General features: G+C 36.5%; 1 long non-coding RNA gene across 1 annotated transcript; it reads left to right on the forward strand.

Moving 5' to 3' along the window:
- The first annotated feature begins 12542 nt into the window (after positions 1 to 12542).
- Positions 12543 to 23250, forward strand: LOC139361738 (uncharacterized). Its single transcript, XR_011619322.1, has 3 exons — positions 12543 to 12670; positions 13312 to 13439; positions 23075 to 23250. It is a non-coding gene; the product is annotated as an uncharacterized lncRNA (long non-coding RNA).
- The last annotated feature ends 48839 nt before the right edge of the window (positions 23251 to 72089 follow it).

The following is a 72089-nucleotide window of genomic DNA, read 5'->3' on the forward strand; positions in this document are numbered from 1 at the left end:
CCCTCCTCATACTTATCTCTTCAATTTGTTCTTTTAATTTAGTCCAGTAATCTCTCATTATCTTTTACTGCATGCTGTTAAGTAAGAAAATTTTCTACTTGACATATGTACTGACAGATTTTGCTTTTATCTATTTATCTATCTCATCTATCTATCTATATCATCTAATCTAATCTAATCTATCATTTAGGGGGTGGGATCTGAAACTCATCACTACCTCAACATTTTTCTGTTAATCAAGAGCTAGGGTCATTAAAATGCCAGTATTCAAAGCAACCCATTAAGTTTAAAGGATTTTAAAAGGCAGGACAGATATTGTACTACCGTGCTGCTTTCTTGACATTCCAGCACCAGTTGACAAAGTAGACTACTCCTTTCTTGAAATCTCTTCTAAGATGTCACTTCTGCTGGTTTCCCTGGTATACATTATACTCTCCCTGTTAGTTCCCTTCTCTTTTCTTGATCTCTAAGTATTGATAGTGGCTAGGACTCACTACTGTTCCTCTCCTTTTCTCCTCTATTCACTCTATCTATGAAATCTCATCTCATTCCATCCCATATATCCAGCCCTGATCCATTCTGAAAAATCCAGATGCCTATTTGACATTTCTACTTTGGTATCTAAAAGGCACCTTCTTGCTTTGTGGGATAAATTAATGTCTTTATTGTTTAAAACTTTGGTGATCAGTTTCTTCAGTTACACATGTGACATTGAAAACTCACAGGCCATTACCTATCCTGTCATATAAGAAGAAAACCCTGAGGCCATGAGGCTCAGGGAAGGGGAAATCTTTGGCTAGTAAGAGGGCAGACTAGTGGCATTGGAGAAAGGATGCTAATGACAAGCAACCAAAGTTTGAAATTATATACTCATAACTTTTAGAGGTATAGACATGTTTTTATATCCGTAGTCCTTATCCTTTTCTTAGCACACCATCCAGTATACCCAACCAAGTACTATTCTCACACAGAGGGAATGTTGTGCTAGGCAATATGACATAGCAGCATTTAGATCTAGGTGTTAGGAGAATGAGGAAAGCATTGGCCATCTCTGCATCTTGGTTTTACAGCTGTAAAATGGGATTCTTAAACGAAATGCTTTATTTGTTTTTTAGGATGAGAGGCAACATACGCGCTTACATATTAAATGTTTCATTTAATATTCTGAAATATTCTGCAAATAGAAATTTAATATTCTGAAAACAAATCTTGATATACTTTCATCAATGCAATAAAATATTAATCAGTATAATTTAGAAGAAATGAAAAGTTTTAAAATGTCTTTGGAACCGACTAAAAAGGATAAACCATGTTGATTTCATTATTTGGGTTAACCATGTATTATATTCATGAGAATATTTGATCTATATTTGGCTTTTATGATAGTCATAGTACTTTTTAGTTAACCAAAATAATTTTCCTGCTTTGGAATAGCACACAACATAGTTTGTATATTCCTTATCATTTTATATAGCTGTCTTTTGACTTTGTGTAGAGCCTTCTGAAAGTCCAATTTTTAGATGTGTCTACTATCTATTCGGTTGCTATTTTCATTCTTCTGACCTTCAACTGCTTTGTGGTTTGAGGGACTGTTTAGAAACAGATGTAGTTTCACTTCACAGAATATGTTGAAGTGCAAAGAATGCATCTATCTCATTTTCCTCAAAATCAATCTGCTTTTCTTCTTTTCTCATGCTCTGACATATTCTTTCCTAAAATGTTAAATTACTGTTTCCTGAAAAAAGCGGAGCTCAAGAGGGACAGAGCATTTACTGCCTGTCCAAACTTTTACAGTCTCCCACCCATAAATATCCAGGCAGCAGCAGAAGAGAAGAGATGCTCATTTTCTGACACTCATACTTTCTGCTCTCCCGGGAGAGAAAGGAGAACGTGTTTCCTTCTGATAACCCCAAAGCATGTCTCTTTTATGCTATTTCTGCTAATAGTAACTATGTTAGCTCCCATATTGCCTCCTTGGGACAGAAATACAAAGGCATGATTTACCTGATTGGTCATTGTTACTGGTTTGTCAGTGAATTGCCTCTGGGAGATAATGTCACTGATACATTTTTTACTAATTTGACTCTTGAATTTACCCCAAATATTGAAATCAAAAGAAGCTCTTGTCATTTCCTATCTACATTGAAATTATTTAAAAATAAAAATAGCAACTATAATAAGTACGTCATGAAGTAAAAATGTAACTATATAAGTTTTGCAAGACATAATTTGTACTGGTGTGGGAATCATTTTATTACCAGTACAATCAAATTGGTGGAATGTTCTTGTAACAGTTCTTTATTATATTTCTAACCATGTTTTTATTAGAAAATAATTTCCCAAACAATGACACAATAGGGGCATAGATTGAAAAAAAAAAAAACTTTGTAAAATATTTCAGAGGTTTATTCTGAGTGAATAGGAGTGACTGTGGCCCAAAGAAAACACAAACCCAAAAGTCCTGAGAATGTGCTCTTAAGGCAGTCAGACTACAATTCTGTTGTATAAATGTTAAAAAAGCAGAAGTTATAGGCAAAGTCATAAATCAATACATAGAGGTTATACATTAGCTTGGCTGAAAAAGGCAAGATACCTTGAAGCAAGGTCTTACAGGTTATAGGTGGATTCAGAGACTCTTTAATTTGCAGTTGGTTAAAGAAATCAGTCTTTGTCTAGAAAACTTGGAGTCAGTAGAAAAGAATGATTAAGTTTGATTTTGGCATATGTTAGTTAAGATAAGAAGTCTGCTAATTATTATGTGATGCTGTGCCAGAGTTGGGTTGGGAGAGCACATACAATATACTGGGTCAAAATGACCTGTTTTGCAAGACTGATGGTCTCTAGACAGGACTTTCTCCAGGCCCTTCCTTCCTCCAGGGAAGGAATTTGGAGCAAGGAGTACTACAGAGTTTAGTCCTTAGGGGACTAATCTGAGGTTTAGTTGTTTTTTCTGTCACAACTTTCTAGTGCTATTTTGTTCTATGGTTTAATAAAGAAAAATCTTAATTAATTATCCTCCCCACCCTTTTATACAAACATTTATACAATGGCAATGACCTTTCCATTTTTTACTCAAAAAATAACCTTTCAACAAGATTCAGTAAACCTTTGAGATTTAATTCTCCTTATTTTTTATATTTTAATCTATAAATCATAAATTATGTTTTGTCTAAATTTCAATGACCTGGAACAATGATTTATCCCATGGCTAACCCTGAAGTTGTGATTAATTATTAAAAAAAGAAAAATGTGTGCTAATTTTAAAATCATTTTAATTTTTAAATTAGAAAAATGATATAGCCAGATTACTTAATTAAGAAAAAGAGAATTTTTAGTTAGTACTGGTAGAGTTCCATTTCAATAATATTTTTACTCTCTTTTTCTAAACAGATGAAAAGAACAGAAAAAAAGAAAAGGAACTTATTTGCTAAATCACATAGAACAACTCACAAACTCAAATCACGTTTTTAGATTACATCCCAATTATAGTATTACAGTAAAATTTGAATTATAACGAAGCATGATAACAAAAGGTGACACAAACTTTCTTATAATTTAGAAAAAATAGACATCTTTATTAAAGTGAGTGTTGCAGCCCTGAAGGGCCATCTGACGAAACTCTGTTTTCTAGAATAGAAATGTGTAGGTGCAGGACAATCTAGAGACATGGGGGTATAGTAATAGAGACCCAGCTTTAAGCCACCAAATGGAGCAACCTGCAGAGGTGAGGAACACAGACAATCTTGAAATCGTTGAATAAATGGCTGCAGGTGAAGTGGGGTACAGAGGGGAGTGTGGCATGACCTGAGGCTACACTGTGAAGAGTCTGTGACTTAAGATGAGTAAGACCAACAGTGGCGTTTGAAATATACAGCACTAAGAGGAGACATGAACTACAGAAAGGTGATATATTTTTATAGAGGAGAAGTAAAGGTCAAACAAAGCAGAAAGTTGCTCTCACGCTTTTCTGTACTATGCTTAAACAAAAAGGTGGCATAAGAAAAGAATACATAACTTAGACTTGACATCTGAATAATAATACCACCCTCTCATACACCAGAGAGAGGATGATAGAAAGACACAAGTGAGGGAGGGAGGAGGAGAAAGAGTGAGAGAAAGAAACAAAAGAGAATTAACATTAAAAGGAACATAAAGAAATAGTATAAAGACTAATTTAACTGGAACTATCCCCAGGAAACAGAATAACAATTCAGATAGCTTAGTCTCCATGGTCTAAAAAATTTTAAGGCAATTGGATGTTTAGGAAATAATAGATGCTAAATAAATTAAAGGAGATTAAAGGAAACAACAGAGCCACAAGAAAAAAAATGCAACCCATGAAGCCCTATCACAAATTGCAAAATAAAGGAAAAAAATGTCAGAAAATACAACAAAGATCTGTCTTGGATTTCAGGATTAAGAAAATCACACAGACTAAAGTGGGATGTATGAAGAGTTTTATTATTAATGGTTAGAAGGAAAACAAAAGAAGATAGCAAAAAAGAAATAAATAAAAGAAAATATGTGTAAATTGTATATATAAAATACACAATTTTTGAAATTAGGTAAAAATTTAATCATCTGATAAAAGTGTTCACTGTGTCATAAGATAAAATTAATAGAATGAAAAAAAATATTTACTTGGTGGAACTGTTAAATTTGATAGTTAAAAGAATCGGAGAAATTCAAACAGAAAATGTAAATTATGTGCAAAACTTATCTAAGTCATCATTCAATACCGTGAGTTTATGTAATCATTTTTACAAAGTCAAAAAAAAAAAAAAAAGACCTAAGAATCTTATTCACCTGATCTGTCCGTAAAGCCAGACAATCTCAAATATACAGAAATACAGGAAACATAGAATTCATGAATCTTTCTTGAACAAACTACTTGGAAATCAAAATCCAGTTAAAAACAAAAGTAATAATCAAAAATGAAAAAAACGTGGAGAAATTAAGAGACTTGTGACAACAATGAATTCATTTAAATATAAAGATTAGACAACTGGAAATTATGGTTATAAAAGGGAATGTTTTATTAACCTTCATGATACAAAATACTAATATAAACAACAAAAATCATAGAATTGATAGAGGAAAAGAAGCAATGACTAAATTTAGGTTAGGTACTAATTTCCTCATCTTTAAAAATTAGGGATTCAACACATACAATCTAAAAATAATATACAGGGATTAAAAACCTCTTCTTGTGTGACATAATCTATTTTAAAATTTAGAGGAAGCTTTCAGTAGTACCTCTATCATTTGTTTGACAGAAATAAACGAAATTCGACAAGTCCTTCACTTTTAATTATGTTTCATGCTTTGGTTATAATATAATACAACACAATCTAATAGTTTCATATTTATAATGGAACTTAAAGCTTTAAAATACAGTCATATTTCAGAAAAATATTTTTATCTATACCACAGACATATTGGAAAGGTCTTTACTGTTTAAAGAAGTCAAACAAATGAAGAAGAAAAAATAATTTTTTTCCAGTTCAAAAATGAACAATGGATGAGAATGAAATATTTTAAAAGAAAATAATGTTAGTACCTAATAAATGGTGTAAACATTTTCAATTCATTAATAGTAAAATCAATGCAATTTTAAATGAGATATCATTTTCATCTTTCAAATGAATAAGATCTGTACACATACATACATACACACACCCCATATCATATGTGTGGATAGACAGAGCATTCCTCAGTTCCAGAAAGGCAACATGAGACTCTTTTACATATTCCTGATAGCTACTAACTTATTGACAGAACTTTTTGGAAAGCAACTTAGCAGTATTTCTCAAATATCCTAAAATATCCTGATCTTCTGATCTACTTATTACATTAAAATGTCCTCATCTTTTGATTTACTGATTAAAATGTATCCTAAGAAAATATTATATTTAGGGAAAATGTCGAGGTCAAAGGATGTTCATTTGGAATTTTTACAGTAGGAAATATAGTAGGAAATTATAAAGGTGCAGGTAAACCAAAATAGTAAATTCTTTTTACCATTTTTTAAATTATTATTACTATTTTTATTTTTACCATTATTATTATTTAGTGCCTATAATCGTCTATATTTTGGTCAGTGCTGGCAATCCATAATGGTAAAACAAAGTTCAAAAACATGTTGCTTTTATAAATGTGGTCATGTATTCACATGCAATTTAACGTTTTTTTCTTAAACAATTTGAGGTCTTGTTTCATATGATACTCAAATTGAGAGACTGGAGTCTTTCTAGTGTAGAAATGGTTATCTTTCATCTTTGCTTCCAACAAAAATACTGGAATTGAGTCTCGTTGATTGGCTTTGCTTGGATTTTGTTCTCATCAGTTCCAGCAAAGCAGCCAGCATGCAGTAGTAGGCACTCAATAAATGTTTCTTTAACCAAACTGAGCTTCTTGAGATGGGTACTTTTATTTATTACATTTGAAAATAATTGATTTTCAATCAACGTTAAATTGTTCTGCCTCTATAAAACTACCCATTTCTCTCCCGTGAACCATGTGTCCACATACAGAGCTTTTGCACAATGTGCTAATCACTCCTAATTAGATCCTAAACTTTCAGATGTTCTTGGTTAACAATTCACTCACTGATGAAATAATCTTTTATTTTATAGGCACCTTTACTTCTAAATCTACCATTTTCCAAAAAGAAGCTTCATTCAGTTGTTATGTCTAGAAAAGTTTTTCCTATTTCTCTTGTTCTACTCCATGGTTTCAGTATATCTTTTATCTACTCTGATTTTATAGCCTACAGATCCTAGTTTTTGATCAAGCAATACATTTTATTATTTTCCCCAACCACTCTTTTTCCTTTGGGAAAAAAAAAGTCACATTGAATTTCCACATCTGTTCTCTTATTTACCAGCTGAATTAATTATTCATAAAGAAAACTCTCATTTTTACAAGTTGCATTCTTTATTATTTTCACCAAAGATATATTTAATGTCATCAAGTGTTTTGGTCAGATTTCAAAATAATTTCTTTAAAGAAATTCTATTTCTTATAGTCAAGTGTTAAATATAACTGCAGGAAACAGAATAAAATTCCAATTTGTGACAAGCCAAGTTTTCAGAAATAAATAACTTTTGTAATGGTCAATGGTGCTCCAGTTGTAATAATGTCATGTATCATTTGTCTTAATAAAGGAGATTTATATATATATAAACTTGAGGAGAAAAGTGGGATTCTGAAAACTCTAACATTGAAAAAGTCTTCTGTTCTTCTGCATTACTTTCTAATCAAGCAAAACTTTTGTTTTTTTTCTAAATATAATTAATTATTCAAATTTTCACAAGAGGATGTTTTTAGGTTTTTTGGAATTATAAATAACTTTATAAGAAAAAAATTTTAATTGGAAATTTTTTTCTTTTTATATTGAGGTGAAATATACATATAAAATTTACTATCTTTGCAATTTTAAGTGTAAAATTCAGTGTTAATAAATACATTTGTATTCTTTCTCCCCTTCATGCCCCCCCACCATTCTGGCTTCTGGTAAGCACCAGTCTACTCTGTACCTTCATAAGATCCGTTATTTTTTAACTCCCACACGTGAGTGAGAATATGCTATATTTGCCGGTCTGTGCTTGGCTCATTTCACTTAATAGAATGACCTCCAGTTCCATCGATGTTGCTACAAATGACAGGATTTCATTCTTTTTTATAGCTGAATAATATTTAATTAGATTTACATATCACATTTTCTTTATTTATTCTTTCATTAATGGACACTTAGGTTTATTCCATATTTTGGCTACTATAAATACTTCTGCAAAAATCATGGGCAGGCAGAATTATTTTTGGTATATTAATTCCCTTCCTTTTGAATATATACCTATTGATAGAATTGCTGGATCATCCAGCAGTTCTAGTTTTAATTTTTGAGGAATTTGTATACTGTTCTCCACAGAGGCCGTACTAATTTACATTCCCACCAAGAGTGTACAAGGGCTACCCTTTCTCCACATCCTTGCCAGCACCTGTTACTGTCTTTTTGATACAAGCCATTTTAACTGGGGTGAGATAACATCACATTGCGGTTTTAATTTGCACTTCTCTAATGATTTGTGATGTTGAGCATTTTTTCATATACTTGGCCATTTGTCTTCTTTTGAGAACTGTCGGTTCAGATCTTTTGTCCATTTTTTAATCAAATTATTTAGTTTTTTTGCTATTGAGTTGTTTGAGCTCCTTTGAAAAGGATTTTTTTTTCTGTAAGTCTAATTATTTACCTCAAATCAAAGGAAAAAAATAAAATCATGTTTTGTAACAAATCAAATCAAAACTACAGAGCCAATTATAGGTTTTAAAAACCACAGCCTCCAATGTTACAGATGTGCTGCTGGGTGTGGAAACAAAACAGTGAGAAAATCAATGTGTTGCTGCTTTAATAAGGCCTACTGACTGGCGAGCTAGGTGAACATGAGTTAAGTAAATACACAAATGAGATAAGGATGCTCACACTTCTAAGAGACAAACTTGACTCCAAGGAAGAAGGGTGAGAATGTGACATCTGAACTAAACTCTGAAGTAACACTGAAGGTTAACAAATTGAGAAGGGAGGAGAGTGGAGGTAAGGAGTATTCCTATGGGAAAATGAATAATGGCCCTCTAAGATGTCCACATCCTAATCCTGGAATCTGTGAATGCATTACCTTGCATGGCAAAAGGGACTTTGCAGGTGCATTAAGTTAAAAATTTGAAATAAGAAAATAGCCTGGTAATCCCAAGGTTCTTATAAAAGGCCAGGAGTTCAAGACCAGCCTGGGCAACATAGTGAGACTCCATCTCTACAGAAGATTTTTAAAAAATAGTAAAATTAGTTGGGTGTGGTGGTGCATGCCTACAGTCCCAGCTACTTAGGAGGCTGAAATAGGAGGGCTGCTTGAGTCTGGATGGTAAGGGCTGCAGTGAGCTGTGATAATGCCACTACACTTCAGCCTGGGCAACGAAGTAAGACACTGTCTCAAAAGAAAAATAGAGGCAGGAGGGTCAGGGTCAGATATGATGTAACAGGGATAGTAGGGATTGTCAAGAAAAGGGCTAGATAGAGCCAAGGGACACAGTGGCCTCTAGAAGCTGGAAAAGGCTGAGAAGCAAATTGTCCCTCAGAGCCTCCAGAAGGAATGCCCCCTTGCCAAAACCTTGATTTTAGAACTTCTGAGCCCCAGATTAATAAGATAATAAATTCGTGTTGTTTTAAGACATTAAGTTGCTGTATTTTGTTATAGCAGCAAAAGGATGCTGATACAATTCTGAAGAGAGTAAGTAGCACGTACTACCAGTTTAGAGACTTTTGTGACAGCTGGTGAAAAAGACAGACAAGGGTAGGGGTGGCGGGGGGGCGGTGAGGCAAAGTAGACAAATATGAGCCATGCAAAGGAAGTGAAATCTACAGGGTGCAGTGGATACGGTAAGGGTAAGAAAGGAAAGATGAGGCAAATATAACTTTTAGCTTATTGGTCCGTGATACCAAATGAATGGTAATGTCATCAGTAATAGAGGCATAAATAGGTATGGATAAATGAACATGAGCTTTATTTAGGGAATATTGTATTTGAGGTGCCTAATCCCAATGGTTTATCCAAAAATCATTATATACTCAGATCTAGAGTGCAAATAAATCTTGGCTGGAGTTCTGCATTTCAGTAATCTATATTATAAACCTGCATGAGTTAATCTAAGAATGAAGCTATAAAGTGAAGTAGAAAGAGGACTTAGACTGAATCTTAAAGAACTCCAATATTTAACTGGATAGAAAGTGAGACTGGAAAAGCAGAGCCAGGACCCAAGGGAAGCAATGGTTTCAAAAAGGCAGGAAGCATCAAGAATTAGGACACTGCACAGAGATCAGGTAAGATGCGGGCCACAAAGATGGACATTGTATTGAGTAATATTAAGTTACTGGTAAGAGATGATTCAGTGGAGTGATGGGAATCATAGCCAGAAAGGAGTACACTGAGAAAGAAGAACTGATTTAGAGAAGTTTGGTAGTGAGCAAAGGTGAGAGATTCAGGGAAACTGGTGACCATATGAAAGTGAAGGAGAACTTTTTTTTTTAAATGATGAAGACATGAGTATTTTTACATACTGATTGGGAGAGAGGGGGAACATAAATAAACAAGAGGAAAAAAAAGCCCAGTTAAAAATAAATAATACTCTGGAGGGTAGAATGGTGTAGAAGAAAGAAAACTGCCTCTATTATAAAACCATCAGCTACAGCCGGTGTAAATGAAGAGGTACACATGCAAATTACTTGAGTACATGAGCTCAACTTTTGACTAATTAATTATGATAATTAAATGTTCTTAATTTGGTTGTAACAGCCTATGAGTTATCTCATTTGTAATCTCAAATTACAGAATTTGAATTCTGTAATGTTTGAATTGTAACAGCCTATGAGTTACATCATTTCTATTTCTGATGTAACTATGTATTTCTATGTAAATAGGATTTACATCCTATTCTGTGGGGGTTTTAAGTTACCATATTTAAGATACTCTAAGACAATATGAGCAATTGCATTCAGAGAGGTGTGGATGTTACCTACATACTTCAGCAGATCATGGGGAATCATTTGGCAGTGGACGACAGTAGGCCAATCAGTTAATCCATAAATATCAAGTGCAATATAGATTAGCCACCGTAGAACCCCAAGGACGTCAACAAATGTAAATACAGTATGCTTCCTGTAAGAGACTGACAGCTGACTAAGGAAATAAACAACCTCATTAAAAGATAGTTAGCACTGGGCAACTCCAAGCATGGGCTAGCATGTGGTGAAATGAACAGTCTCACATTATACTTCTGGAAGGAGAATAAATTGGTACAATAGCTTTAGAGGGAAACTTGGCAGATCTAGTAAGATTGAAAACAAGATATCCTACAGTGCAGTAATTCCAACTTTAGGTATATAATCTAGAGAAAACTTATACATTAAAATAAGAAAAAATGTAGAAGTATGTTCTATGCAACCAAAAATTGAAAACCACCTAAATTAGTATAATTAGAGAGATGGATAATGAAGCATTTACATTCATATGATCGGATACTATTAGTTAAAAAGAATAAACTACGTAGTTTTATATTAAAAACAGTATATCCCTAACAGATATTAATGATAAAAGGCAAATTATAGAAAACACATTGTATGAGAGTATGTAAATTTAAAAAATACACACAATGCTACGTACTACTTATGGAAAAATGCATATGAAGTAAAAGTATAAAGGCATGCACTGAAAGAATATATGTCAAATTCATGGTGATGAATCACTCTGGGAATGGAAAGAGTGAAGTAGGAATGAAGTTCAGGAACAAAGAGGTCTTCAACTTTATTGGTGCATCCTTCATTTTTTTATAAGACCAACAAGTATATTATAAAAAGTAAATAAAAGTCAGTTATGAGTATTTGGTACAATGGTGTTTTTCACATTATTCTCTGAAATTTTAAAGATTGTTTTAGTTTTCTCTGGAAACAGAAGTTAAAAAAATTAAGCAGGCAATACAATGCAGGTTGAAAACCATTTAAATTAGTATCATTAGAGAAATGGATAATGAAGCATTTACAATCATATGATAGGAAACTATTAGTTAAAATGAAAAAACTTGGTAGTTTTATATTAATAACAGTATTAATATGTTGTTAATAACAGTATTAATAAGAGGTATAGGTGAATAAGAGGTATAGGCCCACATCCACAAGAATGGAGGAGGGAAAAATCAGCATAGGCTGGATGAACCCTAAACAGACTGGTGAAAGTGAGAAGGTAATCCTGGACAGGGATACTGCTTTAAGGATCTCATGAGGTGGAGTTAGAACTCCTTGGACCCAGACTTAGTTTTGCTGCATGATCTGTGTGACCTTAAGAATTTGCTGCATATCTCTGAGCCTCAATTATCTCCATAATGGGTCGATTAAATAGATAACGACCCATTAATAAATCACCCACCACATACCATGGCACATAGAAGACACTTATTATCTCTAAGGAAAATCCTAAAGAGGTGGCATCTTCTACCCAACCTCAATCCAAACCAACCATCAAGAAATTGCTGATATGTTTTCCATCGTTAACTTTTGGAAATTAAGATGACAGATATTTTCTGGGCTTGATACTTGTGTTACAAGTTTGTTCTTGCAATAAGCTGGAGAGGTCTGTAAACAACAAGGTTATGTAATCTGATCCAGGTGGATAAAAGTTGGCTTGACCCACTGGGGTAGGTCACATGTGCTGGGTTGTGCGATCCTAACAGATTGACAGAGGTGAGGAAGTGTGTGCGTGTGTGTGTGTGTGTGTGTGTAGCACAGAAATAACAATTCAACCTATTTTCTTGCATCTTTCACATTTACTATTTAAAGCCTAACCTTGCTGGTGGTCATGGAGTCCTGATTGTTTCTTGTAAAGTAATGGGAACATCCACCTGAATGATGACTAAGCATTCATATTCCACCCTAGGTGTGAGAATAGGCGATTTCTTCAATTGTCATTAATTTTTGTTTGCTCTTTTAATTTTCCCCAGTAAAAGTGACTCTCAACCCTTTAAGAATGTTCATATCTCAAAAGACCCTCTACATCTGCTAAGTCAGAAGCCCAAATAATTCCTACAGATGAAATTGCTCCAGCTCTGTGTATTCCAATAGTGTCAGGTAAACATTAATTGATTTTGATATTGAGCAACAGTATAATCTGGGACAAGTGTTTCTTCTTTAGTTCCACTCGTTTTGGACACATGACATCAGAGACTTGCCCTTCTCAACTTGCCATACGCTTATCATTTACATACAAAAGCCATCACTAACATAAGCTACAATTATAAGACTTAATTTTAAAAATTAAGTGTGTTTCTCTTATATTCCTCAGATGTCAGAATTGTTTTCTTTACCTTCCATCATCTCCTTTACACCATTTTAGAAAGATGATAGGAGAAAAGAAAACCCAAAGAGAAAGGAAATATTCCAAAGTAGTATTTTGATTGCCTGAGGCATTTTAAGAACTCTATGTATTTGGCACCTGGAGGAAAACAGAAATTGATAATGCCAAACAGTTCATCATCACGAGTTGTTTTGGAGGATTAATTGCAGATTTATGGTTCAGAGTGGTATACTGTTCTGGAAAACAACAACAAATGTTACCTTGACTACCAGAAATTGCAAGAGTCAAGTCACAGCAATCTGAGTCTTTCGTTGAAATATAATAACTAAAAAGAAATCAAGTTCTGGGTGATTTCAGGTAAGGGTGCATTAGTTGCCCCAGTGATATTTACAAATATGAATATTGCTCCCAGCAGATTACTTCACTTTATATTCTTGAGGTCCTCTCACCTTGACAATCTGCCAGCTTCCCCAGCTACAGCTCTCTGTTTCCCCTTCTGGAACACCTCAGCCTTTGTGCAAGCTGCATTTTTCTAGTTGTAAGGTGAGTCAGCAAAAAATGTTCCTTTTCTTACCCATTGTAGATCATAATCTGCTTCTTAAAGTTTTAGGTTCCTCTTGTTCACAGCATTAAGGGAAAATGTTGTCTTCTTGGTTCTGTAATGTTTGAATTGTGTAAGATAATTTCTGCCTAGAGATAAAAAATTATCAAAATGGAGAATAACTTGCATTATCTCCTTGGGGGAGGATTCTTAAATTGTGGTTAATCTAGGAGCCTTGATTTGCTTTCTCACAGTTTGAACTAACGTTTCAAGGAGTTGGAAATTGTAGGCCTGTTTACAAAATTTTAGGCACTCCTTCCATTAAAAGATGGAGTCTGTCCTGACCCCCACTTAATTCTGGGCTGCCTCATGATTCTTAAAACTAGTGGGTGAGATCATACAAGGTAATGCAGCTTGCGCCTTGTTTGCAAGGACATTAACTTTTGTAACCCTGAAGCTTTATGTAACAGTCCAACTCCCCTGAAGCTACCATGCTCTAAAAAGGATCACATGAAAAGGATCACATATGCTCTCACCAGCAGGCTTTCCTGAGTCAAGTATTCCTAAGTCATCAAATCATAGGTTCCACACTGATGAATATAATGAATCAAGACGCCCACAGAAGATACTAAGCCCTAGCTGTGACCTCACTCCAAATGTTTATATTTCCCCAGTTAGGCCTCAGATATAGAGCAGAGTCAAACCATTCCTGCTGAGCCTTGTCTAAATTCCTGATCCATAGACTCCATGAGCATAATAAAGGGTTTTTTATGCTGCTAGGTTTTTGGATGGCGTATGTAACATATGTACCTGATACAACTTCCCTTCTTTTATCTCTCTTCTTTTTTTTTAATTAAAGTTCTGGTGTACATGTGCACAACATGCAGGTTTGTTACATAGGCATACATGTGCCATGTTGGTTTGCTGCACCCATCAACTCGTCATTTACATTAGGTATTTCTCCTAATGCTATCCTTCCCCCAAACCCCCACCCACCAACAAGCCCAGGTGTGTGATGTTCCCCTCCCTGTGTCCATGTGTTCTCATTGTTCAAATCCTACTTATTAGTGAGAACATGTGGTGTTCGGTTTTCTGTCCCTGTGATAGTTTGCTGAGAATGATGGCTTCCAGCTTCATCCATGACCCTGCAAAGGACATGAACTCATCCTTTTTTATGGCTTCATAGTATTCCACAGTGTATATGTGCCACATTTTCTTTATCCAGTCTATTATTGATGGACATTTGGGTTGGTTCCAAGACATTGCTATTGTGAATAGTGCCACAATAAACATACGTGGGCATGTGTCTTTACAGTAGCATGATTTATAATCCTTTGGGTATATACCCAGTAATGGGATGGCTGGGTCAAATGGTATTTCTAGTTCTAGATCCTTGAGGAATCACCACACTGTCTTCCACAATGGTCGAACTAATTCACACTCCCACCAACAGTGTAAAAGCATTCCTATTTCTCCACATCCTCTCCAGCGTTCCTGACTTTTAAATGATTGTCATTCTAACAGGCATGAGATGGTATCTCATGTGGTTTTGATTTGCATTTCTCTGATGACCAGTGATGGCGAGCATTTTTTCATATGCCTGCTGGCTGCATAAATGTCTTCTTTTGAGAAGTGTCTGTTCATATCCTTTGCCCACTTTTTGATGGGGTTGTTTTTTTTCTCGTAAATTTGTTTAAGTTCTTTGTAGATTCTGGATATTAGACCTTTGTCAGATGGGTAGATTGCAAAAATTTTTTTCCATTCTGTAGGTTGCCTGTTCACTCTGATGATATTTTCTCTTACTGTGCAGAAGCTCTTTGGTTTAATTACATCCCATTTGTCTATTTTGGCTTTTGTTTTCATTGCCTTTGGTGTTTTAGTCATGAAGTCTTTGCCCGTGCCTATGTCCTGAATGGTATTGCCTAGGTTTTCTTCTTAGGATTTTTTTTATGGTTTTAGGTCTTACATTTAAGTCTTTAACCCATCTTCAGTTATTTTAATAAAATGTGTAAGGAAGGGATCCAGTTTCAGCTTTCTACATATGGCTAGCCAGTTTTCCCGGCACCATTTTTTAAACAGGGAATCCTTTCCCCATTTCTTGTTTTTGTCAGTTTTGTCAAAGATCAGATGGTTGTAGATGTGTGGTGTTATTTCTGAGGCCTTTGTTCTGTTCCCTTGGTCTATATGTCTGTTTTGGTACCAGTATCATGCTGTTTTGGTTACTGTAGCCTTATAGTATACTTTGAAGTCAGGTAGTGTGATGCCTCCAGCTTTGTTCTTTTTCCTTAGGATTGTCTTGGCTATGCTGGCTCTTTTTTGGTTCCATATGAAATTTAAAGCAGTTTTTTCCAATTCTGTGAAGAAAGTCATTGGTAGCTTGATGGGGATGGCATTGAATCTATAAATTACTTTGGGCAATATGGCCATTTTCACAATATTGATTCTTCCTATCCTTAAGCATGGAATGTTCTTCCATTTGTTTGTGTCCTCTTTTATTTTGTTGAGCAGTGGTTTGTAGTTCTCCTTGAAGAGGTCCTTCACATCCCTTGTAAGTTGGATTCCTAGGTATTTTATTCTCTTTGTTGCAATTGTGAATAGGAGTTCCCTCATAATTTGGCTCTCTGTTTGTCTGTTCTTGGTGTATAGGAATGCTTGTGATTTTTGCACATTGATTTTGTATCCTGAGACTTTGCTGAAGTTGCTTATCGGCTTAAGGAGATTTTGAGCTGAGATGATAGGGTTTTCTAAATATACAATTATATGGGGTTTTCTAAATATACAATTATATTTTCTAAATATACAATTATATCATCAGCAAACAAAGATAATTTGGCTTCCTCTTTTCCTAATTGAATACTCTTTATTTCTTTCTCTTGCCTGATTGCCCTGGCCAGAACTTCCAATACTACATTCTATAGGAGTGGTGAGAGAGGGCATCCTTGTCTTGTGCTGGTTTTTAAAGGGAATGCTTCCAGTTTTTGCTCATTCAGTATGATATTGACTGTGGATTTGTCATAAATAGCTCTTATTATTTTGTGATACGTTCCATCAATACATAGTTTATTGAGGGTTTTTAGCACAAAGGACTGTTGAATTTTGTCAAAGGCCTTTTCTACATCAATTGAGATAATCATGTGGTTTTTGTCATTGGTTGTGTTTATGTGATGGATTACGTTTATTGATTTGCATATGTTGAACCAGCCTTGCATCCCAGGGATGAAGCCGACTTGACTGTGGTGGACAAGCTTTTCCATGTGATGCTGGCTTCTGTTTGCCAGTATTTTATTGAGGATTTTTGCATCGACGTTCATCAGGGATATTGGCTTAAAATTCTTTTTTTGTTGTGTCTCTGCCAGGCTTTGGTATCAGGATGATGCTGGCCTCAAAAATAAGTTAGGGAGGATTCTCTCTTTTTCTTCTGTTTGGAATAGTTTCAGAAGGAATGGTACCAGCTCCTCTTTGTACCTCTGCTAGAATTTGGCTGTGAATTCTTCTGGTCCTGGACTTTTGTTGGTTGTTAGGCTATTAATTATTGCCTCAATTTCAGAACTTGTTATGGTTCTATTCAGAGATTTGCTTCTTCCTGGTTTAGTCTTGGGAGTGTGTACGTGTCCAGGAATTTAACCATTTCTTCTAGATTTTCTAATTTATTTCTGTAGAGGTGTTTATAGCATTCTCTGATGGTAGTTTGTATTTTTGTGGGATTGGTGGTGATATCCCTTTTATCACTTTTTGTTGCGTGTATTTGATTCATCTCTCTTTTATTCTTTATTAGTCTTGCTAGCGGTCTATCAATTTTGTTGATCTTTTTAAAAAACCAGCTCCTGGATTCATTGATTTTTTTGTAGGGTTTTTGTATTTCTGTCTCCTTCAGTTCTGCTCTGATCTTAGTTATTTCTTGTCTTCTGCTAGCTTTGAATTTGTTTGCTCTTGCTTCTCTAGCTCTTTTAATTGTGATATTAGGGTATTGATTTTAGATCAATATAATATGTTTGTGGTGTTCTCTATTTTACCTGAATTTGAATAGAGGCCTGCCTTGCTAGGTTGGGGAAATTCTCATGGATAATATCCTGAAGAGTGTTTTCCAACTTGGTTTCATTCTCCCTGTCACTTTCAGGTACACCAATAAAACGTAGATTTGGTCTTTTCACATAGTCCCATATTTCTTGGAGGCTTTGTTTTCTTATTTTCACTCTTTTTCTCTAATTTTTTCTTATTGCTTTATTTCATTAATTTGATCTTCAATCTCTGATGGCCTTTCTTCCACTTGATTGAATCTGCTTTTGAAGCTTGTGTATGCTTCATGAAGTTCATGTACTGTGTTTTTCAGCTCCATCAGGTCATTTATTTTCTTCTCTACACTGGTTACTCTAGTTAGTCATTCCCTAACCTTTTTTTTAAGGTTTTCAGCTTCCTTGCGATGGGTTAGAACATGCTCCTTTAGCTCGGAGAAGTTTGTTATTACCCACTTTCTGAAGTCTACTTCTGTCAACTCATCAAACTCACCCTACGTTCAGTTTTGTTCTCTTGCTGGTGAGGAGTTGTGATCCTTTCGATGAGATGAGTCATTCTGGTTTTTGGAATTTTCAGCCCTGGTTTCTGCTCTGGTTTCTCCCTATCTTTGTGGTTCTATTTACCTTTGGTCTTTGCTGTTGGTGAACTACAGATGGGGTTCTTGTGTGGATGCCCTTTTTGTTAATGTTGTTGTTGATGCTATTCCTTTCTGTTTATTAGTTTTCCTTCTAATAGGCTCCTCAGCTGCAAGTCTTTTGGAGTTTTCTGGAGGTCCATTCCAGACCCTGTTTGCCTGGGTATCACCAATGGAGGCTGCAGAACAGCAAATATTGCTGCCTGCTCTTTCTTCTGGAAGATTGTTCCCAGAGGGGCACCCACCTAATATCAGCCAGAGCTCTTCTGTATGAGGTGTCTGTTGGCCCCTACTGGGTGGTGTCTCCCAGCCAGGGTACACAGGGGTCAGGGACCTACTTGAGGAGGCAGTCTGTCTGTTACCAGAGCTTGAACGCTGTGCTGGGAGAACCACTGCTCTGTTTAGAGCTGTCAGGCAGGGACGTTTAAGTCTGCAGAAGCTGTGCCCACAGCTGCCCCTTTCCCTAGGTGCTCCATCCCAGTGAGATGGGGGTTTTAATCTATAAGTCCCTGATTGGGGCTGCTACCTTTTGTTCAAATATGCCCTGCCCACAGAGGTGGAATCTAGAGAAGCAGTCAGCCTTGCTGAGTTGTGGTAGGCTCTGCCCAGTTCGAGCTTGCTGGCAGCTTTGTTTACACTGTGGGCATAAAACTGCCTACCCAAGCCTCAGCAATAGCGGACGCCCCTCCAGTGTCCCAGGCCAATTTCAGACTGCTGTGCTAGAAGCGACAATTTCGAGCCAATGGATCTTAGCTTGCGGAACTCTGTGGGCATGGGACCTGCCAAGCCAGGCACCGGAGGGAATCTACTGGTCTGCCACTTGCAAAGACCATGGGAAAAGTGTAGAATTTGGGCAGAGTGTACTGTTCCTCCTGGTACAGTCTCTCATGATTTCCCTTGGCTTGTAAAGGGAAATCTCCCGGCCCCTTGCACTTCCTGGGTGAGGCGACACCCCACTCTGCTTCAGCTCGCCCTCCATGGGCTGCACCCACTGTCCAATCAGTCTCAATGAGATGAACCAAGTACCTCCATGGGAAATGCAGAAATCATCCATCTTCTGCATTGATCTCACTGGCAGCTGCAGACTGAAGCTGTTCCTATTTGGCAGTCTTGGAAGAGTTCCCTTTTATTTCTCTTTTTATGACTGTGATAGAGCCCTCCTGTATCAGGAAGTCTCTAGTGTATATTGAAGAACTGCTATCAATAATGAAGTCCAGAACCAGTTGAAACAGCGTAAAAATCCTCTACTAGACTGACACATGTAGCAGCGTCACATATGATAAGTCAGATAAAACACAATGGTATTAATTGCCGAGAGATAATAATGTTCTTAAGAATATCAGAAATAGAAATAAAAATAAATGCACACACAGAGACACACACACAAGCTCACACAGGTTTGCTCAAGTACATGGATAGATAGGAAGTACTAGAAAATTATACATTATAATATGAACAGTCATTTCCCCTGGATGGTGAAATGATGGGTTATTTTTAGTGCTTTTAAACTCATTTGTATTTTTAAAATTTTTCTATTAATGTGCATGTATTACTATTATACTCTTTTGCATAACCATCTCTTTAACTCATTCAAATTAATATGGACACAAATTCTTGCCCTCTCCTCATGACGAATCCTTGCCCTCTCCTCAATTTTCTCTGGTTGCCAACCCCCATCTGTCAGCCTTCATCTGTCTACACTGAGCTGAATGAATTAAACTAGAGCATCATTGTAGTGTCAAAGGCCACGACTATGTTGTACCTTTATAGTGGATTCTTCTGAGTGAGCCAGACTCTGGCACATACCTGTAGACCTCTTATTTTGTGACTTGCTGTATATCTCTCCTTACTGGTCTGGATAGAACTCAAGGATGCTAAGACATGGCCTGCCTACTTATAATTTGAAACCTGGCACCTATGGGTGTAGTTTGAAACTACTCTGTCCATGGAGTCTCGTAGCATTGAGACTCGGTGTTGTCCTGTGGTTTTAAGGTACAGGTAAATCGGACTTTGTTGTGAGTTAATTTAAGTATCAGTCAGACCCTTTGTTATAACCTAGACTCCAGGCTCTGATCCATTCTAGTTTGCCCCATTTGGTTTTTTACATCTTCTCATCCACCAAGTCAGACATGGAATGATTCTCATTCATGCATAGGGAGTCACTGTGGTCATACAATTTATAGAAAACCAGAATCTTTTTTTCTAAAACATTGCTACCATTGGGTAATTAGCAGTCCCCAAATTATTTCCTTAATTGTTCATAACTTCATATTAAATCTTTTGTTATGTTTGTTTGCTTTATTTTAAAAGGAATATATTAAGTTTTATTATTCTGCTGAAACATTTCTTAGAAAACTAATTGATTATATAACTAACACTGTTTTTATTAAAATTCCAAGATTCACTTTTCATTTGGAAAGAAGGGATATGGTAAGCACACAAGCTCTAGGCAGTTGGAAGTGGAATTGGGAGGAAAAGCTATTGAGAGAACAGAAATACACAAAGAGAGGGCAAAGAAAACAGGAGTCCAACTTTGCCTGCTCACCACATTGCCTCCCTTACTCTATTCATATATTGGAATTCTGTTACAGTTCTATAGACTGTCTTAGGGCAGAGGGACTATCTTCTAACATAAAAATTCACAGACTAATTTGGATAAACTAGCATTTTCATAGTTCCAAATCAAGAAAGGACCAAAGTACTTCAGAATTGTTTTTTTTTTTTTTTTCCTTCTGTTGCTATAAAGGAGGAAACTCTTGGCTGCCAACAGAGATTGACAGACCAAGCAAAGAACAGAATGTTTTCATTTGAACATTCTAAGCTAATGTTGCTCTCCAAGCCTGTTCATGGAGAACTGTCTAGACTAATGGTCTCTAAGCAGATGCCACTAAAGAACATACAAATATAAAATAGTTATTGTCTTCAAGAAGGTAAAAAGTTACATATACAAGTTAAAACAGACTATATGCTGATGCTTACTACTTTAAAAATGACAAAATTTAGGTGTTAGAAATAATCTTATATAACCATAAAAATCTGTCCTAGTTGCTAATGTTCATAAGAATATCCGCTCTGGACACAGCAGGGAAATGAATCCCACAGGGGCGCCGTCATTCCACATGACAGCAGGGAAATGATAGCTGGGTCTGTCCTGAAAGGACCCAGGACAACAATGCATAAGGAAAAATCATCCTGTAATTTATAATCAGCCAGTAAATGATATGTTCCTCATGTTTGATTCCAAATTCTATTAATTCTAGTCATGTGATGTTTGATGCCATTTTATCAGTTTGAGTTTTGAAGGCTGATCATTAGAAGTACATTCTCTCATTATGACCATAAATTATGCATATTTATAACATTTTCCAGAATTCGAGCCTCAAAGATTCAGTAAATTAAATCAGAAAACATTTTTATGGACTTGTACTCTAAAAATTAAAGAGTTTTCCTTAAATGTAAATATTAACTAATATAATATGCTTGATGCTACGATACACTATTTACTAGCGATTTACAGCAGAGTCTGAAAAATGTATTTTATTAGGGGTCACAGAGTAGATATCCTAGGCATTGCAGGACATACAGACTCTGCCACAAGTTACTCTCCTATTGTAGCTCAAAAGCAACTAAAGGGAATTCATAAACAAATAGACAGCTGTGTTCTAATAGAACTTTATTTACGATAACAGGTGGTAAGCTAAATTGGTGCTGGGCCATAGATTTTCAACACCAGATTTAAAGAAATACAGCCTCTAGGAACCTCACCATAATGAAATGTTGTCCTTTCTTTGGCCTTTTGTTTTATCTCTTGTGCATGGTCCTTGAGTTTAAGTCTTTTCACAGGAACTATTTTAATAAAAGGATGCTGGTGGAAAGCCAGCTGAGTGAGGAATCAGAGCCTACTATTTTAATAAAAGCACTGGCCCATGTCAAGTATATGACTATGGGAAGTCACATAACCTCTCTAAGCTTCAGTTTTTTCATCTGTCACAAGGCAACTGCTTTTCCTATTTCCAGAGCTAGTGTAAGATTCCAATGAGGAAAAACTATGTGAAGGCACATTGTAAACCATAAAGTATAAAGTAAACCAAAACTAACACCCATTTGTAACACGATGCCTTACATGACAATAATTCATTAGACAGGATACATTAAAGGGGAGATAGTCCTTATAACTGCTTAATGCTAATCCCTTACAAGACCTTGGGAATATTCTACAGTCAGTGTTTACATCAATTACCTTCCATAGTCCAGAGCAGGAACGAGACATGTGCCATGAAAACAATTATTCCTTGTTTTTGTAGCGTCGTTTCCCTCTGACTATTCATTCACTAGGAGAGATTTTTTTTTCCTTCCACCTGAGTAGTTCACAAAACTTTAGTTCCTTGTCTTTCAAAGCTAATCTTTTGTAATTCAGATTTTCATAGAAAGTGTAAATTTACCTGTTAACCATTTCCTTAGTAGTTCTGGTTCACAATCCAAGGCACTTGTCTAGAATGCATCTTTTAAAACACATTCACATGGTAAGCGTGTTCTTCTTAAGGGAATGATCTGTCTTTCTTCACTGGTATCTTTCCATGAGATTTCCTGAAGAGACCCCTTCCAATGTCTTACATCTCGTTTTAATTTTCTGTAAGGTTGAGCATTTTTTATAGAAATTTTAATGACTTTTAAGTTCAGATCTTAAATTGCTGATGTGCATTTTTCTCCAGAAAGCCAAAGTTTTCTCAGAAGGGTGAATCCACAGTTCCTTGTACTTTCAATGGATACTCTGCTACTATAGTCTATATCTCTATTATCAATACCTTAGATTCATGAAATTGTTAAGTTTTATAATTAAATTAAAAATAATATTACTCTACTTTTGATTAAACACAAGACTTTCTATTTTGATATCAAACCATTTGATAACGTTTTAAACCAGGTTTTACAGAACTTTGAACAGAAGGGGCTATGTATAATTAACTAACCCTTCATTTTTATTTTCAGATATTGACACAAGAGACCCTTCATGGATTAGAACTTTTCAGCTGGATTAAAAGTCATGGCAACACCGGGAAACATAGACTTATGAGATTATGACATTTATATTTTACTGAAATCAAAAAAGGGAAAAATGAAGGTAGAAGTGTAGTAAGGACATAAAACTGTCAAAGAAGAGAATAATAAAATGGAGGTTAAACTGGAAAAAAAAAAAAAAAGCTTATACAAAGTGCTTACATCACCCAGTGAGTGAAAATTGTACAAATGAAAGAAGAGGCAGAATATATCTTTAAAAAGAAATAAAAGAAATGAAGGGGAAAAAAAGCATTCACCTTTATGCATCTTAATTAGTACTCTGAAAACTGGGCCAAAATTATAGGGGTGAAAGAGTTTTAAACTTTTTAAAGCATTTCTCAAGAAGGAAAACAAAGTGGCTTAAATAGAAATAATGTAAGCACATCTAAGAGAGCTATCTAAACTCTAAAAGAATGCTGACTTCTATTTTGTGACTCCAATTAGGCTCAGAAGAATGTGGATATGAACTAGCTAAAAGTGAAGGAAACAACTTAGAACAGATCTAAAGATAGACCATCTTTTGGAAAAAGGGAAAGGAAATCATCTATATACTAAAGAAATCACCACCTTGAATTTGATGAAGCAGCATTGGGGCAATTCATAGAAGTTTGTGTTTTATGTAGCAGATGATGAACTTTCAGACTCATTATACTCGAAAGCTAGTATTAAGTGAATATTTAAATACATTCATAAAAGGGTTAAAACCTTCACAAAGATAGAACTACAATAGGTTATAAGGGGAACAGGGATATTTTAGGCTTAAATAACTTAGAGATTGGCAAATACTGTAGCAAACAATCCTGCTCCTTCAGTATATGACACTTGGTCCTGTTTCAGATGCTGAATGCAAGGCTGTAAAGAGAGTGCAGAATTTATTAGAGGTTGATGTTCTGATGGTTTCAAACAGACCACAGTACATTTCAACAGGACTGTGTATTGGTTGTACAATGTACACAATACATTCAACATGTATTGTATGTATTGTACAATGTACCAATACATTCAACATGTATTGTATGTATTGTACAATGTACCAATACATTCAACAATGTATTGGTTGAAGTAGAAACAATACCAGAAATGAAGTGTATTATCAAGTATGACGATGTTATTTATAGACATAATGAGTTTCACTTACTAAATTCGGAGTACTTGGTTAGAATTCAAGTGGCCACTTATCCTGTACACAAACACGTACCCTTCAGCTTGCAGTTGATCAAACTGGAAAGGATCTCTGCAGCTGTGAAGCAGAGCCCTGTCACTTAACAAAGATGAGTGAAGCGTTTTATTGTTTGTTTGTTTCTAGATTAATGCTTTTTAGATAATCTCTTGTAGGGTTATCACTATCAGCATCTGGCTAAAGCATAAGGCAGAAATCTTACTACTGGAATTGTGCTGAGGGTTCCTGAGCAAGTCACCTCACGTCCCAGGCCTCCGTTTCCTACTTATCAACAAGTGTACCAAATGAGGGCAAAGTAGGTGTTTGTTTTAATTTTTACCCTCTTATTTCAGAGATTTGTTTTCAGATTCCCTCCAAAAGACTGGTCACAATCTGTTTACACCAGATTTGAACATGTGTGGACACCCGCATGCATGTGTCTATTGTGAGTCAACAAAGGAATTCCTTAAATCTCTACTAGCTTTCATATTCTCTTGTATTTCTAGTCGCTCTTCCAAAAAAACTTGCTAGATGCAAAAGGATAGATATGGATATGGACGTGGACACAGGCCTAGGTATAGACAGATACACTTATGTAAACACACACGTATATACTTGCGGGTACTGTTAGGTACTGGGGATCCAAAGATGGCTACCAAAAACAGCCCTTACTCACTGAACATATCCTGCAGGTCAAACATTGCTTTAAGCCCTTTGCACTGTGTTCAGTACAGTGCCTAACGTATAAGCATTCAATAAATGTGCTGAATGAATGCTGAATCCTTGAAAGTCATCAAAATGTCTTTCTTCCTTCATATCTCTCATATGAATTGTCAATTAAGGTTTTTAATTTCTGGGTCGGGGGTAGTTAAGAGCACGAATATCTATATGTGGTTAGTTATCTTTAATGTATAATTAAACTATAAATGTAACTACTTTCAAAACTTAGTTTTTCTTTAGCCTCTAGCATCAGCTTTAAAATCTTATTTTATTAAAAAATATATAGTAGTTTTATAGAAGAGCAAAAGCTTTTTTTTAATTAATGATCAATTTGTTTATGAATGTAAAGGATTAAGATCATAGGAGATCTTGTTTGGGAACCATTAAAACCATTTACACACTTAGTTGGACAGATTCCTTAAACATGTCGAATCACACAGATTAATATATCCAATTCTTTCAAACACTTCAAGTATCTGAAAAAACCCCACAACTTTCATAAGTAAAATTTAAGCATTTAAAAACCTTAGATAAATCTCATATATCAAACTTATAAATGTAATAAGTCATTATCCTAAGTATCAAAGAAACATCTGCACAAAGCATAAACAAAGCATCACAATAATTATAAAATTTACAAACAACACGCTGTGTAAATACAATATTTTTTAAAATATTGAGGCTTCATTCATCTTATAATCATTGCCCTATTGAAATTCAAGCCTTTATGGGGTAAAATATTTACCAGCCAAAGAGAAACTTTATTGCCAGAGTGCTATATCAAATGAGGTTACAACTTCAGTTATTGGCCAGATATTTTTAGACCAAGACCCCCAAAATATGGCTGTTTTCGAGAAGGCCTTTGTGTGAGCCACAGTTCATTGACCTGAACTAGTTCTTGGTGTAATGGGACTTTTTCAGTCTTTGTCTTTTATTTTGGTGGAGGGCAACATAATGCATTTTATGTTTCTATATTTAGTTTTAAAATCATCAACTTTCGTAGAAAATGTATGGGACATTTCTTCACAAATTTTGGTTGCCACATCATTTAGATTGATGAAATTCTGTGTGTGTGCACACATACAAGCAATCCAATCTAAATGATAAAGTTTCTTTACTCCACAATGGGATCCTCTACCCTGTTAATATTTCATTTTTTGTCTCTCACATTGATTTACATATTGACTAAAGCAAAAAAATGAAAAGAGGTCCCTCCAAGGAAATGAAGTCGACAAAAGGAAGATGACTAAGTACACTAGAATCATAGGTAACTGGTGCACATTGTTTCAAAAAGGGCTATTCAAACATGTCAGATATGAAAAGTGAGTTTGGGTTGGGGATTGTATTAAGATGGTAACTTATAGTTGTATAGTTTTCTATTGCCATTGTAATAAATTATCACAAACTTAGTGGTTTGAAATAACTAAAATGTGTTATCTTACAATTTTGGAAGTCCAATATCCAACACAGGTGTCACTGGGCTAAAATCAAAGAGCTGGCAGCACTGCCTTTCTTTCTAAAGGTTCTAGGAGGGAACCCATTTTCTTGCCTTTTCCAACTTCTAGAGGCTGCCTGTACTTCTTGTCTGGTGGCCCTGTTCCATCCTCAAAGCCAGTCTTTCTCACAATATTCTCTCTCTGGTTCTACCCCTTCTGCCTTTCTCCTCCTCATTTAAGAACACTGGTGATTACAGTGGGCTCACCAGGTAATCCATAGTAATCTCACTTGTTTGAATTTAATTAAGGTTAGCAACCTTTATTCTATCTGCAATCTGAATCCCTTCTTGCCATGTAATATAGCTCATTACAAGTTCTGGGGATTAGGAATACTCAAAGACATCTTTAGGAGATCATTATTCTGCCTACTAAAATGGTATTGGCTAGACTATAAGGCAACCTAAAATTTGCCTTTTACTAAGAAGCTAATTACTTCTCCACAGAGATGACTGTTAGCGACAAAAACAAAAAACAAAACAAAAACCCAAATTTAAAAAGATAAAAGTTATATTTCATTGTTAGCACTTTAAGCCCCTTATTTGATGGAAGCTAGGTTATACGGGAAACTGAGAACAAAATCAGACTGAGGTTTTTTCTGCCTCCTTACAACTAAAGCCCTGACCCCACCTAAAATATCATTGCTCCAATTTAAAGAAAGGCAGTGTACAGACAGAATGTGTAGCAAGAATGAATGGAAGGGAGAAAGCTAGAAGGAAAGCATATTCACCTGGCCCTGGTTTATTCATATCTCTTCTACAAGACTTCATTTTCAGAAATTATAGTTCAATTACTGTCTACAGGAACACCCCCAACTTTGGGAATAAAATGAGTGAGGGATTATAGATGCTTAAACTTCATTTAGCCAAAAAGCTTATACTAGAGGATAACACCCACAACCGAAAGGTACATGTAAATCACTCAAGACATAATCTTAGAAGTTATTTTAGTTCATTGTAAGTATAACAGGATGAGCCACTGTTTGAGCTAAAACCAGGGAGCAAGCTGAAAATGAATCTGAAGAACAATATTCAAGAATTTGTTACCAATACTTAGTTTGAAGGGTTCAACCTGTTAAAACCCACACTTAATTCTTCCCAGAAAGAGAGACCAAAGTTGGCAATGATACAAATTCATGTTCTATCTCTGTATCTGTAGTGTAGGTTGAGAAAGAACCTATTTCATTTTGCACATACCTGGTTTTGTGCAATTATTTTTGCAGGTATTATGATAGTTTCATTTCTATTTTGTTTATTTTAAAAACAAATCTATATGCTGCAGAGCACTTTTTTTAGAGTAAGAGGAACAGCTCATCAAATCAGAAATAATTGTCATTTATCTAACAGAATGGCGGTGATATGTAGAGATAGCTGATATTCTAAGACTATAGAATAGAAAGTTTCTAATCAGTCTCTCAAGAAGCAAAAGACTGGATCTAAAGCAATGAACATCTCTCAATAAAACTTTCCAAAATTAAATAAAGCTGTCACCCATATAAGGAAAATGAAGACCACTGGGATATCCTTTAACAAACTGCTTTTCTCTCTCCCTCTCTCTCTCTCTCTCTCTCTCTCTCTCTCTCTCACACACACACACACACACACACACACACACACACAGACACACACAGCTTCCCATTTTCTTGGAAGAAGATTCATTTGTCTCATATTGGGAGGCACTTTGCACTTTGTGCTTTTTGGTTCATCACAACACCAACTATATTAATGACCAAAAGCTGAGCTACCAAGCTGGGTTCTCATGGAATCATTGCATTTCCTCAAATAGCTTTGTTGAAAGGAACCAAACAAACAAACAGCAAACAAAAAAACAGATCTTCAAGTGAGAAAAGAAGCGATTTGAAGTAGCTTTGCTAACTCAGAGCTAGAAATGGATGGGCCACCAATTTGTTTTGTTCACTTCCATTCTCATGTGCCTGGTTTCAAACTTGGTAGAATCATTATCACTAGGTGATTATTTAAAATAAGACTGAGGACCTGGATGATTCTTAGAATCATTCTAGGATTTTCTTTAGCAATTGCTTCACTGTATGAAAGAAAGCAAAAAGCCTTTAGGTAGGAGTCATTTGTCCCTTCACCCTCTTTCTACTCTTCAATTCGTATTAGAAACATATTAAGAGGAACCCTTTACCAAGACCATTCAACTCACATTATAAGAATTCTCCTATCTTGATACCAATTCCTTGATATATCTTATTCTTTTTTTTTTTTCAAAGACTGTAAGAAAGGAAGTGCAGGCATCCTGAGTCTTTTTCTGACATAAGTAAAATGTAGCTAATGATGTCCTGAAATGAAAGTACATATAACTAAATGTAGATCCTATGCTTAACAAGTGATGCAACAGCAATATAGGAGAAAACTTTGAGAAAAGGTTTATTTCTCCATTGTCCATTGGAAAATAATACCACATTAAATGGTTTCTTACTTTCAAATTCAAGTTACATTTTGCCCTACTCAGATATACCAGTAATTTATATCTGAAAAACACTGCATAATCAGCCTTTGTAATCTAAATCATAAGTCACCAGAAACTTACTCTATGATTTCAGAGATTCTTTATCTTCATTTTGAAATCCTAATGACTTAGCTTCAAGTCTCTGCCCTGTCCCACTTTTTGTTAAGCAGCGAATGATCTATAAATAAAAAGTTAAATGCACTAGGTTGAACTCTCTATTTATAGGAATATTTTTGTACTCAGAATCATTTTTCAAAGTGAACAATCAAAATCTAAATCCTATGCTTCATAAAATTTAATGGTTGCATAATGGATTTTCTTACAAGAACATATGCCTTTATAATTAAATAGAAATTGAAGTAACTTTGATGGACTATAACCCTATGATTTATACGAAACCTGGTACAAGGTTGGTGCTTAATAAATAACATCCTCCAATTAATGTCTCTATTTAACGTATGTTTGCCTTTTGTTTCCCATCTTTCCTAGAGCAGGTGCTCCTTCTGTGCCTATGTGCAATGGTAACTGAAGAGATATTATTGATCAAGAATGACGGCTATTACCTTGAAAAAAGATCAGTGTTGGTGCACCTTCCTCATGTTGGTCATTGCCCATCTTCATGTAATTAAGCATTTCTGTTAAATTAAGTCCTTAACAAATACGCCTCTGTGGTTTTCCTTTCCTTCTTTTTCAAAAAATCATCGATTAACCATAATAAGAGCTTGAAAGGTCATTGCCAGGAAGGAAATGTTTACAACCTTTGTGCAAGCCAAGAAAACAGGAAATCAACACTAATGATTCTGGCTACACAGACTTCTGTCCACTTCTTACTGCTGGAGCTGGACATCCACTCCACATAAGGCTTACTTTTTCTCAATGCCTCCTAGTTGTGCTGTCCTGCATCCCTTTTTTAGAAATGAATTGAGAACGATATGAATTGCATATAGCATATGTTGCAATTTATTTAGAGAGAGGCTTGAAGAATAAGCCACATGTTTGGGGAAAGCAGCTTAAAAGTGATCATTAAGAATATGAGAAGCAATATATAGGAAAAAAGTACACACAGTGAAAATGACCAGAAGAAAAAAAACCTGCCAAACTATTTTTTCTTACAATACACTCACTTTTTCTAAATTTCAAAGTGTGACTCTTCTGGATGATTCCAGCCATCTGTGTAGTAAAAATAGATTTACAGAAGATATGGATATGGACTCTGCTCTGTTGGAAGTAGAAAACCCCTTCATTTTCAAATCTGTCTGGTATTTGCCTTAGTGTAGGGGGCATCTGGACAGCAGTCACAAATTCCTTGTGACCACGATACCAAATATTTCAGAGGAAAAAAGCTCATAAAAACAAGGCAGGAAAGGAAATCCATGTGTCATCAGGACCATATACCTGTCTCTATGTCATTCCAGAGGAACAGCTGTTAACTGTGGCCGTGGAGAAATTCCAGGAAGATAAAAGACAGAAAAGTGTTTTATTTTGGTGAAAAGCAAAATATATATTAAAAAAAATCAGGAAGCAAATTATACAGGAAGGAACCAAAAGTGGCAGAAGACAGAGTATTAATATTATCATGATCCAGTCCACAGTCATAAAAATGTTTCCCCTAAAGCAGTGGTTCACAAAGTGTGATACCTGTATCAGCAGCATCAGCATTACCTGAGACTGTGTGAGGTACACAAATTTCTGTGCTCAGCCCAAACTCAATGAATCAGAAACTCTGGAGCCAGAGCCCTCTCATCTGCTTTAACAAGCTGGCCAGGCAACTCTGATGAATGGCAGAGTCTGAAAACCATTGCTTTAACCATTCAGTAAATGCCCACTGAAATACAATTGTCATTTGAGACACATCCCTGCCTGCCAACATTTTATGTTTATAGACTGAACTCACATTAGATGCATTAATAACAATAGAAAGGTCAGGGCGCTCAAATGTCTACAGAAGGTAGGCAGCTGTGTCCAGCAGTGCAGGTTGCATGCGAAGTCCTGCAAGGCAGGTATCATAAATGAGGGCAGTGGGCCAGGCAAAAACTGATGAATCGAAACATAGTCCTCATCCATGGATCCCAGCCATTATTCAGGTCTGGCTTCTTGTTGTTGTGAAGAAATGCATGCCCAGTATTGCTAGATTTCCCAGCTTTTTAAAGAAACCAGAGATGAGAATCTTGAAGTATAATTAACATATTTTAAAATCTTGACAACTAGTTCAATTAGAAAACTGATCATGTGTCCACATTCAACCTCTGTGTGGACAGTGGAGACAAGGGGAGAATGATATAGGAAAAGAGAATAAAAGTTGTTAAGCTTGATTTCTCTTATATTGTTTGTTTCCAAAATTATATTTAAGCAGATATAGCAATTGCCTTTATACTGTGATTTTAAATACTCTCTGTCTACCATTTCCGAAGAAATCTCTCTACATCCATCTGCCACAATGTCTGAAATTCTATCATTAAAGATAATTGCCATTAGTTTAACTTTTCATGCCTCAAATATTTTCCTTCTCCTAAAATTATCCTATAGTGATGATCTAATGAACATGGCCTCTAGAGTCCTGTGACCTGGTTTCAAATCCAGCTGGCTTTGTCATTTACTAACTATATAATTTTGAATATGCTGTTAAGTGTCTCTAAGCTACAGTTTCCTTAGCCGTAGCTTAAGGATAAGCAATTATACCTTTGCTGTGATGATTAGTAGGAATTTTTGGACCATTGTCCAGATTCAATAAATGATATTTACTGTTCTTGTTTCAATCAAAAACACTTTCCTGTGATGAGTTTATTAGATTTTATTAGACTGCTTTCCTCTGGGGATTGGAGAAAAAAAAATGTTTAATGGCAAAACAGACAGGGTTAGCTTGAGAAAATAACATGTCCTAGATATTGAGACTGGTAGGTAGCAATGGCAGGGGAGTGTCTTGGTCTATATGCCATACTCCTACTGACCTTGCCCCCAGCCCTCAGATACACAAAGGGCTGGTAGAGACATGTTATAGGTTTTCTGCCTACAGATCATCATCAATATTCCCTTGCTGAAGGATTTATTAATACACAAGACTCATTGAAAGCAAGTCACCAAAATATCTCCTACATATATTTATATATAGCCTCAGAAAATTTTTGAAAATGTATCCATGCCTCTAGTCATGCCTTATCTCTCCTCCATCACTATGTATTCTTGCTAATAATTGATAATAGCAACATTTAATGTGATATATTATCAATTATGTTTCACATTTTCCTGTTTAATGGTAAGAATAATCAACACTAGTTGACATAGGGAAAATGATAAATTCATAGGTATAACCAGTCCTGGGAGGTATCTTCTAGAATTTAAATGAATGGTCAACAAACACTCAGACATGTCATGCCAGGTTTCTGTTGATTTTTGCATATAAGTTTGATGCATTAATAACACTACTTTGAGGGACTTTGTTTTATCAGGGACCAAAAAATGACACAGGAGCTACCTTAGGGATATAGATTGAGAAGTCTATAAAGAAAGAAGAGAAACTTCTAGCAGAAGCTAAAGCCTTTTGAGAAAGTGGCGGACATTTTCTTCTTATGTGTCTTATGTGTCTCTTGTATCACACCTTCCTGCATGGGATTCCATAAACAAATACATACATGTTCTAGATCAAAATCACAGTTTGCTCTCAAGGTGTTTAACTCTGCCCTTTTTATAAATGTTTATAGAGAATATGGTCAAAATGTTCAATATAGATGTGATTTTATATATTTGTCATGAAAGAGGAACTGAAAATATAACAAAAGAAAACCTCAATGTAGAATCTCCAAGATTCAGCAGTGTACAGCTATTTAAACAACCTGATAAAGAGAAGCAGGTTTTCATCTGAGGGGTGGAAGCCGTATATGGTCTCAAACAATGAGGGACATAGAATATCTCAAATCAGTTCAGAAAACCTTTTTTTGAATATCTACTCTGTGCCCAGCACAGGGCCGTAGTGCTGAAGAGGAAGGTAGAACTGTATTTCTCTCTCTGAAGACCTGGCAATCTAATAAAGACCTATTATGGGACTAAATATATATTCAATTATTATTAGAATGTTACTAAGTTCCAAGGTTGAGTTACCTACAGGACAGTGGTTTAGTCCAATCTGGTATATCTGAAACAGGTTACTGGAGGAGATAATGTCTAAAATGATTCGTACTTAACTATTAGTTAGGCCTGGTGGGTTTGAGCACAAGTTGGAAAGGGTTTATGTTAGACACATCCACTGCATTTCACTTCTACTTTCAGTAGCCTAGCACATTTCACCATCATCTTTAGTTCAGACTGTCAAAACAGCCCCTAATGATCTCCCTATATCCACATTTGTCCCATTTAATCCATTCTTTACATGGCGGCATGAATAACTCTTCAAAGCATACATTTTACTATGCGGTTGTCCTGCTTGAAAACTCTTCAAAGGCATTTCCAGTGCAGTCAGGACAACATCATAACTCTCTTCCATGGATTATAAAACCTTGCACAATTTAGCCCTTGCCTGTCTTTCTGGTACTCTAGTACTACTTTTCTCACATAGCCCATACCCCAGGGTCTGGAACCTCTTGCTCATTCCTGTTTGAGAACTTTAGCATAAGTAGCTTGCGCTGTCATTCTCTACATGGTTGTCTGGTTTCCATCCATCCAGACTTTGCTTAAGTCTCTTCCTCAAGAGGTCACTTCCAGCTCCATCTCAACAGCAGACTTTCCATTTTACCTCCACTGTTATTACTGTAATTTTCAAACCTCAGCCCCGCCTTCAGTTTCTTCCCAAGCACCTAATACAGTTTGTAAGATTATAAACTATATTTATATTAATTTTTAAATTATAAGTTAACATGCTTAAGTTGACCTCCCCCACAAGGATATCAGGCTAGAACTACATGTGTTTTGTCTCCATTGTTTCCCAGTGCCTAGCAAAGAATCTACTTTTTAGTAGATCCTCAATAAATATTTGTTGAATGAGTAAAAGAAGGAGGTAACATGTATGTGATAACATGTGTATTCATTATCTATTTTTGTGTAACAAATTACTCTAAAATGTCATGGCTTAAAACAACAAACACATATGACCTCACAGTTGCCGTGGGTCAAGACTCCAGGCAGAACTAGGTTCTGTGACTCAGGGTCTCCTACAAGTTGGTAATCAACATATTGGTAGAAGCCATAGTCATCTCAAGGTTCCACTAGGGGAAGACTCACTTCTAATCTCATTCATGTGGCGGTTGGCAGGATTCCGGTCCTTATAGGCTATTGGCTATGTGGCTTTCATAGGAAATGAGAGCCAGAGACTGAGCAAGACAGAGGTTACAGTCTTTTATAACCTAATCTCAAAATGACATCCCATTGGTTTTGCCGTACTCCATTCCTCAGGAGTAAGACACTAGATCCAGCCCACACTCAAGAGGAGGGAATAACATAGCAGGAGGCAGGGACGATTAGGGGCCATCTGAGACACTGCCTACCACTGCATGCAAGGACATTATGTACAGAAGGACTTATTTATCATCAGTGTAGTGTCAGACTGATGATGGATGGGAGACGTTTGAGCTCTGTGAGGGTGGGGACCACTTTCCTTCAGTGACCTCTTTTATTTCCAGTAACTAAGATAGTCCCTAGCACATGAGAGGTCCTCAGTATTTATTTCTCAAATGAATAAAGAACAAAATATTGTGTGGGGACAGGCTAGTATGAAAGAAAAACTAGCCCTGACAACCTACTTTTGCTTTATTTTTTCCCCATAGCATTTCACACCTCCTAGCATAGTGTGTTTATTTATTATGCTTACACTTTATTGATTGTTTCTCCTGCTGAAATATAAGCACTCTAAAAGCAGTAATTGGTTTTTCTCCTTGTTCTTTCCTCCTTATTTTTCCACTTATATTTCCCAAGTTCTCCAAACAATCATATTTAGAGTTCAACACAGTTTGTTAAATAAATTTAGTTAATCTCAGTCTGATTCTTAGACCAGCATCATCAGCATCCTCTGTGCAGATTTTCAGGCTTTGCCCTAGAACTGCTAGGTATGTCTCTGCAGCTTAACAACATTCCCTGGTGACTTCTATGCACACTGAAGCTTGAAAAGGCACCGTTTTAAATGATTGAAACAGAATCAAATGCGGGAGAATTGACTCAAGTCCATCCTCTCAACTGGTACACTGTTTTGCCTGTAGCAATAGTTGTAGTGCAGAGGTTAACAATGATCTGTTTGAAAAAATATAACCTATAAATCAAAGAGGGGTTATTCCTTTTCTAATCTTACTCGCTCATATTTTCATTCTAATATGGCTTCTTCTGGGAGAAAGAGGTGGAGCCACAATCAGCGTACTGGGAATTCTGCAGCAGGAATATAGGCAATCCTTAATGTAAACAACCATGGGAAAAAATACTGAGAATACTGCCCTAGAGTATATGTACGCCTGACCTCAAGTCCCCCAAAATGAAGTTACACTGATACCAGTTGGCTTGTTAATATGAATCACTTCTGCTACATGTGTCAATAAACTGATCGGAATTAGAAAAAGTCATAGGAGGAGGATTCTAAGGTCCTGCCAATATTTCCTTCCTGTTGGTGCCCTGAAGCAGTGAAAACCAGCAGCAATAACTACAACTACAATAAAAATTCTGGCCACATGGAAAAAAATCTGCAGCAGTTAATTACCTCTGAATCCTGGGAAAACAGAACCCAAATATTCTCTTAGGTCAGACTTATTGTCATTATTAAGGAATTTCATAAAATGCTGAATACCTGCTATGCCAACAATACCTATCTGGAAAGAAAAAAAAAAAGCTGCCAAGAGGAATGCCTTCTGTGCCGGTTTTCATGCTTAATGTAGATTTCATGGTGGTGACCCCAACCACCTTTGCCACAGTGGATGAATCCAGAGTCAGATTGCTGCCTAAGAGATAGGAAATTGCCTATAAGCTGCCTGGTGGCCTAGCATGAATATTCTGCCTAATAAGAATGGCACATGCTCCATAGTGACACCAGTAACTGTGGTTTCAGTCACAGTGATGGCCCCCAATAAAACATGCTTCTTAGTATTCACAGTCTTGTGCAATCCCTTTCATTTGAATTTAGGCTGAGCCTGTTGACTTGCTTTAATCAATAGAATGCAGCAGAAGGGACTCTCTGGAATGTGGGATGCAGGGCTAATCAGCCTGTACCATCTTTGGGGTTGGCAGAGACTAAGATTTGAATAATTTCCTACCATCTTCAGGACATATCAGCCTCAATAAATGTTTTACTGAATAAAACATAGATATCAAACTTTCAAACCTCCAACCTGCAGGGAAAGGCCTGCAGTGAAGAGTAGAAGCTCAATTTAACAAATGTGGGACTGGCCAAGTTCAAAACCATTCAAATTTGGCACCTTTGGCCTCAGAAATTCTGACATAATTAAAGGGACTAAAAACCAATTCTCAAGCAACAAGTAGTTTGCTTTTAAGCTTTCTCTCAACCCCTAACCAGGATAGGAACCGAGGAAAAACAATTCATAAGAAAGGGAGAAACAGTTTCCTTAAGCCACAGATCTGAAGCAGAAGTCACCTAGAACACAGTTCCTCCTCCAGAAGATGATGAATGAAGCCATCAAAGCAACCAGGGTTTTCTTTCAAAACTATTCATGAGCCTGAGCTCCATTGAGTATTATCGCTGTTATTATTCATGCGTCTTTCATCTCTTACAATGAACTACAGTTTCAGAGTGAAACTATCAATACATGTTAGTTTCTCAGGGGGAGAAAATGACATAGAAATTCAGCCTGAGGCAGAAGGCACTTTTCTCACACTGGTGTCCTCATGCCTCTCTACCAAGCCCCCATCAAATACGCACATTCTTCCCAACCCACCCCATCTCCCTGTCTAAACTGGATGATTATATTAAAGAGTAAAACTATAGCTTCTCACCCTATTTTCACCTGATGCAGGGCACAAAGTAAGACATAACCTTGGCCACCGTAAATCTGCAAGTCCTTAAAAAGAGGAGAGAGGTTATTTCTCATAATAGACAAATAAGTTTCAAGGAATTCAGTTTGACAGATTCAGTTGATTGTTAACATGGGGAGTCAGGGTGGGGTTTGTGCTCACTATGGAGGATGCTTCCTTTAATTGGAGAGTTTAACTTGCCAGCCACTTTGGACTGCATGCCAGTCCCTGACAGAAATCAAATAGCCTTTGCCCAACCAACTGGGCTAACTTCCCCTCTAAAGCAGCTACCTTGACTTATGGCAGCTCCCAGTGTGCTCAAAGGAATCGACCTCTACTTCCTGCACTTTCCAAGAAATTTTTTGAGCAATGAATTGTCCACACAAAGGAAATCCATCTGTCAATAATGCCATGAATGACTTAAATAAGCTTCATTATTATAATGTGGAGATTTAATATCTAAGGCAATTATTCTCTTCCACCTTGGATTCCTATATTTAGTCAGCACCAGTCTGGGGAGACAACAGACATCCCTTGGAGCCCAGCTTATCTGATAGAACAACATAACCTTTAGATCTGATAACCGTGCCAAATATTGAATACTTAAAAGCAAATGTTATTCTAATTAACTGCATTCACATATGACAGCAGCTTCTCCTTCCAAAGCTGGGTTGGAAACTTCCCCTCAAGACTCAAAGCAGAAGCAGAGCAAAATAATAATAATAATAACAGCATATGAACATAAAGCCAAGTTTGCATTAGATAACAGGAAGCTATCCATGACCTTCAAAGGTTAGTGGGTATTACAGCCTAGTGTATTCTGCAGTGCATGGTAAGAATGTGGTCACTAGGGAATAACATATCTATAGGGCCAAAAAACACCCCAAAGCTGGCTGGGCAGTTTCGCAGATAGGATTATGAGACAGTGGGAACAGAAAAATGGCTGATTTAACTCACCTACTGTAAGTAAACTTCCATTTTTCCTGAAATGACTTTCAGGAACTCAGTGCTATGGTGAGTTCATCATAAATATTCTATTTATTTTCTCTTTATTATTATTCTAAGCATACAAGTGATATGTGCTTATTGTAGATAAATTAGAAAACACTGATGAACAAAAAGAAATATAATTAAATTATACACCCACAAACATTGTACTAGTCACAAACAACCAACTATATCTTTAGAGATGTATACTTCCTGATTTTTTCTCACGAATATGACATATGATATGTAAATAACTAGATTAATATGAAATACTCTTTTGTAGCAACCTTTTAAAAATTAATGTATTTTGTTTCCATATAATTGAATGTGTCTACATCATTTTAATAGTCATTTTAATAAGGTTCCATTATAAAGATGAGTTATAATTTTGTTTAATTACCCTGCTATTATTAGACCTTTCAGCTGTTTCTAGTGGGTATGTGCAGAAATGTTACTGATGTCTTCCACAAACTTCCCAGACACACTTCCAAATTATTACTGGACATTTCAATATCAGCACTTCAAGAAGTTCATTTATATTATCAGTTCTTTCATTGAACAACATTGTCTTTTGGCATTGCCTCCAGTATCTGCAGTATGTGAATATGAATGTTCACGCCTTTCCACTAGTTGGTATGCTGGCAGTCAGGGAGAAGAGAAAGTATAATCCCCGAAAATATGGTGGGGTAGTCCAAAGTATCCACATCAATCTTGAAATATCTATAAAGTCCTGCTTTACTTTAAACACAAAAATGAAATTTTAAATTATTTTCTCTCATATATCCATGTAAATTTTATTATTATTTTTACTCAATAACCACGTATTCAGTTAATGGTCTATGTTTACACTGATGCATCATGAACAGCCTGGCACACTGCTATGATTCCTGGGGTTACCTGGCAACGAGTGTTCATTCTGGTCATGATTGGAGTTGTGAAAACAATCTCAAGGCCCAATCAACCAACCATGAGTGAGAAGGGTAATCAATGTGGGGGATTTAATTTTGGTTCAATGTCATCAATACCTTCCACATTTGTGCTCTAACCTCACATTTTCATATATCTTATCGCATTTATCTACATACCAGCTTTGTGAAGCATCCAGGCAAGAAGAATTATTCCCATCATTCTTCATTATCTAAAATGGTGACGTTTCACTTATTTTCTGCAGCTTTAATTGAAAAGGGGCTTTGCAAACTTCTAACCCCACTTCTGGCATTAAATCCTTTGCTGTTATACACCTATGAAATCTTCTCACTTGCATCTCTTAACACCTGGATATAACGCACTTTACCTGTGCATACCTCCACCTACCAATACCCTATAGATCATTCTCACACCCTCAATACATTCATAGGAATCTTTTCTTCATATCAAGTCACCCCACCCCCATTTTTACCTTTAACCTCTTTTACCACAATAATCATCACCTGCAATCTCCACGAGCAACCCTTTTCTAGGGCCACATCCTGGACTAGCTGCAATGTTCTTCAATTGCATAGTCTGACCACAATGTTCCATCCTTCTTTCTCAACTATTTCTCCGTTTACACCAGATACAATTTTATCTCTTGAATTCCACAATTTTATCTTGGTCTCTCTGCTCTCAGCCCCTTTTCACTTTGCATCCTTCCTTTCTGAACCTGAACTTGATGATCTATCTTCACCTCAACTCTGATCTGAACAGCATCCTCAACTCCTTTGGCTTTTGGTCTATTCTTCAGCTGTGCTACAAACTCACCATTTGGTTTCCTGTGGAAATTTCAAGCTGAATATTTCCAAATGAATTTCTTTCAGACCTGTATTTTTCCCCCTTATTCTGTTCCTCTGTTTTAGTAAATGGCCCTACCACCTACCCAGTAACTCAAGCCATAAATCTGGAAGTTATTCTTGATATTTAAGCCATTCTCGTGTCTTGCACATTATGTCTTCAAACTATCTCTTGAATCTAATTATCTCTTTACACTGCCACAGCCGCAGTCTTGATACGGGGCTTTATTATCTCCACAAACGACAAAGACTCCTAACTCTCTTCCCAGGCTCTAGCCTCACGTTCTCCAACCCATCCCCCATGTTATGCTGATGAATGAAATATGGTGCCTCTTTCTTTTTCACGTTCCCTTCCAAAAAGAGAAAACCATGCATAATTCTGCAAAATATCATGTTATTCTTTCTTTTGATGTTTGTTTAAAAATGGTTTGGAGGTAACTAACTTGTAGAGAAATATACAAGAGGATCTAAAAAAAAAAACAGGTAGAAAGAGAAATGGTAAGAAAAAAAGATTAAACCAGAGGTAAAGATTCATGCCACTAAAACATGTACAGTTGTTCGTATATGTGCAGACCCACATTTGCATCTGCAATTTCTCTAAGCAAATATAAAGAAGAAAATCTAATAAGGTACAAACTTCATTATTTCTACAAGACAAAAACAAATTAGTTGCTGGTTCTGACACCTGAGAGAAGTGTCTTTCATCGAAGACCAGCCTGATTCTCAGGCCTCTGTGCTTAAAATTCTAGCTGCCCTTCAATACTCAGGTCCAATCATTCCTTACTGTGGAGTCTTCCCTGATTCTACTCCCACCTCCTTCCTCCAGTTAATAATTCAGCCTTTCTCACCAGCTCAGGATTTTGAACTTGTCCTCTTTTTATACTAATTATGTGTACTAAGAGTACCTGCTTCTGCCCTTCACTGTGGTCATATTAAGGGACCAGACTCTGCCAAGTTCATCTTTGTATTCCCATCAATAATGAAACTAGTGAAAACATGTCTTAATGCTTTATAGCTATAATTGACAGGTAAAAGATTTGCACCTTTTAGTACTTCTTTGTAATAGAGATAGGATTGAGGCCAAGACTGACCGTTGGGGAATTAATTCTAATAATTTACAACATACTTTAGTGTTTCCCAGCCAGTCTGCGAGGTTCAACTGAATTCAGCTTTCTGTAATACAACACATACAATCAAAAAGACAATACGCAGTAGGTTTACGGTGAAAGGAGAGAAGAGAGAAATAGGGCCAGCCAACCCTCCTTCCAATAACATGCTCAAGCCCCAGTCCCACTTGGAGATGCAAGGGTCTGGTAGGCTGGACATGGCTTAAGGCAGACTTGATGGTAATGGCTCCTTCTCTCTCATGTCAGTGGTATTGGACAAGTAGGGCTGGGTCTCTGAGTGACCCCCTAAATGCAATGGTTATAATATTGAAATAGCTTTAGTCTGTAGCACAGCTCAGACCTACTAGTACTCTTGTTCCACTCTTGTCCATCAGAGCAGAGCAAGCTTTCTCTGGGTGTATTTGCCCAAGATGGAAATAGCAAAAGCAAAAGGTGAATAATCTCTTATTAGATTACTTCTGCCTAAGTCCTTGGTATAAGTGGGGATGGGTAGAAGATATTACCTTCTTGATATGTCTAGTTCTCCTCCCCTCTCTTAATGCATTATACTTCCCCACTCCTCTGTGCAGTAAATAGGGCCATGTAACCAGCTCTAACCAACAGATTTGATTATAATCCAGTTCTTTGCATATTCTTCTCCTGTTACAGTGAACATGTAAGCATGTGTTGAAATAAAGCTGCTACCAAATGAAAGTATCTTGAAACACTGAGACATTGCATAGAAGGTAGCTAAACTGGGATTCACCAAACCCTTCAGAAGGTTTTTTTGAAGAGCAAGAAATAAACATTTGTTCCATTAAACTACAGAGATTTTGATGTTGCTTGTTACTGCAGCATTGCCTAACCTATCCTGACTTACACAGCGGCTTTAACCTACCACCACTGACTCAATCACTTTAACTTATTTAGAGAAAGAAACTTAATCAATCAGAAGAGCTTTCTGGTTGGGTTCTCCTGAAAGATACAAAATTATCATTTCACTCAACATGTATTTTGAACCAAAAACAGATTCACTCTCTAAACTCGGGTCTTTTGCTCTATTTTCAAGGAAATAAATAAAATCAACATGAAAAATTTCTCAAATTAAGGCTAAAAACTGCTTCATGTTCTTTAATCTTCCAATTTTCAGGATGGCATATACTGAGTCATAGATTGAGAGATCATAAGAAAGACTGAAACCAGGTGCTTGGAGTCTTACTAAAAAGTATGTATTTTTATATGCTCATTTATTTGGAAACGTGTGATTCGGAAATAAATGGGGCAAATGATTTTAAGGGGAAATATAAATAATTCTGCCAAAAAATAAATAATTCTGCCAAAAAACATTCATATGTTCATTACTGCACTATTCACAATAGCAAAAACATGGAATCGATCCAGGTGCCCATCAATAGTAGACTGGATAAAGAAAATATAGAACATTGGGTTGGGCGTGGTGGCTCACACCTGTAATTCCAGTACTTTGGGAGGCTGAGGCGGGAGGATTGCTTGAGCCCAGGAGTTGGAGAGCAGCCTGAGCAACATAGCAAAACTCTATCTCTACCAAAAATGCAAAAATAACCTGGGCATGTTGGTGCACACCTGTGGTCCCAGCTACTCAGGAGGCTGAGGTGGGAGGATTGCTTGAGCCCAGGAGTTCAAGACTGCAGTGACCTGAGAAAATATGGAAAAATATATACTATAGAATATTATGCAGCCATAAAAAAGGATGAAATCATGTCTTTTGCAGCAATATAGATGGAGCTTGAGGCTATAATCCTAAGACAATTAACACAGGAACAGAAAACCAAATACCTCACATTCCTACCTGTAAGTGGAAGCTAAATATTGAGCACACATGGACATAAATATGGGAACAATAGACACTGTGGACTACTACAAGGTGGAGCAGGGGTTAAAAAATAAACTACCTATTGGGTACTATGCTTACCACTTGGATAATGTGATCAATACTCCAAGCCTCAGGATCATGCAATATTTCCTTGTACCAAATCTGGACATGTACCTCCTTTATCTAAAACAAAAGTTGAAATTTTTAAAAAATCAACATTGTTTTTTACAATGGGCCTAACAGGGAAACAAATCCTGAAAGCAGCCTAGAAAAAAAAAAAGAAGAACAGTTTTTTAACATAATGGGATGGTATGGATGACCAGGCCTCTCTTTCATGTAGTCATGAATGGCTTAGTCAAGGCGACAGAGTTTAAGAGGATTGTTTTTGCCAGATGGAGTAGTCAGATGGTAACAAATACCTCAGGTATAGAAATGTTCTACATGGAAGAGTTTGTGGCCTTTTAATGCAGTTAATAAACTCCCAGCATGTGGCAGATTCTATACAAAATACGAAAAGTGTCAAAAGAAGCTGGATGGCAGAATTTATATTTAATTGCCTCTCTCACTTCTTACTTCCCAAGGCCCATTTCAAACAGAGGTGCTCACTGCTTTCACATTGCCTGCCCAGCATGGCTATTCACCAATGAGGGTGTACTGAATATAATAAAATTAAAATTAAAAAAGGAAAGAAAAAAGAGAAAAAAAGAAATCCCTCCTTTAAGAAGGTCCTAAAAAGGCAGAGTCTCTTCAACAATTAAAATAATTATCCTTTCAAGTGAAGAGGTCTTTACTGCCGAACACAGCTCTCAAGCCCGTATGGTTTTGATTACTTAAGATCCTCACAGTAACGTATTGGCCCTCACAAATAGACACTTATGCAGGGTGAGTAATAAGTTATGTCATGGGGTTAGAAATGTGGATGTTATTTGTAATGCCTGTGTATGGTTAATTCAACTTTTACTTGAAATAGGTTTTTGTAGGCTAGCAAACCAGTTATGTCTATGTTTTAAGGCCTTAGACTTAAGATATTTCCCTGAGCTCAGGTAAGTATATCTAAACTGAAAAATCTGGAGTCAAGATACTTAACTGCTCATAATAATTGCTAAGATATACTGAACCCTTCCTTTATGCCAGGCATGGAATCGATCCAGGTGTCCATCAATGGTAGATTGGATAAAGAAAATATAGAACATTGGGTTGGGTGTGGTGGCTCACACCTGTAATTCCAGTACTTTGGGAGGCTGAGGCGGGAGGATTGCTTGAGCCCAGGAGTTGGAGAGCAGCCTGAGCAACATAGCAAAACTCTATCTCTACCAAAAATGCAAAAATTGCCTGGGCATGTTGGTGCAGACCTGTGGTCCCAGCTACTCAGGAGGCTGAGGCGGGAGGATTGCTTGAGTCCAGGAGTTCAAGACAAGACTGCAGTGACCTGAGAAAATATGGAAAATATACACTATAGAATACTATGCAGTCATAAAAAAAGGATGAAATCATGCCTTTTGCAGCAATATGGATGGAGCTTGAGGCTATAATCCTAAGACAATTTACACAGGAACAGAAAATCAAATACCTCACGTTCCTACCTGTAAGTGGAAGCTAAATATTGAGCACACATGGACATAAATATGGGAACAATAGACACTGTGGACTACTACAAGGTGGAGCGGGGGTTAAAAAATAAACTATCTATCGGGTACTATGCTTACCACTTGGATAATGTGATCAATACTCCAAGCCTCACGATCATGCAGTATTTCCATGTACCAAATCTAAACATGTACCTCCTTTATCTAAAATAAAAGTTGAAATTTTTAAAAAATCAACTTTTTTTTTTTTTTTTTTTACAATGGGCCTAACAGGGAAACAAATCCTGAAAGCAGCCTAGAAAAAAAAAAGGAAGAATACTTTACATGTGTTGAATCACTCACTCTTTCACAAAGCCCTATGAAAAACCCACTTTACAGATGAACAAACTGAGACACAGATGGAGTAAATTTTCCTAGAGCACACAGCTAGTAAATGGCAGAAGTGGGTTTCAGCTCCTGTCAGTCTGGCTCTAGAACCTGCCTGTAGGCTCTTATGCGATACTGTTTCTCATGGGTAAAGTGTGCCTGTATAAGTTTGTGTGAGGTTCCAAAAATAAATTACCCATTTACAGATGATGAAACTGAGAGCTCAAGAAAAAGACTTAGAATGTGTTGAAAGCTAGTGAAAGAGCAAGAACATATACCAGGCTCATTAAATTCTAAAGCCCATAAACTCTCATGAATTAATTCACTTCTCTCCATACTACAGTGCTGCTTTATAAGATAGAATATAAATGACTCTTAACAATAAACATGTTTAAATAATCAAACACTATTTAGAAATGTAAATAGAAATTACACAAAATGGAAGAGAAACAAACAGATACACATTTTAGAAAAAGATTTAGTGAGACACAGTGTTGATTCTAATGCGTTTCTTCATAATATTAGCCTAGGGTCACGACATCTTCTATGTCCTACTGAGAACAGTCACACCACAGCTCCCTTTTATTTTCTTTCCTACCTGGGGATTCATCATGACAGCTGATCACTCAGTGACCAGATGAACACCAATGACTGAGAAGTCCTCACAAAAGGATTGCCTTTTTGTGAGCTTTACCTCTTTCTGAGGGTAACTGAATATGCAATGACAGTATGTGAAAGTATTTTACAGAGTACAGAGTGCAAGGAAATGTAATGTTTTGCTCTCAAATTTGCCTTGAGAATGAGGAGCACAGATAGTCTGCAATGTAAAATGTACATTACCTCAGACCTTCATTTTCCCTGATGAGATATTGAAAGTCAGTAATGACTCAGGGATTTCCATGTTTTACTTTCAAATTATGTCAGCTACAAATCACAAATCCATTGATTTCAGACTCCACTCACACTTCTTTATCTCTCTCCTATAAAAGTATTACACTGCAGATTCTGCCCCCTTGATGTTGAACTTAACCTGTAGCTTGTTTTTTGTTGGTTTGTATTGTCTTTCTTTTTTTTTTTTCCTATGGAGACAGGATATCACTCTTTCATTCAGGCTGGAGTGCAGTGGCATCATCATAGTTCACTGCAGCCTTGAACTCTTGGGCTCAAGTTATCTTTCTCTCTCAGCCTCCCAGATAGCTGGAACTACAGGCATGCACTACCACGTCCAGCTTTATTTATTTTTTTTCTTTCTTACAGAGACAGATGGGTCTCAATATGTTGCCAGGCTGGTCTCGAACTCCTGGGCTCAAAAGATTCTCCTGCCTCTGTCTTCCAAAGTGCTGGTATTAAGAGTCATGAGCCATGCCACCAGGCCAACACTGTAGCTTGTTTTGGCAGATGTGCCAAGAAGAAGCTGTAAACTTTATTGTGTGTTTATGCTTCTCTGCCTTCTGTCATGAGAAGGACATATGCTAGAGACCGGTCCTTGAGCTTGCATCCTGGAATGTGGAGCAGGTCTAAACTCACAGCCATGAGAAGAAGCACTGCACGTAACCCAAAGCCACCAACATGTAAAGTAGCAAGAAAAAAATATGTGTTGTTGTAAGCCATTGAGATTTTGAGGTTGCTATGCAGCATCACATAGTAAAAGTTGATTAACATACTTTCAATGACTTCCCATTGCTCATAAGTTTCTCAACAATCCAATCAGTCCCCTCATTATCAGATCTCTTTTTCTCTAGCTCCCATCACTCTGCTTTACTCTCCATGGCCACCATTTCTGAGATGTATGTGTTGCCTGACCTGTCTGTTTCTTTGCTTCTGATGCCTTCCTAGTCTGTAACATTGCCCATACATATAGTCATCTGAATAACTCTTAGTTCATACCTCCATAGGAAGTGTCCACCGACTCCTCATAAGCAGGTTGAAATGCTCCACCATTATACTTCCATTAATACTATGTATTGTCTTTAGCATTTAATATTTATCAATTACCTTAAGTTATCTAATACTAAGTATTTAGTAAATATTCAATATTTTTCATGCTAAGCACTAGGACAATAATGATAAACAAGATAATATTATTATTTTCCTTGTGATGTATACAGCCTAACCAATAATCATCAAATCTCTCCATTGGGTGAAATCATGTTTTTATGTCTATCTCACACACTAAGCAACTAACTTCTTGGGAACAGGGACTATGTACCATACCCCAGAGTGGTTTAATTGCTTTCATAAGCTAAGCCCCAAATTCTGTGTATTGAACAAAGTAATGAATAAGTAAATAAACATACAAATATGTATATAAGCAAATAAATAAGCAAATAAAATAAATTATGCTATACATTAGTCTTGAAGTTTTGGATAACATCATGAGACATCAATAGGTCTCCTTTTCTTCAGGTGAAAACCCAGGAAATCAGGTTACATAAATGCTCTTGTTTTTCAAATGCAAACTTTTTAAAAAACAGTCTTGCAGAGCAAGATAGTTTATCACCAAAACTACTTTATCAAAATAAAAAAAAAAAACAAACAAGGAGAAACTTACCTTGTTTCTTTCAGACCAAGTACAACAGATTTGCACATACAGATAATTTTGGTTATTTTTATTTCACAGTGCTATAATATCTCAGTGCTAAAGCCTGCTCCAACAGTTGGAAAGTAATGATGCTTTTGATTTTATTGCCCAGTGTGTCTTCTCCACTGGATTTACCAGTATCTTATGGTTTATTTATTACTATCTAAGAGAATACATAATTCCATTCCGTTTTCCCCAGCTTTTCTGCTGAAACTAAAGGAATAATTATTTCAGAATGCTTTGAGCTATAATAAACATTAAAAGACTGGAACACTAGCTCAAATGTCTATGCTATTTTGTCAGCTAGGTTTTTGTTTTTGTCACTGATTGATAAGTTAGTGACTTTTACTGGGGTTTTCTTGAAAATGTATTCTAAAGAAAAATTTAAGCTTTTCTTTAAAATAATCTACTATAGTATGACAGTTTGACATTTATAATCTAGGTTATATAACCACTTTTTTCTTATAATGGATATTGTTGATATTTGATAATCTCTATTTGGAGAGTAAGGGCATAAATAAAATAATCATCTTTCCATTACCAGTTTATATTATTATAAAAGTTGAATGCTTCTGAATGTATTAAATATAATAGAAATGTAATTTTAATGTAATCAATCACCCATGTATACACACACACACACATACGCGCACGCACACACACACACACACACACATGCACACACACAGAGTTTTACTTCGATTTCCCAATTACTTGCTGGAGACAGAAAAGTTAGAATACCACCCTGTCTCTTGTCAAACAGAAAATATCATGCTAAGCTTGATCTGTCGTTCAAAGAATAAAAATATGCTTCACAAGGATGTACCATGAGCTCAAGAACAGGATTCACTTTTTACAGATACATTACTAAACATTTAAAGTGCCCCTGCCTCAAGATTTTACAGAATTGAAATATAAACAGAATTAAGTTAAAGAATTATAAGAAATATATGTTGATTGCCAATTATATGTTTTATAAAAATTATATAATTAAACCACATTTTCCAAAACAAATGATTTTCTTTTTTAAGCCATACTTGGCATAGCTAGTTGACCAAATACACACACACACGGAATTTAAAAAGATGCTACTATACAACCAAAACAGAAGCTGGGAGAAGACTCTCAGTTGGGAGAAGACTCTCAGCCTCTGCTCAATTGTAGCTGAAAGGGTTCAAGAATTTGGACATGGATCAACAACAGTGGAAAAGTGCTAACCAATGTAACAACATGTACACATCTCTGGTTTAATTGCCTGTCCTGAAAGATACAGGTGATAAGACAAAAGTTTGTCCTACAGGAACTCTAAGAGGACCCATATTTAAGGTTCCAGGAACTATGGAAAGCACAGGTAGAAAGCAGAGGTGAGGCAGCCTCTGATAACATGGAGATTGGCTGAAATTCTGTACCCCAAATCTTTAAACCCCAATGATATCACCTTGATACTACCAAGCTGAACTATTGATCCCCTACACATATACACTGTCCACATCTTTGTAAATTTTCTGTTTATTAAACTCCTCAAATTATCCCATTTAATCATGCTATCTGTGTGGACTGATATTATAATTAGCACTAAGAGTAGGTCAATGACCAAATCTTCAAAGTGGGGTTCTGGGATTTAGTTATTCATGTATTCAAGATATGCATATTCCTTTTTTTCTGCAGGAAACAGAAAATAGGTGGCCCAGTATCTGGCTCATTACGGTCCTAGAGAACAAACATAGGGAAAAAGGCTATGAACCTGTGGTGAAGGATTTTTTGTAGCTACGAAGGAGTCTCTCATCTCTATTGGTAAATGGGCAGATATGACTAATCAATTACAGAGTTTATAAAGATGAAATAGACTGCTAGTCTATTAAAGTACAACTTGACACATATAGACAGAAATACTGTTGATTGCCTGGGAAGAAATCTAACTCATGTTACCATGACAGAGATTTGGCCTTTTACCAATTTTCAGAACTAAACTAGTTCACAGATTCCTAGCCCCTTCACTGAGAAAGAATCCTGCAGCCTGACAAACATGTGTATTTTCACTCTTTCCCTAAGCTTTTCTATAAGGGACTTCTATGTCACCATTTACTAGATTGTGCTCTAAAAAAGGAAAATAGCCTGACATTTTAGGGGTTATCAGTTATTGACACTGAATTTATGCTAATCTTTGGAGACCCTAACTGCCAATGTGGTCCGCCAGTCAGAAAGGGCTTATAGAAATTGGGTGATAAATGGAAACTTGGCCCAAGCCCATCTAATGGTGGGTCCAAAGTTACCACAGATACATTATAGCATTATGTCCCTACTCCCAGGAGAGGAAGTAAACTTAGTTTAATGGGCAGCATCCGCATTGGATCCCTGACCCATGGAGTAACGGTTATTATGTTTCTAATGATCAGATGTAAGCTAATGAATCCTCCACTCTTTGGGGATTTACAGAGATTGTGGAGTCCTGAAAAGATAAGTAAGCAACAACAAGAAAGGGACCCCAGGTGTGGGAGGGCCCCATCTGGGGAAGAACAATAATAAACTGTTCTGAGAAATAACTGGCAGACACAACAACCTTGTTCTGCACTCAGTCTCCTCCAGCACGAGCCTGTAAAACACTTTCCTCCAGCCCCCGCCTATTTGCAGACAGGCTTCTCTGCAGTGCTGCCCATTGCAACCTTGCAACGTATTTTCATATTTTCTCTAGTAAATCTGCCTTTCTTTATCTACAACTGTCTTGGTAAATTCCTTTACAGCCTGTGCCACCAGCCCCACAAAGTCACTACCCAAGACAGAGATTGCCACCATCAAAAACCTGGGTAATATGGGGTGATTATTCATACAAAACCCCAAGGAATAGACCTTCAACCTTGTCTCTCCTTTGTCTTGCCATATTCCCAATATTTTATATTGTATATTCATTAACTGTAAGAGGTGGGCACCTATATGTTTGTTTTGTTTCTCTATGTAGTACTTTTAAAATAGCCTGTGCCTTTAATTCCTTCATAGTCTTAAAAGAGCAAAACAATGTAATTTTATAAGAAATGTAATAATTTGAATATTAGCTGATCTGTAATTGTGAGGAAAATAAAAGTATAGAAAAATCAAATCATAGCACACTACTCAACTCAGCAATACTACTCAACAATATAAAATAATAACTATTGCCTTCATGCCAGATATATGTTAGTATATAGCAGGAATACTGTGGAGAGGAAATGAGATGGTGGAAAGACAGCTGTGTTTAAGATGGGGAAAATGAGGCACAGAGAGATTAACTGTCCAAGGGTATGTGCTGAAAAACAATTTAGAGCCAGGGTGAAACCCATGCAATTTGCTCTTGCCTGCTACTGCACAGACATAGGAGAAATTGTGTGCAAGTGCATGAAACATTGCTTCTTCAACATATCCTTCAGGAAACCTGGAAAGAGGTCAGATTTAAGATTTTATGCAGATGGTTACCACTTTTGAAAGCTAAATGATAATAAGTCTATAATCTTGGAACATTACTTTGAGCCCTTGGTGGGTTATTTTGAGGACAATACGTAAAATTACTATTACAAATTATACTACAATATGACAATTATTCCAGCAAGTCTCTTTAACTTGTTTTGTTTGGAGTTTTGGCTCTCTGTTTTAATTTCCATTTTTACTTTCTTTATCCAATGAACTAATTCTCTTCAGAAATTCTTATTTCTATTCCTTGGAATTCTAGAGACATGTTTTAACTGAAAATGTGATTTGCTTGCATTTTAGAGCAGGAAACACACACACGCAAAGAACTGAAGTGGAGATTATTTGCTTTACAATGGACAAAAATCAGTGTGGGGTTTGTTGTGTCCTAATCATAATTATATTGTCTCACTCTAATGTTCAAGTGTATCAAAGCTAAAGTCTGGAGTCTGTACACAGATCATTACAAAAGATCAGAAGAAAAATAAAGTAAACCTTTCATTACTAGAAAAGCAGAAGGCTGGGAAGTCGTTAATACCTGAAATTCACCATCACTAGCACAGACACAGGGTAATTTTCTTTTCTTTTTGGTAATACTTTTTAACATTGAAGATGTTCTGATAGAATATAACTCAGGTGGTCTTGATCTCTGCAGTCTTCACTCCCATGACTGTGGACCTCATTCATTTTCCTCCCTCCCTGCCTCCCTCCCTCCCTTCCTTCCTTCCTTCCTTTTTCCTTTCTCTTTTTCTTATTTCTTCTTTCATTCTTTCTTCTTTCCTTTTCTTTCTTTCTTTCTTCTTTCATTCTTTCTCCTTTCCTTTTCTTTCTTTGTTCTTCTTTCTTTTCTTTCTTTCTTTTTCTTTCTTTCTTCCTTTCTTCCTTTCTTTCTGTTTCTCCTTCCTTCCTTCCTTCCTTCCTTCCTTCCTTCCTTTCTTCCTCTCTTCACTTCCTCCACCCCAATAATACCAAGGAGCGCAGGAAGGAAAAATAATAATATAAAAGAACATAAATAATAGGGTGATACATAGAGATAAACTCTACCTGAACCAGTAAGAGGATGAAGGGAAAATAGAAAATTATCCGAACTTGAGGTGATCTGCTTAAGAAAAATCTTTCTAATTGTATTTCTCTACTCAGTTTGTATCTCAACTGTTTCTAATATCATCACACCTAAATAATCTGATTATTCTTAACTTTGTTAATAATTTTTTTTTGCTTATTATGTGATCCATGTGGACACAAAATCTTTTTTTTTTTTTTTAATTTTAAGAATCAGCACTAAGTCCTAAAGCAGAGATCATAAATTCAAGACTCTACAGAGAAAGCAGATAATGGAAATGGGTAAGGAAGACTTGACCATAGAAAAACCAGTCTACACGTGATGGTAAATAGCGTTGAAACATTAGCCTCTGTCTTTAGGGAAAACACTTCCAGCCAAGTGTTTCTGATCCTTAAGAAAAGAAAACAAAACAAAATCTGATTATTATGTACTGTTGGTCATGGTCATTTTTTCCCCAAAACCCCATTCTGATTCTTGGATTGCTTTCCAGTCAGTTTTACGTTCTTCAAACAGGAAACCTGATTGACCCCAAAGACAGGCTTCCCTAAGCAACAGAAATAGCCTAGAAGAGGCATTTACACCAGAAAAAAGAGACATTAAACTACCTCATTCCTATTCCAAAAAGCACAAACTCCAATACCAGAGTTCAATTGTGGCTGCTTTACCTGAATCAAAAATCCACCTCTTCAGTGGGGATAAAAGGGTATCTCAGTTATGCCTAAAGCTTTCCATTAGCAGATTTGTTTTAAGGAATAAAAATGTAAAAAATCCACACCATAGTAAAAAGATAATTTACATATGAAATATTCATATGCATATACAAAAGTAAACACATACAGGGCTCCAAATACAGTATTTAAGGGTTCCGTATCTGTGGGTTCTGTATCTATGGGGTTTGTGTCTGTGGATTCAACCAACTGTGGATTGAAAATATTTGGGGGTAAAAGTGTCTGTAGTAAAACATGTCTGGACTCTTTTTCCTTGCCATTATTACTTAAATAATACAATATGACAACTATTTTCAAAGCATTACATTGAATTATGTATTAAAAGTAATCTAGAGATGATTTAAAGTATACAGGAGGATGTGTGGAAGGATACAGAATATTATGCCATTTTATATTACGGACTTGAGTATCCACAGATTTCAGTATCCCCAGGGCTCTTGAACCAACCCCCAAGGATACCCAGGGACAACTGCATGTAGAAATGAAACACTGTTGGGGGAAGTATTAACTTCTACTCTATTTGTAAGCAATTCAACAATATATACTAAAATTAAAAATATACAGATCCTTTGATTAGGCCATTTCATACCTGGGAAACTACCTCATGGGAATATAAGCATGGATAAGTAAAAACATACACAGCAGGCAAAACCTAGAACAAGGTGAACAGCCATCAAGAGGAGAACAACTGAAGAGTCATAGCATAGCCATGCCATATTCTACATTATTATGCTGTCATTAATAAAATCAAATAGAGCTACATCCGATGACTTGAAGACTTTTCATCATGTATGGTTTCATTAGAAAAGCAAGATGCAAGCAAGTATGCATAATATAATCTCATGTGATGCCATTGTTTGAACATTCATAATTAACAAGAACATTCATTACTTTGCTTTCATGTATGTGTATGTGTTCATGAACACACGTAGAATTATTTGAGTAAAGAGAAAAATATGAATGGGTCCATATTATTACATTATTATGCTTTTAATATGGGTTATCAGGGAGAGGAGAGGTTAATGGAGATGAGGAGACAAAGTGTCCCCACTCTCTCTCTCTCAAAAAAAAATTATCTTAAAAACTATATAGTCACACATACAGATGTGTATGAATATGTCAATACCACTATAAATAAATTTTTTAAATTAAAAAACTGTACATAATAAAATGAGTTTATCCACTCATTGAGCAGACACGTATAAAAAATTTAGGAAGTGACATATTAGTAAGGGCAACTTTTGTCTATTCATCTGTTTGTTCTGATTTTCTCCATGTTCTCAATCTCTAATTGTCCACAATTTACACCTTTGTTACAAATTCTCTTTTATTTATCTGACTTTGGGCCTCTCCTTCCTTCTTTGCCCACAAGTGCTTAAGGAGTTTCTTCTTGCTTGAAACATAATGGGCTTTCCTGCTTCTCTTCTTTGGAGATGATCTTTCCTCAACTTGTGAGACAATTCAAATATTTGTTCCCTCTTCTTGTCTCTCTCACCCCATGAGCAATCTCTTATCCTCACCAAAGATTCTCTGGCATCCTATGGCAGTGCAAGTGTGATTTTTTATTATGCTTTATGAATATTTGCAGGAATAGTAACTTCAATAGTAGACTTACTTGAGAGAATAATCTATCTCTAGGAGCCTCTCAATTCAAGCTGATGATATTCTATGAGTTTCTGTGGCAGGCATTTGGTCATCTCCCTATCGGAAAAAGAAAACTTTTTTTTCTCTAGATATAACAATAGCACGTTTTTTCTTTACAAAATGGAGATATGCTTAACTTCATAATGTGTCAGTCATAATTTATTACATGGCAACACATGCCTAATTTTTCACTCAAATGAACAAAACCATGATTTCTTATTTATCAAATAGACAGTTAACGTAAAAAAAAAAAAGTTCATTATTATCCAAAATGAGTGACAGGGTGTACTCATAAGTGAAAATAAGATTGTTTATCACTATAACCTTTCTGGAGGGCAATTTTGTAATATATCTCAAGAGCCTTAAACATTTGCATCCTTTGACTGACTCATTACATATTTGGATATTTATACTGAGAAACGATCAAGAGTTATCACAAAGATTTTTGTGCAAAATTATTCATGGAGAATTTAAACAGACATCTAATCACAGGGGAACAGTTAAATAAAATATGGTTTTAATAAATGATACAAGTATGCGACCAGTAAAATTAAGACTTTGTATTAGAAAATCAAGCTCAATTAAGAAAAATATACATGAATAATATTAATTGGTAAAAGCAGCATGAAAAAATGATGTGCAAAATCTAACTAATGTTGTGTCTTTATGGTATCTATCCATCTTTCTATACAATTTACTGAGTAATTATATATACATAAATATATATATATATGTATACTTTTAGAAAAGGGAGAAAGAATTACATCAACATAGTTATAATTCTCTCTGAGTGGCAGCATTTTTATGGCACATTCTTCTTTTTACATTTTTCTAGTTCTGAAAATCCTACAATAAATATATATTGCTTTAATAACTTGCTTTTTAAAAAGCCATCAGGTAGAAATAGAAAATGCCATAGATAGAGGTAAAATCCCATTGCACTACTTTTTCCTTCTCTTCTACACTTAGGAAAATTGATCTACTTCTTCACTGTTTATGAATTCTCCTGTGGATGAACAATGGCTTCCTCCCACCTTTTCCACAAGAGTGCTTCAACACATATGATTGTAAAGTTTTGTCTTTTTTTACTGTGTAATATTTTCCACGGTATATGATTAAAGAAATATTGCAAAATGTTAACATTTTAAAATCAGGGGTTGGGGAGAGCTCACAGATGCCTGTCACATTATTTTCTCTACTTTTTATGTTTGAAATATTTTATGAGTAAAAATACATGAAAAATAAAACAGATGTATGAAATATAGTATTTCATATTTTTCTTTTAAATTTGTTAAATTGCCATTATTTGGTTAAGTACATGTTTTAAAGGCTGTGTGCCATCCTGGTAGTCAAAACATCAAATCAAACTGTCTCTTAGTGAACCAGTGTCTTTACTGCTTCATGCTACATGGCTGGACTTACTACAGCACATCTTAGGCAGAAGTCGTTTCTCCATTTTCATTGAAATAAATCATATGACAATTGCCTAGAAGTTTTTATCAAATTTTCAATTCACTAATTTATATATGCACCGTTAGCGAGTGTGAAGAACTGTGAGAAAGGATGACTTTCTTCATTTTTGACCAGACAGGAAAGTTGTTCCTCTTTTACGTAGGAAAGCATATTTTACCTGCTACACTAAGCCAAGAAATAAAAAATTAAAAAGAAGAGTCTTTAAACCAAGAATCAACTGTATTAGCCCCTTTCTGTAAATTTGCATCAGGCTTTGAGATTTGTTATTGGCTGCTCTGAGAGACCAGTCAGAATCCTCCTTTATGAGCCGTAAAAGTCTTTGATTCTGACAATTAATTACTTATTTTTCCCATTTCTCTAGGGAAAAAGACAAAACTAATAAACTTTAACATTAAACAAGTTATACCACGTTTTATGTGTCACCTTCCAGAAATTAATTATACATAATACAAAAATACAAGAGCACAAGTAGTTTTGTTTTGTTTTTTATTTTACTTTAAGTTTTGGGATACATGTGCAGAATGGGCAGCTTTGTTACACAGGTATACATGTGCCATGGCCATTTGCTGCGCCTATCAACCTGTTATCTAAGTTTTAGGTCCCACATGCATTAGGTATTTGTCCTAATGCTCTCCCTCTCCTTGCCCCACACCCCCCAACAGGCCCTGGTGTATGATGTTCCCTTCCCTGTGCCCATGGGTTCTCATTGTTCAGCTCCCACTAATGAATGAGAACACGCAGTGTTTGGTTTTCTGTTCCTGTGTTAGTTTGCTGAGAATGATGGCTTTCAACTTCATTCATGCCCCTGCAAAGGACATGAACTCATCCTTTTTTATGGCTGCATAGTATTCCATGATGTACATGAGCACATGTAGCCTTTATTAAAGTTCAGCTAATAAAATAAAGTCTTTACCAGACATGTGTCATACTAGCTGTAAAAGGTTTCTCAGAAATAATTTAAAGGGAACTGGCCTTTCGCGTTTCCAATTAAGTAGCACATAAGTGAGCATCACCTGTCATTTCTGCCACGAGAGAGGTAACAAATGTTAGGACGTCCTCCTCACTTCTAAGTCAGCACCAGTCACTGTTCTCTCCCCCACTCCCAATTTGCCTGTGATGTGTGCACAAGTCCTAGTGACACACTGTGTCTTGGGTAGAAAAAAGAAGTGACAATAAAGATGATTTAACTAGCCTCTATCTCTGATTTTCTTTATATTTCCATCTTTTGCATTTAAAAAATATCAAAATAAAGCCTAGTTCAAAGAGAGTTCTCACTACTTCTCTCAAGTTTCTAAGAGATGGTATATATTATGTAACAAGAAAAAGCATAATCTCAGTGAGAGAAACGTCTTGTACTTAGAACAACTGAATTGTAGAAGTTTATGGCTTAATAAATGTGGGCGGAATTGAATTTTTTAGTTAAAAAAGAACATGGAACTTGTGCTTCTGGCTATGGTGAAGTAGACTGCAATGGCCCAAAGTTTACTGAAAGCAATAAAAGAAGTTAAACAAAATTCAAAATCAGGGAAGAAAACATGTTTGAAGGCATTAAGAGAGGTTGTGATGCAATCAGAACTTGAGGGGTTAATATTCCAAAGGAAAGAAAACTTCAGAGAGATGAACCACCATATTACGAGATGCTTTATTCCTTCAGGGATTTGCTAATTCTAGGCAAAGACCGAATTATGGAGAGCAAAAATGGATGAGAAATTGGCAAGAAGAATAGGAGCTATATGGCAAACAATGGGAAGATCCTGCATATATGTAACTGGAGACCTGTGGGAAGAGGAGAAAGATAATGGGACAGGTACACATTTGTAGAGACAATGTCCAAATATTTTCTAATACTGGTGAAAGACATTATGCTACACATTTTTAAAACATTTCAAACTCCAACAAGGTTAGGCACAAAGAAGACTATACCTCACAGGATCATAGTAACACTACCCAAAAACAAAGGAAAAAAAATCTTAAAGCAGCCATAGGTAAAAGACACATTAGCTTCAACAGGGAAAGGAGACTATAGCTGCCTTTTCAGCAGGTATAATGGAACTAAAAGATAATGAAATAGCATTTTTAGTTGTTAGTGGAAAATTATTGCCATCCTGAATTCTATAAGAAGTGAAATTGTCCTTTAAAGAAGAAATACATCAATGTTCAGTTAAGTAAAACTAAGATAATGTGTTATTAAAGATATTCACTACATCTAAATAAAATGATCTAAGGTGGAAACATAATAATACAAGAAAGAATAAAAAGCAATTATAAAAGAAGAAATGTAAGTAAATTAAAAGATTGTGCAAAAAATAGTCAATTATAGTTGCTTTTGTATTCCTTCAGCTCAGTAACAAAACCTTGCAGAATGTTGGGGTAAATGGGTCAGTGGGTTAAAATATATGTATCATTAGTTATCAATAAGAGAAGAACTTAATCTTATAATGAGCATCTATAAAAATTCCACAGTGAATATTATGCTTAATAGTAAAATACTGTTTGCCCTGAAATTAAAACAGATAAATATCTGTTATTATTACTTTTATTCAAAGGAAGGTTCAAGCCGGTATAATAATAATTTCTTTTCCCAGGAAAAGAAACTAAGAACCAGAAAGGACAGACTGAAATGAATATTTGCACGGAAAATCCAAGAGTCTACAACTGTTTGAACTAACTAGTGAATTTAGCAGTGGGGCCAGATAGAATCTCTGTATGCAAAATTATTTGTATTTATATTCTGGCAAAATAAGTGGAAATAAAAATATTAATTTGAAATATCCCCAAATCATTAAATACCTGGGAATAAACCTAACGAATGATGTGGAAGAAGAGCTCTACACCAAAAATTACAAGAAAATATCGAGAAAAATGTAAGAAATGTGAAATAAATAGAAAAATATACCTGGTACATAGATTGAAAGACTAGGATTTTAAAGACATCAAGTCTCTTCAGATTGATTTCATAAAACTTGGGACAATTCCAATCAAAATCTTGGTAGGAATTTTTCTCTTTGTTTTTGTTTTTAGTTTTAGTTTTTGTTTAGTTTTCTCAATTTATATACAAAAATACAAATGACAAAAAATAACCAAGACAATCTTAAAGAAGGCAAATTAGAAAGCTAGAGGGCCCATACAACTAGTTATCAAGGTTTATTTTAAAGTAGTTCAGAAAGTGTCATATAAGATACAAGAATCAGAAGTAGAAAAATGGGACAGTTGTTGAGTCAACTGAAATTCAGTCCAAAAAAGTAAACTTTGAATCATACTTCATACTCTATGCAAAAATCAATTCTAGACAAATTGGAGACCTAAATGTTAAAAGTCAAAAGACAAAGTTCCCATGGGGAAGAAAAATAAATGTTTTGATGCTAATGTTATGATGATGGGGGAAGCAATGATTTCTTAAACTGATACAAAAATCCATAACCAAACTGAAATAATTACAAATAAAATATTAAAACAAATAATTTATCTTCATTAAAAGACATCAGTGAAAAAACAACTCTGAGCCAAAAAAAAAAAAAAACCAAAAAGATATTGGCCGGATGCGACAGCTCACATCTATAATCCCAGCACTTTGGGAGGCCAAGGTGGGTGGTCAGGAGTTCAAGACCAGCCTGCCCAATATGGTGAAGCCCTGTTCTACTGAAAATACAAAAAAAGAAAACAAAATTAGCTGAGCATGGTGGCGCATGCCTGTAATCCCAGCTACTCAGGAGGCCGCAGCAGGAGAATTGCTTGAATCCGGGAGGCAGAGGTTACAGTGAGCCGAGACTGCACCATTGCACTCCAGCCTGGGCAATAAGAGCAAAACTCCATCAAAAAAATAATAATAATAACCACGATGCAAATATGTAATGCAGAACGTACAAGAACATGTCAGACGATACAGAAAACACAGACACCAGAGTGCTTAAAATAAAAATATTGATAATACCAAGTGCTGGAAAGTATGTAGAGCAACTATTTACTGAAGTTGAACCTATTTATGACTTATGACATAACATTGACACTTCTACATGTATAGTCAACAGAAATTCACACACATGTTCACTAAAAACATGCACCAAAATATTCCCATTGAAACTATTGGTAATACCCCCAAGAATTTTTTTAAAAGCTCTGAAACAACTCAAATGTCTATCAAGAATAGAAAAGATAATTAAATGGTATTTTGTCAAACATGTAAAACTATACATCAACAGGAACCTATCAAACAATGTTAAAGGTAACAAAATAAATGAATTTCACAAATGAAATTTTGAACAAGATGAACCAGAGAAAAGAGGACGTGCTCTATGATTCTATTCGTACAAGGTTCAGAAACAAAACTTGGGAGATAAAAGCCCTTTTGTTACACATAATTGTAGAACACCAGGGGAAGTATTCTTACCGGCAAGTGGGTCCTATGAGCCCAGCCAAAGGTAGCAAATAAATAAATGGAGAAGTAGACTGTGAATGTGAAAGTGCTAATTTTCAAACTGATTCAAGCCTTCCCATTTTCTCTCATTTGTAATAGTAGCTTACTTTCAATAATACAAAAACCATCAGGGATAGTGTCTGTGTAGTTCTGAATATTACTTGTACTCCAACCACTCACTGAGTAACATTCCACCCAACATTCTGCAAAGTTTTATTACTGAGCTGAAAGAATACAAAAGAATCTCTCAAAATTCCCAGGTAGAAGAAAACCTATATTTGAACCACATAATTCAGGGTAGCAGATGCTAAAAACAGCCGGAGTGCATGACTGTTTGCAAAATATTGAAACATATATTTTTATTTTGAGGAAAGGTATTTAGAGGAATTTTCATCAGGACTTCTATTTCAATTAACAGAGTGATTTTCACAAACTAGTTCAATTACCAGATAATTTAAGTCAATACACCCAGTTGGTGTTAATATATTTTATGAATATAATTATGTTGATCAAAATTCTTGCAGAAAGAAAGAAACTGCCGGATTTTTTTTTTTTTTTTTTTTGAGACAGAGTCCCACTCTGTCTCCCAGGCTGGAATGCAGTGGCCCGATCTCTGCTCACTACAACCTCCGCCTCCCGGGTTCAAGCGATTCTCCTGCCTCAGCTTCCCGAGTAGCTGGGACTACAGGCGTCCACCACCACAGCCGGCTAATTTTTTTTTTTTTTTTTGTATTTTTAGTAGAGACGGGGTTTCACCATATTGGCCAGGCTGGTCTCGAACTCCTGACCTTGTGATCCGCCCGACTCAGCCTCCCAAAGTGCTGGGATTTACAGGCTTGAGCCACCGCGCCCGGCCGGGAAAATTTTTTAAAATATATTTTCTTTTTACAAATTAGGCATTTGTTCCTCAAAAGCAATCTAATGTTTATAGACATTATAATAGACTAATAAATAGATAGACAAGTTTTCATGGCAGGACAAATACTAGCTTCAAGCTGAAAGAGCAGTGCAAGGTGAGCAAACATCCAAGTGAGACAAATATGTTGCAGAGTTTCTGCTTATACCACCTGACCATCAATAAAAAATGGAGAAAGCACACCAGCCACATGTCAAATAAGCACCCTGCTGACCAAATGGCCTTTAAAAATTCTACTGCAAGATAAATTATTCAAACCTTTTGAATTCTGCTGTCCATTTTTTATAGTAATTACCAAACACATATTGAATCTGGAATCTGACTTGCAGTCAAAGTTTTCTTAATGTCTTAAGAAATTCCATATTAGAAATAACATGAGAATTGGGCAAAGAAGACTGACCTCTTTGTCCTTTGCCATGTAGAGAATTAGTTGGTCCATTTTCTGTAATACATATGTCTTCAGTAAGGAAGATACGCTCCTGAAAATCAGGATATTCGTTTCCTAACAGTACCCAAGAAAAGGAAAGCATAGCTCTCAGCTACTGAATGATAAACCAATGAAAAGGAACTAATAATTACTGAGTGTCAGATGTTTTATCTCACAAAAATTCATTGAGGGAATCATTACTATCCTATTTGATAAATGTAAGAAAAGATGCTTAAAGAAGCAAATACTGTGTGCGAGGCCACAATGCCAGTAAATGCCAGGTCTTGGAAGAATAAGGCTCTATTATCTGCACTGTACCTAAGCCATCTTCCTGTTTCTGTATTAAACAGGCTTATAAACCCAACAGCAAAATAAAGGCATATTTGTATATTCAAAATTACATTTACAACATTTCTATTTAATTCAAGGGACTTGGGACATTTTTTGAAGGTAGATCTGATCTATTATATTGTGCTGGAGAAATTTCACAACTTTGAGTAGTCCATCAGGGCTCTAGACCTGTCTCTAGCTGTGTAGACATGGAGAAGTCATTAGTCTCTCTAAACCTCAGTTTTATACATTTGTAAAATGAGGTGGTTATACTCAATGCATGGTAACTACTTGTTATTGTTTTACGAGTTACACAGAGTTGACTCTGAGATCACCATAGGGTAGGATAATGTGGATGATTGAATTAATAGTTCAAATTCTTCATTCTCCTGGAACAGAATTATATATACATATCCTCTGCAGTGGTCTCATGGTGAGCAGGGTGCTCTTCCCTTCTCCTTGACTGCGGGGTTGGCCATATAAATGGTCTCAGCCAAGGAGATATTAGCAGGCATGATGTGATCAGAGCCTTAAAATATGTATGATTGTAGAGCTTGCCCTCTTACACTTTAAAATCTGTCACAAGAACAGCCTCTCCTTGGTATTGCCTGTCCCTTTAATCTTGGACCCACATGAGACATGTGGACGAGCAAACCTTAGTCCAATTCAGATGACAGCCTAATGGAGAGCTACCCAGATAAGACAAGTCTACGTCAGCCAACTCTCATGAGAACAAATGCTTTTTTGATGTAAGCTAGTGAACTTCTGGAGTTTTATGCAGCAAAAACTGTCAAAGAAAATATATTAGGGGAAAACATTGTTGGAGAGACTCTGGAAATCTCATAGCTGCTTCAGTTCTGTTTATATATTGGGTAACCTCATGACCTGTCACTTGAAGAATGGGTTTCCCAGCTAAAAGTCTGGGAAACATTGGAGTGGATTATTACTTACTTCAAGAAACAAGATTTCATGATTCAAAGGTTAGTTGTAAAAACAAAAATAATAAAATAACTATTAGAAAAATGCAGTTTGTAAGACCAACTACTCTAAGTATACAAATGGGACAATCAGGAAATGAACATAAACCAAAATATTTTCTCACATAACAAGAATTACAATGTGATGATACTAGATTTCAGCATCTACCAATATATGACATTTAATTTTGTGGTTTTTTTGGAATAACAATATGGCATAGAAGATAATAAATAAGTTGGTAATTGATGGTAATTTAAATAATGCATTTCCTTTTTGGAAAGTTAGCATCATCTTTCAATTGGGTTCTCACTCCAGTACAGAGAGGATTATTGGATTGATTTGTTGTTGTTATTGTTGTTGCTGTTTTTGTATCTCTTTACTTTGTGCATAAGAAATTGACACTAAATGCCCTAGAGGTGTTCAGAATCAGGGTTCTAGCCTTCTCGTATCTCTCAATGTTCCATTGTCCCTTCAAGGCAAATTGCGTTACATGGTCAGATGTAAAGAAACAGGAATTACACTCAGGGGGGTCCCTGTTTCCACATGTACTATTGTCCCATTACTGGTTGTTGACCCCACTGAAGTCATTGGATCACCCCTCACCTGTCTCCTTACCTGGAAATGAAGCACCTAGTGCAGAGCACCTCTACCCTGCCTGTTGGCTTCAACACCCTTAAAAGTTTTGTGACAGTAACATTAGAAATAGTGTCAGAAAAAAGCAGTATCATGCTGACCTGCAAAGTTTGGAAAATACTGAAAAGGTAGCATTGGCTAGCTGCAATAAAGGTCACAGCAGTATAAAATAATGTTTGACTGATCCTGAAACCCATATGTATACTCACACCATAACATCTCTATGTTCTCCAGGGCCACACATTTCTGTTGGAAACTTTTTGTAAACTGAGGTTATGCTCTTAAAGTTAACAGGTACCTGCCTTAATCCCAGGTAGACAGTTCTCCCCTGGGCAAATCTGGTCATCAATTATTCACAATATGTTATGTATTAGTATGTAACAGAGGTCAAGAACTGATGATCCACACACATATCTTATATAGATTGCATGGCATTTGAAAACACAAATTTGTTGCTAACATTTAAAAACCAAGGGTTTTCCAAAAAAAAAAATCAGATTTCTGGTTTCTATAACAAACTGGAAGATGTGGCAATTGCTTGGTTTGTATTCTGATACAGCAACAACTGGCCAGAGGTGAGGAGCTTCTTCATTCAGATAGGGTCTGTGGTTTTTGGTTATCAACAATGTTACTGCTTGTCTTCCACTCATTCAGGGCACCTGCCTGCCTGCATTTGTGACCTCTGAGAGAGACCCAAGGAAAACAAGGCAGTTGACCTGAAGCCTTCCAAAGAATACACCTTTTTAAAGCAAAATTGATGAAGCATGATAAATTATGCTGGGAATAAACATTTTAGATTTTCAGAGAAACCCATATATGCTGTGTAAGAAATATCATAAATATTGAGGACCCCGATGAGAAACCTCTAAAATTAAGGTACATTTCCTACTTCTAAAAAGATTTGGCTAAGTTGACTCATTTTGCTTTTCCCACAATCCTATTGTTACTAGTATGGAGAACTTATCTTACCCCAAGGTCCACTTTAATGTAATATGAATAATGTGTGTTCTCTGAGATTGTCCACAGAGTGGTAAAACTTAAGGAATAAGTTTTAATGGCCTACTTGGCTCTATTCTTAGCTTTGTCACTAGGACTTCCAGCAAGGAGAAGTTGGTTCTAGCTGTAAGACTTTTAGTTTCCTCTCTAACAATTTAGGGTAGCGGTTCTCAAACGTTAGCAGAATCAGAATCACCTGGAGGGTTTGTTAAAACACAGATTGCTGGGCCCTGTCCCCAGAGTTTCTGATTTCATATGTCTGGAGTGGGGACTGGCAATTTGCCCTTCTAACAGGTTCCCAGGTACTGCTAATGTCACTCGTCCAGGAAAGATGGTTTGAGAAACAATGACCTCAGACAGGTAACTTTACCCACCTGGCTTCAGTGTTCTCATTTGTAAACACAAGAGTAGTATTTTATCCCCTTGGAAAGTTTTTCCCTCCTACCAAAAAATAATGAAGACTTATCTTTAAAATGGTTTTATTATTTCCTTGTACCAGAACCTTATTGCAATTGTGGTTCCTTTCTTTGTGGACATGCAACGTGTTGAAACTGAGGTGTCTTTATTGGAAAGAATACATTGTTGTTGTCTTTCTTAGCATTTCTATAACATATTTTTCCTTAGAAAAAGCATTCTCATTTTTTTTCTCTCTCTGTACTTCTTTTGAAAGTGGAGGGAATTGGGAAAGCTTGCCCTCCAAATAACCCCGGAGTCCTGGGAGATGCTGTTGAAAAACCATTTGCTACATGATGACCTTTGCTTTAGCATCTTATTAGAATTAGGTGGATGGAAAGAAACATGTTTCCTGGCCACTCTAATAAAACTTGTGGGTTTATGGGTTGCACTCCATATGTTTTAGCATATCCTGATATTGCCAAGCAGCTGTCTTCTTCCTCCAAGTTCTCTAATACATTCTAAAATGGGAATTTACATTGAAGAGAAAAATTCTTCATCAATAATACATGCCTGCTTTTGCTTGGTCCTTATTAAGTGAATTTCTGTCATTTCCTTTTCCTTTTTTCTTTTTCTCACGTGAATGAACATAATGTATAATAAATTCTGAAATTTAATAATTTGTTAGAAAATTATAAGCATAGAGTTGAGAATTTAGGCACATTAATATTTCCATGTCAACACAATTATTTGGGTACTATGTAAATAAACTGAAATAAACTGATAGGTTTTCCAGCAATGCTGCTCACATCTGTATATTTTCAAATTAATAAGTTATAAATCTTTGTTATCCTTTGTTTTCGTTATCACTCACATTCAAAAAAGGAAAAAAGTTCTAGATATACATACATTTTAAAAGATTTTTTAAAAATATTGCTGATGGTATTTTTCTTTATCTTTGACCTTAACATGTGAGTGAACAGAGAAATCAAATTATTTTGTGAAGAACAGAGAGGCATCAACTGCGTTTTAATTAATAAGCTTATTGTGTTTCTAGCAGAGGATTCTACATTTTAAGAGATGGTTCTGAATGAGTTTTGTGATTGATGGTTTACTATAATCTTTCCTGTGCTTACTAATGAGGCACAGAGGCCATTACTGGGAAGTCAATATAATTTGATTGTGTCAAAATAAATTCCATTAGATTTATATTCTACCTTCAGGGTAACCAAAGACTGATTATTCATTTAGTAGAGGTTAGCCCTCCTTAGAAGCATTTCCTAATAACCATCAATATAATCTAGCCTCTAGGCATCTAAATCCAAAGGCCATTTTTTATTGATGGTAACACCACTGTGGGATTCGTTCACTAAAAAGACCTTTGGTTCCCCTTTATAATTTCCTTCAAGGGAGAACACAAAACCCAAAACTATCTATCTATCTATCATCTATCTATGTATCTATCTATCTATCATCTATCATCTACCTGTAATCTATCTATCTATATTCCCAGTCACTGAATAATTACATGAGTGTGTGTAAATACATAAACACACTTTTATCGGGATACAGCATACATAAAGTGCACTAATTGTAAGTATATTGATTGTTTTTTTATAAATGTAAACTCTCAAGTACCCATCACCCAGATGAAGATACAGAGCATGTCAGTAATCCCATACTCTTTCCAGTCAATATCCATGATATCTATACCTAGGTAACCCACCTTCTGACTTCCATTGCTATCACTGTTCTTTAAATTCATATAAATAGTATCAGACAGGTACCATTTTACATCTGGTTTCTTTCATACAGCCTAATATCTGTGACACTGATCCACATTGTTGCATGTATCAGTAGTTTGTTTTCTTTGGCAAGTAGTATTCTGCCATATTAATATACTACAATTTTATTGTCCACTCTTTTGTTGATGGACACTGAGGTTGTTTTCAGTCACTGGCTGTGAGATTATGTGGTTATGAATGTCCCTGTACATGCCATTCAAACATCTCTAAGGTCCCCTGTTATCCACCTAAGAGGGCACTGGTGAAATGATTTGTCCAGAGGCCTTTCTATGTTTTCCAGTTTTTATCAACCTGTATGTGGCTCTGACAAGATGTTTGTTTACATCGATGAACAAAGTCTATCTATAACCAAGGTCTTTGGAGGAAATTTGAAAGGAAAGGGGGTCAATGGTGAGAATATCATCAATATGTTCCCACTCAACCCCCACAACTAGTCTAGGCTGGGAATATCTAGAGCAGTTTCATGGCAAGACAATTTGAGAGTCACAAGAGATACCAAAAGACGAACTTAGCACCTTTAGGCAAACACGACATTATACATATAGGTTAGACCCAGAGAGGTTTAGTAACTTGTATAAAGTCACACAGCTAGTAAGAGGCCATAGTAGTGATCCTAGGACCTAGTAGAATTTGGATTACAACCCAAGTTCTTGTGTTGTTCAGGGCATTCTGCACAAAGGTGCCTGGCCAATGGGATGAGAGTGTTGGTGAGCGTTAACCAGTGATTGCAAGTTAAATACCAGTTGAGAAATCCAGGTGAATTGTTTTCACATTGACTGCTCCCCACTCTGGTGGCCATAGTTGGCTAGGCCATAGTTGGCTACTCCTTTGCTGGTATCTTGGTAGGGGAGCATTGGATGGGTCCTAATCATTGAAGGTGAAGGCAGAACAATTTCATGGATAAAGCAATTAGAGAAATAGTCCTAGACAGTGACAAGAGCAGTCAACTCCCTTCAATGTCAACCTTCTCCCTTCCTTTTCATCCAGCATAGTGAATTTAAAAAGCAGGTTTTTTGGAGGTAAGAAGTCAGCTAAACTGTCTTGGGTTTAAAAAGGCCCAAGACTCACGTTTATACAACCAACCCTTTACAGTACCACCACTCCCAATTAAAGCAAATCTCACCTTTCCTGACACCCTCTAAGACTGTTTATTACCCTTATGTGAGTTACTTTCCCCTTCCAGTCTCCCTTTCATGCTGGGATTTTCCATGTCATAAAAAAATTTAGAATGGGCAAGGAAGCAAGAACACAATATGATTTCTTTCTCTCACCTGCCATGATACAACTGTGGGGGCTGAATAGGAATTAGAAAGGGATGTTGTTGAGTCTTACTGAGAACTCAATTCAGTTCTTACTGAGTTAATCCCTTTTGTCTTCCTGTTGATAGATTCTCATGCCAGGTTCCACAATAGGGACTAGAAATAAACCAAGGCAGACAGAAAATAGAAGGGCTAGCAGAAATGAACTCAGCTCACTGCTATTCTGTAATTAAGTCACAAATCCCTTCTCTCAATTTTAACAGAATAAATTCAGCAAATGTTTACTGGACACCTATTAGGTTCCATGGATACAAAGATAGCCACAGTCTCTGTCACCAAGGAAGTTTCTATTTCAAAGGACACTTGGGACAATGCATCTTTAGTTTCTTTATTCATTCACTCAGTAATGGACGTTGAGTTTCTAAACACTTCCAAACACCATGCTAGGTGCTCAGCATGCATAAATGAGTAACATTGGCCTCATGGCCTAGAACAGTGATCATATAAGACATAATAATAGACTAACAGAATAACAATGGTAGTAAAAGCTTACTCTACAAATATTAGCTCCACTTGGCATACAAGAATGAAAATTTTATGTTCTCCTGGGGATAAAACAAATAAATTAGAATATTATAGATTTTGGTAAGTCCTAAGGAGAGAACTAATAAATATAAATGATGAATACATAAATATCATTTAAAATGATGATCAATAATCACATTGCTACATGCCCACCAATGTGCCTTTCACATCTATGTTCTTTATTTAGTCCTCAAAAGAATTACTATGAGCTCGTTATCAGACCCAATTTGCAGAATATAAAAATGAGATTCAGAGAGATGAAGAGCTTTCCCAAGGTCACACAGAACGACCAGTGGTAGGAGAGTCAGTGGTTTGAATGGAGGTCCCCCTGCATCCATAATCGGAGATCTTAACATAAACTCTGTAAAGGTGCTTTAACAATTCACCCGAGGGAGTGTGTGTGATGGCACGGAAAAATCTGCCTGGTTGGTGGTGGGACTGGGAATTGGTTCCCAGAGGAAAAGAGCTTTGAGAGAGGCCTTGTTGGGTCATCTCCGAGGCAATCAATTGGAAGGAAGCTTGCCTGACAGAACAAAGTGATTATCCACACCAGTAAAGAACTGAGTGATCAATGTATGGTTTTTTTGTGTTAATTTAGTCTTAATTAAACTTGAATTCATTTATATATGGCCCCCACCGCTGTCCTACCCACAGGTACAAGTACAAAGAAAAGAAATGTAAGACTGTATGGTTGATTCCAGCTCTTCTGTCTATGTTATGAGTGTGTGGTAGGGAGAGCTTTGTTTCATGAAGTCAGTCAGGAATCCAGACTTCTCCCTTATCATCAAATTCATGAGGCATTTTAAAGCTTATTAATAATTGACTGGTTCCCAAAACAAGCCAAGGCAAATAAACTAGCTGATTTAACAAGAAGTACTTGCTCAGGTAAGACAAATTCCAGAGAAAGTCAGCACCCTTTGGCTTCTAAAGCAAACTGGCTGACCCCAGGCTGGTCATATTTGTAAAAAAGACATGTATTATATTAGTGACCTTTGGACAGTTACCAATAGGCACATTCAGCCTGTAGAGAAATTAGTTACTTGGAATTCTTCACCTCCATATTCATCAGAATCTTCAAGAATGCAAATAATCACAAGAGAAGATGCAGTGAGGCATGATGGGATGAGTAATCTGTTCACAAACCTGCTGGTTGACTGCACCCTATAATCAAGCTCTGACCCAACTAAAAACCTGAATTGCATCTTAGAAAGGAAGTCACTTATGACCCTCTATTGGAATCCAAATGACATTATTCAGGCTTTGGACTCTTGACCATTCTGTGGCATTAGCTACTGCTCACCCAGGATGTCAGATAGAGCTGTAGGTTATAAGTGACAGAAACTAACTCCCCAGAAAATTACAGTGGAAAAGGAAATAGGGTTGTATGCACGATACCTCACAGAGTCAAGAGAAGACAAGAGGCTGAGACTAGAAGGACAACAAGAAATAAGACCCTTGCAGGAACCACTGGGCCACATGGCATGGGGCTGCTTCTGCTGCCCTGGAAGCAGCCAAGATGTCTGTCTTCATGTCCCACTACTCAAGAATATAATGACAGGAGTGAAGAAGTGTCTGACCTTGCTTGGCTTATATGCCTGCTGATAGGTGGGGCAAGTCAGACACAATGTGGGTGACATTGTCAGTACATGGTGAGGAAATGGGAGGTTGGGAAGTGACCTGCTAAAGCAATGTCCAGTGTCCACCATGTCCTCGGTTTTAAAGTTTTTTTCTCCCATGGTATAACACCATCTTAATTTTGCTCTTACCTTTCCACCTATTTCTTCCTTTACCCCACTGTTAGGAGATTCTTGAGAAGGGAAAATATGTTTTATTCTATTTTGTCTTCTTCAGCACCCAGCATAATGCCTGGAATGTAAGAGGCACTAAATTTTTGGTTGAATAAAAGAGTGAGTGAATGAATAAATTTTTGACACACATAGTCCCTACCCATAAAAAATTTAAACTGTCCAAAGGCAAGGAAAAAGGCATCCAAGAGAGTGATGTAGGTGATAGAAGTATATGCAGCCGATGATACAGGCAAAAAAGAAGGATATGGTAATTCATAGTGACAGAGGTGATGCTCTCAGGAAAGCCTTCTACCCAGGACTTGACAGCCTTGAGGATTACTAGGTGACCAAAGAGGAGAGGATCTTTCCAGCAGCACGCACAAAGTCACAGAGGTGCAACTAGGGTGGTGCAGGCACAAACTGCGAGTGGTTTGCTCCAGCTACAGTTGAAAATGCAGGAAAGGAATTGGAGACAGGTGAAACTGAAAAGGAGCAGTAAAGTGAGATTTCAGAGGCCTTCAGAAGGAGTTTGTATAACCCTTTTAAGAAGGGGAGTAACCCAACCATATATGCATTTTAGATAGCAAAACTTGAGATGAGCCAGATTAGAAGAATGGGCAATAAGGAGTTAAGGATCAGTTTGGAGCTTGGGTGCACATTTGCATTTTCTCCCAGGTATCTTGCTGTTTCCTTCCCAGCTTCTTCTCCTGCTTATTTGGATTCTTCATTGAAAAATTATTTTACAAAAATTTAATTATATGAGTAATATAAGCATATATACAGCTAAGGCTTATGTCCCATTTAAACATAGGTTCAATCCTAGGCATCTTTCTGAAAGAATCCGCTGCCAACAATTTGTTGTGGCACCTCCTGATTTTTCTATATATTTGCACATACATGCATGTTGTTTTATGTGCTATCATTTTGCATGTGATTTTGCTTATTTAACATTGTGTCCTACACACAACACCTGGAAAATCGGGTAACTCCCACCCCAATACTGCGCTTTAAGCAACAGGCACACCAGGAGATCATATCCCACACCTGGCCGGGAGGGTCCCACACCCACGGAGACTCCCTCATTGCTAGCGCAGCAGTCTGTGATCTACCGGCAAGGCAGCAGCGAGGCTGGGGGAGGGGCGCCCGCCATTGCTGAGGCTTAAGTAGGTAAACAAAGCTGCTGGGAAGCTCGAACTGGGTGGAGCTCACAGCAGCTCAAGGAAACCTGCCTGTCTCTGTAAACTCCACCTCTGGGGACCGGGCACAGTAAACTAAACAAACGCAGCAGACACCTCTGCAGACGCAAAGAACTCTGTCTGACAGCTTTGAAGAGAGCAGTGGATCTCCCAGCACGGAGGTTGAGATCTGAGAAGGGACGGAATCCCTGCTCAAGTGGGTCCCTGACCCCTGAGTAGCCTAACTGGGAGACATCCCCCACTAGGGGCAGTCTGACACCCCACACCTCACAGGGAGAAGTACACCCCTGAGAGGAAGCTTCCAAAGCAAGAATCAGACAGGTACACTCGCTGTTCAGAAATATTCTATCTTCTGCAGCCTCTGCTGCTGATACCCAGGCAAACAGGGTCTGGAGTGGACCTCAAGCAATCTCCAACAGACCTACAGCTGAGGGTCCTGACTGTTAGAAGGAAAACTATCAAACAGGAAGGACACCTACACCAAAACCCCATCAGTACATCACCATCATCAAAGACCAGAGGCAGATAAAACCACAAAGATGGGGAAAAAGCAGGGCAGAAAAGCTGGAAATTCAAAAAATAAGAGCGCATCTCCCCCGGCAAAGGAGCGCAGCTCATCGCCAGCAACGGATCAAAGCTGGACGGAGAATGACTTTGACGAGATGAGAGAAGAAGGCTTCAGTCCATCAAATTTCTCAGAGCTAAAGGAGGAATTACGTACCCAGCGCAAAGAAACTAAAAATCTTGAAAAAAAAGTGGAAGAATTGATGGCTAGAGTAATTAATGCAGAGAAGGTCCTAAACGAAATGAAAGAGATGAAAACCATGACACGAGAAATACGTGACAAATGCACAA

The sequence above is a fragment of the Macaca nemestrina genome, chromosome 2, assembly GCF_043159975.1.
Source record: "Macaca nemestrina isolate mMacNem1 chromosome 2, mMacNem.hap1, whole genome shotgun sequence".
Taxonomy (NCBI): domain Eukaryota; kingdom Metazoa; phylum Chordata; class Mammalia; order Primates; family Cercopithecidae; genus Macaca; species Macaca nemestrina.